At 36.3% G+C, this 72,089-nt stretch overlaps 3 protein-coding genes and 1 non-coding gene across 5 annotated transcripts; 2 read left to right on the forward strand and 2 right to left on the reverse strand.

The window, feature by feature from the left end:
• Positions 1-12,006: 12,006 nt before the first annotated feature.
• Positions 12,007-19,286, forward strand: LOC127787044 (50S ribosomal protein L1, chloroplastic). The gene is made up of 7 exons (XM_052314886.1): positions 12,007-12,477; positions 13,644-13,823; positions 13,925-13,979; positions 16,927-17,054; positions 17,720-17,803; positions 18,577-18,702; positions 18,791-19,286. The coding sequence occupies exons 1-7, from the start codon at positions 12,121-12,123 to the stop codon at positions 18,926-18,928; spliced, it is 1,068 nt and encodes a 355-aa protein (XP_052170846.1). The 5' UTR covers positions 12,007-12,120; the 3' UTR covers positions 18,929-19,286.
• Positions 19,287-19,702: 416 nt separating this feature from the next.
• TRNAG-UCC (transfer RNA glycine (anticodon UCC)) lies at positions 19,703-19,774 on the forward strand. The gene has a single exon. It is a non-coding gene; the product is annotated as a tRNA-Gly (tRNA).
• A 928-nt stretch (positions 19,775-20,702) lies between these two features.
• LOC127787045 (uncharacterized) lies at positions 20,703-28,271 on the reverse strand. Of its 2 annotated transcripts, XM_052314887.1 has the most exons (5): positions 27,809-28,269; positions 23,825-23,902; positions 22,723-22,822; positions 21,710-21,852; positions 20,703-21,015 (listed from the first exon to the last, which is right to left on the reverse strand). In XM_052314887.1, exons 1-5 carry the CDS (start codon positions 28,223-28,225, stop codon positions 20,794-20,796), a joined length of 960 nt encoding a protein of 319 aa, XP_052170847.1. In that variant the 5' UTR covers positions 28,226-28,269; the 3' UTR covers positions 20,703-20,793. The 2 variants fall into 2 exon arrangements, with proteins under 2 accessions (XP_052170847.1, XP_052170849.1); XM_052314889.1 differs by lacking the exon at positions 23,825-23,902 and having other exon boundaries at positions 27,809-28,271.
• Positions 28,272-54,185: 25,914 nt separating this feature from the next.
• Positions 54,186-56,038, reverse strand: LOC127787449 (protein DUF642 L-GALACTONO-1,4-LACTONE-RESPONSIVE GENE 2-like). Its single transcript, XM_052315502.1, has 3 exons — positions 55,714-56,038; positions 55,058-55,555; positions 54,186-54,972 (listed from the first exon to the last, which is right to left on the reverse strand). The coding sequence occupies exons 1-3, from the start codon at positions 55,799-55,801 to the stop codon at positions 54,452-54,454; spliced, it is 1,107 nt and encodes a 368-aa protein (XP_052171462.1). The 5' UTR covers positions 55,802-56,038; the 3' UTR covers positions 54,186-54,451.
• Between the last annotated feature and the right edge of the window lie 16,051 nt (positions 56,039-72,089).

Consider the following 72,089-nt stretch of genomic DNA (forward strand, 5'->3'; position numbering starts at 1 on the left):
TGCATCCCGAAAATTAGGAGAAAACGACATTCATTACCAATAAAACAACCTACTATTACACAATAATGTCGTTTGGATTGAAGAATGCTGGAGCCACTTACCAACACTTGGTGAATAAGCTTTTTCAACACCAGCTCGGTTGGAATATGGAAGCTTATGTGGATGATATGCTAGTGAAAAGCCTTGTTGCCGAACATCATCCCATAGATTTGGAGGAATGCTTCTAAACCCTTTGTAAGTTTCATGTAAAACTTAATCCTATCAAATGTGCATTTGGAGTTTCTACAGGAAAGTTTTTAGGTTATATAGTTCATCACCGAGGGATAGAGGTGAACCCAGTGAATGTTAAAGCCATTTTGGACATACCAGCCCCGGGGAACATCAAGGAAGTGCAAAGCCTAACAGGAAGAATGATAGCTTTAGGGAGATTTCTATCTCGATTGGCGGAGAAGGGTCTTCATTTCTATAAGGTTTTGTCAAAGGCAAAGAATTTTTTCTGGAATGATGAATGTCAGGAAGCTTTTAGCAAGCTGAAGGAACATATGGCCTCGCCTCCTATTCTCACCAAGCCTCATCAAGGAGAACCGATGTACCTTTACTTGGCGATAGCCGAAGAGACAGTGAGTTCGGTGCTAGTCCGAGAAGAAGATAAAAGATAGAGGCCTGTTTACTATGCCAGTAAGCGATTGACAGGAGCGGAAGTCCGGTATTCCCCCATGGAGAAGTTGGCCTTTGCCTTGGTGATCTCGGCAAGGAAGTTTCGGCCCTATTTTCAAGCTCATACCATTATTGTGCTTACAAACCAACCGTTGAGGTAGATGCTTAGCAAGCCAGAGCTCTCCGGAAGGATGTTAAAATGAGTCATGGAGCTCACAGCTTTTGATATAGAGTATAGACCTCGACCGACTATTAAATCCCAGGCGTTGGCAAATTTCATTGCCAAAGGGCATTCTAGGAGGCTTCGAAATAGGACCAAAGACCATGGGCACTGGTTGTGGATGGAAGCTCGACCTCGGGTGGGGGTGGAACGGGGCTGATGATCAGAAGCCCCGATGATTAGACTTGGTCTTATACCTTACACTTCGATTTTCGAGCGTTTAATAATGAAGCTGAATAAGAGGCCCTGTTAGCAAGATTGAGGCTGGCTGAGCAGTCAGGAGCACAACGAATGGAAGTAAGCTCAGACTCCAATCTGGTCATGCAACAAGTGAATGAAGAGTATGAAGCTCGAAAAGGTCACATGGAAAAATACCTGGCTATGGTCAAGGAGCTGATGACACACTTTCAGTTAGTGAAGGTGGAGTATGTTCCTCGGGCCAGGAATGTAATACCCCATGTTTAGATAAGGCTGCCACATAATTTTAATAAGTTTAGAATACCGAAAAATGGATTTTATAGAAATTTCAGGTACCGAATCAACTGCAGGGAATGCCTCGGAGTGAAATTGTCTAAGAAAAATGATATGGCCTCGATATGCGTTCCGAGTTAGGATTTATGGTATCAAAAGAAATCGGATCGGGAGCAGTTTTCGGTACAGCTAAAATACAACTACCATTTAGGCTGTAAAACTGAATTATCGTAGGGGACTCTCGAAAAATCAACGAAACCCTAAGGAGGCTCCGATTGTGCGTAACGAGCAACCCTTCAATGGTTTTGGAATGAAACAACAGCTCAGTAAGGACACTGGGGCGAAATCGTCATTTTCAACTAAGAATTGGATTATTAATTTTGCGTTTTCTGTATTAAAATGCAAATTAAATTGAGGTTTAAGAGTATAGTTGCAGTAAATAAATTTTCTAGGTGATATTAATAAAATTGAGGATTAATATTTAATTTTTATATCTATTAATGTAATATATAATATATATATTAATATATATATATAGGCGTGCAGTGTGTGCGTGTGCAATGGCCGCCCACCCCTCTGCAAATCTAAACCCATACCCTGCAACCTTCTCCCCATGCCCTGAAAATCAGCCTCGCCTCTGCAAGTTTGGAAGACCTTACACGCAATAGGTGATGGCCATGGCAGGTTGGGTCGCTGGGATGGCTATAAAAATGGGAAGAATGAGAATGAGGGAGGCAAGGAGTTGAGCTTGGCCCAGAGCTTTAGTAGAGGGGTGAGAGAGCAAGATCAAGGGAGAGAGGGCGAGGCTGATAGAAAGATCGACAGAGGGGAAGCTAGCCGCATCGGGCACAGCCACCATGGCCGTAAGCTACAGCCATGGCAGCCGAGCAGCAAGCGGCCGAACGGACCAGGGGGTGGGCGAGCTGGTGCGGCGGCCCAGCATGGTGCGTGGTGGCTGGCAGAAGAGGGGGAGACCGACCGGTGAGGCCAAAGGCGACCGGAGTGGCCGCAAGCTCGCGGCGGCGGCAGCCATAGCCGCGAGCTCGAACTGGCCAACGCAAGCAGGAGAGGCTGCCACGAGCAGCAACCGCGAAGGTGGACGCATGGACGGTGGCGCGCAACGTCGCTGACCGCAACAGTGGCTGGCCAGGGTGGTGGCGTGCGGCGAAGCTGGGCTAGGCGGCGGCTGGGATGGCTGGTTCGCGCAGCCATGGAGGAAGAAGATGCGGGGAACAGCAAGGAAGAAGATGAAGAAAAAAAAGAAAAAAAAAAAAAGAAAAAGAAAGAAAAAGAAAAGAAAAGAAAAGAAGAAAAAATAGGAAAAATATCAAAAAATGTCAAAAAAAAAAAAGGAAATAGTGATTTATTAATATTTCAGAGATTTTGGATTAGAAAATGAGCCGGGCACGCAAATCGAGGTAAGACACGGATATCGAGGTAGCTCGATAAGCTTGAGAAGGTAAGTGATACTCCCCAATTAAAGTTAGTTTTATGGAAAATGCTTCGTTAGTAAGTGGTACTTCCTCGAAAATGTTTTCATCATATTGACATGCCCTGATATGTATCCATCACGTAGACTGCATACATGACTATGAAATGCATAAATACACGTTGATATCATCGATCACACGCATATGAGGCCGTAGTGAGTACGAACTGGCACCGCTGCCTTACCAAGGGTGCACCTATACACCCCGGCTTCGAAAGAGGTGGCCGCTAAAATGGTAGGTAGCATGAGGGGTGCAGTTGACACCTACGATGAAAGACATTGCATACACTCATGACATAGCATTATGTACCCTTACTTAGATGGTTCATCATCTAACTTGGGTTTGCCTCTGGAACATTCAACGTTCCAGTCGGGACTTGCAGAGATGATTCCGAGATTGGTGATATGTAATGACGCGAGACGTCAAGAAGCGAGTAAATGTACCATGTTATGTTGTAATATGAGTAGTTTAAAAATTATGTACATTGTATTTATTGTGACGCTTATGAATTAACTTTGTAATGAATGTCATGTCTAGTTATTATTATATGAGCAGGTTCGATTCAGCTTCCGCTTTGTATTTATTTTTTAGTGTAGATATCTCGCACTAGATAAGGTCTTAGGGAATTTCGGGATAATGTAAAGATAAAAAAAAAAAAAAAATAGACCAAATTTCCTAAGGCATAACACGCCCTGAAGAAGTGGGCTGTTACAAGGAATGTAGAAGCAGATCTCTTGTCTCGAATCGCCTCATCTTCCTTCTCGACGAGCTGTCGGGAGATCTGAATTTAGTCTCTACCACAGAAGAGCAACGAAGAGTCCGCCGAACAAATGTGGGTTGAGGACGAGCCTAGTTGGGTGGATCCTTTGCTATTATATTTAAAGTAGGGAAAACTTCCCGATGACGATTTGGAAGCTCGAGAAGTCAGAATGAAGGCCCGAAGTTTTGTACTGGTCAATGGGGAACTTTATAAGAGGTCATTCTCGCAGCCATTGCTCAAGTGTATCTGGCCTCTTGAAGCAGACTATATCCTTAGGGAAATCCATGAAGGTGTATGTGGAAGCCACATTGGGCCTGGACCCTTAGCCAAAAAGCTCTTCGGCAAGGGTATTATTGGTTGACGATGGCAAATGACTCGGAGCACCTGGTCAGGACCTGCGATAAATGCCAGCGAACCTCCAATCTAGTTCATGTACTAACTGTCACTTTAACTCATCTTGCTACAACTTGCCCTTTTGCTCAATGGGGCATCGACATCTTAGGTCATTTTCCCCCCAGCGGCGGGCCATGTTAGATATATCATTGTTGCCATAGATTATTTCACGAAGTGGGTTAAAGCAGAACTGGTGGCCTCCATTACTGCTTGACGAGTAAAGCAATTTATGTGGAAGAATGTGGTATGTCGCTTCGGGATTCCTCGGGTTCTAATTTCTGATAACGGCACTCAGTTCACTGATCGATCTGTGCAAGAATGGTGCCAGGAGTTGGGAATAAGATAACATTTTATTTTAGTGGCCTATCCGCAATCCAATGGCTAAATCGAGCTTGCTAACCGAACTCTGTTGCATGGTCTAAAGGCCTATGTGGATAGGGTGGATAGCAGCTGGGTGGAGGAGTTACCGAGTATTTTATGGTCTTACCGAACCATAGAGAAGGTGTTTACGAGTGAGACTCCGTTCAGCCTATGTTATGGTTTGGAAGCTTTGATCCCGGTCGAGATAGGCGTGCTAACCCTCAGAGTGGAACTCCTCAGCCCGGAGACTAATGAGCAGAACCTAAGAGACAACTTAGATCTCCTTGATGAACTTCGTGATTAGGTGAAGATTTGGTAGGTTGCCTACAATCGGCGTATTGAAAGATACTACAACCGAAGGGTAAGCACTCGGAGTTTCCTTCCTGGAGATTAGGTATTATGGCGAGCGGATGTTCGAGGTGCCCGAGAAGCAAACAAATTAACGCTGAACTGGGAAGGTCCCTTCAAAGTAGTAGAAGCCCTAAGCCCTGATGCTTATAAACTCCAGACCGCCGAGGGTGTACCCATTAAAAACATTTGGAATGTGCAGAATTTGAGGAAATTTTATTAGTAATGTTCTTTATTAACTATGATTTGATTTCTGAAATAAATTTATTTTTCTCTCCCATCGGTTAGAGCTCCTCACCGCAAAAGACCCAGGGGACCACCCCTGACCAAAAATAAGGCTAGCCTTGGGGGCCCCTGAACCCTTGATTAAAAGAGAAAGGATCAGATGTGATCCTCGAGAGGCCCCGAACCCTCGACAAAAAGAGAAATGATCAGATGTGATCCTCGAGGGGCCCCAAACCCTCGACAAAAAAAAAAAAAAAAAGGATCAGATGTGATCCTCGGGGGGCCCCAAAACCTCCAAAAAGCAAAGGATCAAATCTGATCCCCAAGAGATTTTTGTCCCTGATAAAGAGTAAGGGAAATCTTTTAAAGTGTAAAAAGGGTTAGATGCAACCCTCCAGTTTTAGAATTACAGTCTTGGATAATTAACTAAGGCGAGTAACGTTCAAATGAAGAAGGTAAAATAAGCAAGCAAGAAAATTTTATTGAAATATCAAGTTCGAGTATAAAGGCATCTATTCTAAGGAAGATAAAGCTGCCGAGACATCAAAGGGGATTGAGTCCACATCTAGGTTTGGGAAGGGCTCCTTCGTGAGTTTCTTCATGTGTTCGAATCCACCCCGAATAACTTCTTCTAACTCCGCAGTGTAAGCCTCGGAGCTTCAAAAAGCCTCGCGACCGTTCTTAAAGGCCACGCGGGCATCCTTGAGGGCGGATTGAAGCTGAGTATAGGCTGTGCGAAGGTCTTCCTTGCACCGAGAATAGGACTTCATCGCCTCGACCTGCCCCTTCTTAGCCTCCTTCAGCTCTAAGGTGAGTTTCTTTACATTCTCTCAGAGTAGGTCATTCGCACCTTTCGTGGCATCCAGTTCCTCCCCAAGCCTGGAGTTAGCTTGGTGAGCTTCCAGCATATTCCTCTGAGCCAGCTCCAGATCCTCGCGAGCTTAAGCTTCGGCTTCATTGGCAAGTTTGGATTCCTCTTGCGCCATCTCAACGGACTTGGTAAGAATATGTACACTGTGCTCGAGGTCTTCTAACTTAGAAGAGAGCGCCTCAAGCCCTCAGAGCCTCTCAACTTTGGACTCCAAGGAAGCAATTGGGGCCTGGAGCTCTGACTCTTGCCAAGCGACCGAATCTTGAAAACCCGAAAGGCTCTAGAAAATAGTAACAAGGTAAGAGTTAAGGCTTATTCGTATGAAAAGAACTCAAGGGAAAAGACAGGTGGTAAAGGATTACCCTAAGAATCTTGGCACAGTAATCTAGTTCGCCCGCAGCTGGTGAAGTGCTGAAAATAGCCAAGGTCTTAACAGAGGCCTCGACTACTTCGGGAGTAGGGGTGGCTTCGGCCGAAGACAGAGATGGGGTAGTCTCTACCCTTTGTCATTCGAGCCAGTATCACCTTCATGGACAAAGCAGAAACCTCTTCCAACGAAGCTTTCCCCGTTAATCCTAGGTGCCCTTTTGGTGTCAAAGTCGTTAATATCCGCTTAAACGCAAAAGGGATATAAATGCTGGGAGGCGTTATAGTTGACTCCATACCTACAGGTGGTTGGTCTCTCCGAGCCTCCACCCTAGCCATTTCAAGTGCCTGGGCGATGGTCTCATTATCACCTTCGGATGGGTCTTGCGAGGGGGTGAGCGTTGTTGCAACTGGTTGCTGAGTAGGTTGGGAGTCCCTCTTGTTCCTCGGGGCTTGGGATCCCGCATAAGGGCTCTTAGGGCATGCCTCAACGCTGTCCTTGGGGGCTTCTTGGAAGGTCTAAAGATCCCCCTCCACCGTTTTCTTTGATTTGGAAGAGGCAGAGGGTCCTTTATTCCTACCGTTCTTCGGAGCTCTCTCGGGCAGCATTGAGAGCCCTTTGTTTTGGGAAGGCTTGGAAGCCTTCTTAGAGGCTTTCTTGGTTTTGGTAGGGGTCGAAGGACCCTTGCTCTCGGGGAAGTCCAAGACCATCCCCTCAGTGATAGGAGAATAAGTTATCTCCCAGAGATTTTCAACTGCGAAAGAAAAATAATGAAGATCAATATCCGGTAAGAATGAGGAAATCAGGAAGAAAGTAAGGGGCTAACACTTACAGGTCTCGCCATCTAGGCCCCCCTGGGTAAGCGTCGGGTTGGAAAGCCATCCCTCTTCCCAGTTCCGATTGATACCCATGATCCTACCAACTGGTTCTTTAATATCCTCGATGTTCGGACGTTTGTGTTTGGTGTCCAAAGTCCACCCATTGCACACAGACCAAATCTCTTGTGTGGAGCTAGATAGTCTGGGGCGGACGAAGACGAAACGCTTTTTTCAGTCGTCTGAGTCTTTAGACCCCCCCCCCCAGATTGTATGAGTGTTGAGGCCTTGATTTCAAGTTCAGGACGCTCCTTAGACGCGACGAGGCAGCCATCCTTCACGATTCTGGGTGAGATAGAAATCCAGCCCCCTGGATCGCAGTGGGTGGTAAAAAAGTAGTTGAAAAGATCCCCCGAAGACTCTATTTTTCCAAAACTACAGATAAATGAAACCCATTAGGTACCTCCACCCGCAAAGGGATAGCTAGGCTAGAACAATGGTGAGATGTTGGAGAAGCGACATGACCCTCCCTCGGGGGGCAGGCGAAATCCCCTATCAAAGGCACATTTATAGAGACAGAAACGGCCAACGATAGGATGACATGCTCGTAGATTGGTGTTAAACTCGACCTCCCACTCTTTGGGAATCTTGTATTTCTCCTGGAACTGTTGACACTCCGTTTCACTCATCCATTGGCAGGGAATGGAAGAAGTAGGGTGGTTCTCCCATTTAAAAAGCTCCACACCGGCCGAGTTAAGCCTTCTGGATCCAGTAATCGCCATCATAAAAAGTTGAAGAGAAGGCAAGGAAGATGCAGAAGGAAGGAGTACTCGCTAACACTATAACTAGCTAAGCAGAAAAAAGGATCGAGAGAAGAAGAAAATAGAAGGATAAGAGTCACCTATTAAGGCCCTGATGGTGGAAAACCAAATGACAAGTAATGATGAGTATTAATTACCCAAAAATTACGCAACTCGAGAGATGAAAAGGTTTGGATAGTGCCTGGGGAATGGATATTGACATTAGAACAAATCGGTAACCATGCTCTACAGGCACGCGCAAGAAGAAATGACACCCTAGCTCTTCGGACCCGATGGATCTCGACCCTTGGGATAAAAGAAAGCGCGAACCTTTAGAGACTTCGCTATTCAAGCTAAGGGGCTCGAGGAGTGGGGGGGGCAAGTGATAAGGGAAAATACCCTCGGGTCCATAATTACTCCAATATCCCAGGAATATAGCCATTGGTAGTAGTGACATGTGCCTACTAAGGAGCCGCTCTCTTGACGTCACCCTACTTAAGCTCAAAGACAACAAGTAGCAGATGCGCCTCACCACACCGACTAGCCGGTTGCTCGGCAAAGATTCTTTGGATTCCTCGAGATCAACCATCACAATGAGAATCATGGAGATAGGAACTGTCCCGAACTCCTTGGAAACTATTATGGAATCAATATCGGTAAGATCCCAGCTCCACGAAGAACGGGATAGGGATCCCGAATATTTGAAAAAGAATCCTTACCTTGGCAAGAGGATAAAAGGGGAAGGACCAGCAACGGGTAAAGGAGCGAATCTTTTCTTTCTTTAAGTTCGAAACTACATACTTTGAGCTGACTCCATCTATTAATCTGGTAGACTGACTTGAACGTCGGAGTGGTCGTGAGGGAGCAAGACCTCGACTCTATTGCAAGTACTTAGTCCGAGGCAGAGGAAAGTGATCTGCCACCGCATCATCAATCTGCTTATTATTTCTTATTATTTTCTCTACTTTAGTTTGTATTCATGGATTCAAAGTGAATAGATATAGATTTGGCTATCAAGGAAACATAACTTTAATTGTTTTCAATAATCTTTAATATCAACATATCATGCTAAGAATAACTTTGAATATGCCCTATTCAGATTCATTAAATGGGTTTACAACCATCACATTTTTTGTTGAACATTCAATAGTTGTTGATGTAAGGATTTGAGTGTCTTATACTTACTAGTAGTTTAAGTGATGAGTTGAAAACAAATATGTTAAGACAAATGCAAAGATAGGGGTAGATCAATAAAGTTGTTCAATTCGTCATCAACTACTACTTCGATGGAGTTGCTCAAATTGTGATCAATTGCTTCTACCATAAGGAGAGAGAGACAAGTAGAGAAAGAGAAAAGATGAAACAAACCCTACCATGGTGAAATAAAAAATTGGTAGGGGAGACATCCAAATTGGAGTACCATAACAAAATCGAGAATATAATTCAACATTTTACAAATTTTTCAAAAAAGTTAGAAATATCATAAAAGCCTAACACAATTTTAAATCAAATTGCAAAAAGGCCTTGCAAAAATGTAATTAACTTTTAAGTGCCCTTTGGTTCACCAGTTATTCAGGTTTAGCACTATTGAGAAAATTGTGTTTTGATTTAATGAAAAAATATTTTTTTAGTAAATTTAATTCATTGATGATAACTAAAACTTTTTAAAATGTTCTTAAGTTTGATAATGTCTTAATCGAGTATAATGTTCAAAATAATTGAGTACTTAATTGAGCATGAGAGAAATCAGTAAAAACTTTTAAGTAAAAATCAATCTAGTAAACTTTGAGAGTAATTGAGTAATGCTTAATATCTTTCAAAAGTAATCAATTACAAATACAAGAATAATCAAGTAAAGATAAGATATATTTGACTATCAATACCTGTACTCAGTATGATATGCAACTCTCTATCATCTTCATTTTAATTAATTAAGGTATTTTTTGATAATCTAGTAATTATGTTATTATATACTCAAGTGAATTTGTTTGGTAATTGAGTAACCTTAAGTCACAATGTTTGGGCATCTTTTTACTTGAGTGATGTATTTTTATTAATCAGATAATATTATTTTCATGCTTGAGTAGATATCTTATATAATCGAATAAACATGAGCTGAAATTTAGCTAAATCTTTGGACTCAAAATTAATCGAGTAATAACTCAATATACTCGAGTTAAGATTAACAGTAATCGAGTAAATTTAGCTGTGTAATCGAGTGGATAATACATCTTTCTATGCCTTAAAAAATAATTGAGTAATGGAATTGTCATACTCGAATAAGACTAAAAAATATACTCGAATACAAAATTCATCTAATCAAGTAAAGTTTAAGATTAGTCGAGTAACGCTAAAATAAACTCGCGTGTTTTTTGTCAGAATTTGAAAAATATAGCCATTATATTGCATTTAATGAGTCTGTCTTACTTTTTTAGTTCATTCAATGCTCTTGAAACAACTTGTGCATACTTTTGTAAACTATTGACAATTGTTTAAAGTTTGTAGAGACAAAAAATAGCAATTGTGACTCAATCAAAATATTCTAATTGTTTATTAACCTGTTAGCAAACAAGTATTGAATATAAGAAATTTATAAATAGCTGATGAAGCATGTTGAATAAGGTTACAACTCTTTTACAAAAGTTTGAACCTAATTTTAAAACTTCAAAACTTTCTTTTGTGCTTTCAAAAGATTATTTTTTGTGAGATTTCAAAAAGAAAGTTTTGTAACTTTATATTCTCAATCTCTTTTTTGTTCAAGAGAAATATTTGTACTCATTATAATATTCCATTTTTCTCTTAAGAAATTCTCTTTTTTGTTCAAGAGAAATATTTGTACTCATTATAATATTCCATTTTTCTCTTAAGAAATTCCTTCACATCTTTTGTGAAAATTTGTAAAGGTTAAGCCTAAACCTTAAAAGGTATTGGTTGTGGCTGAGCCAAATTATAAAAAGACAACTTATAAAGGTTAAGTAACTCATCCTGTTAAAAGTTATAAGATAAAGATAAAAACTTTGTGTTTGTAAAAATTCTTGGCTAGAAATCGAGGCAATGGAATAGGTTTTGAAAGCTGAATTACTTTAAATCTCTTGTGCTGCATTCTTACTTTCTTGCATTCTCCTTTACTTCATTCCTTAAATTGTTTTTTAAAAAATAGTGAAAAAACTTAATTCACCCCTCTCTTAAGTTAAGTGTTTCATCAAAAACAAAAATAATCCAATAGCTATTATTCATTAAGATAAATCTAAATGCTATTCTTTGCAAGTATAAGTAGGCAAAGATACCATAAAAACACCTAAAAATTTTAAATGAAAGAATTTAAAATAAAAATATTTAAAATTCTAAATTTCGAATAACATTATATGAAATTCCCTAATCTAAGTGTAACCTTATATCATTTAAAAGTTATCATTTCTACGTAATGTTATAAAAAAATTGCAATAACCACTCTTCAATTTTGACTTAATTGTAAGAATATCCTTCACATTTTGAAAATAGTAATAATCTCTTTTATTGTAAAAAAAAAGAGATAAAATGACCATTGTCCTTTATTCTCTCTCCTATTTCTCTTATTTTTTCTCTCATCTCTCGACTGAATTTGAAAAAGTAAAAGAAGAAAAAAAAATCAATGGTTGTTGGCCTCATGCAACCTCTATTATAATTAGTTTAGGTTCGACAAAACTTAGATGAATTTAGATTCATCGAACTTATAACAAATAGAAAAAGAGAGAGATGGGGAGAGAGAAACTTATTGAGAGAATGGCGAGCACTAATAGTGAAAGAAGGTCAATAACAGAAAAAAGAAAAGAAAAAAAAACAAAAATGAGTAAGAGAGAAGAGAGCTAAGAGAGAAAAATAGGTTCCCACGTAAAATAGTATTTTAATAATTTTTAATGTGCAATAGGTGTTAACTAATTTTATGAGATAAATTATAATATAACATTAAACTTCAAAGATATTTATTATATTCTCTTAAATATTATAAATAGTTCTTACAATTATTTTAAATTTTAAGGGCATTGCATGCAATTTTTTTAATATTTAAATAAAATAAATTTAATAAATTCAAGTCCTAATATATGTGTATATATAAATTGATATGAAAATATGTGGTTAGGCTTTTTCTCATTTATTTGAACACGTGTCATTTTTTTTTTTTATTGGTTTTACACTTCAAATTATTAAGGCCCTGTATTTGATTTTTATTCTTTAACCCAAAGATTGAATTTTATTCTGCGGTTAGAAGATTACAGTGGAGGCCACCCCCACTCTTATCATTTTCTTCTTCTTCTTCTTCTGCTCGGAATTTTGGATAGACGAAAGACACACAGCGACCAGAAATGGCTTCCTGTGCTTCTCCCTCTACTCTGATGCTTTCTCACGCCGCTTCTTCCGTTTCTCTTCTTCCCCTAGACCTGAGTCCCAATCCCAAGCCCCGCCTCTTCTTCTGCTCCAGGACTCTCTGTGTGTACCCACTTGTTTTACACCAGAGACTGAGAAAACCGGCCATTTGGGTTGATGTATCTTCGCCCAAATCCGGGGATTTCCCGGTGGCTGTGGCGGCGGTGGCTGCTGAAGCGGTGGTAGCGGAGGCCGAGGAGGAGGACGAGGGCGTCGCCGGAGGTGGCAGTGCTACTCTTACGGCCCCGACGAAGCCCAAAAAAGGCAAGGCTGCATTGCTTCTCAAGAGAGACAGGGTATGTTTGATCTCGTTTTTTGTTGCTTCCTTTTTCTAGACATGTATTTTGAAGTTTGATTTCTGGGTTTTTTTTTTTTTTTGTTTCTTTACTCAATTTTAGTTGTCGTAATGGAATCTTTAACTTCAAGAGTCTCACGGTTAAGTTGGAATTGACGGACCGTGCTAATTGTTTTCTCGTTTAGGTGTAATTGTTTCACTTCCTTGAATTGTGGATATTCATGTTGATTTACATATTGGGTTGCGCTCGATTTATTTTGTTTGTTGTGCATTCAGAATTTTGTCTTTTAAACCCATTTAGTGTCGGGACTGAAGCGGGAGAGATGGGGATGTTTCATTTCATATCCTTTGCTTTGTTTTTGCTCTGAGATCATGATTTCTTGGTATATTTAGTGTTTAGTTGGTGTTGGTGGTATTCTATTTTATCTTAATTATGATTCTGGGAACCTCTGAGAACCATCTAGTCGTGTCTGAAGAAATTGAAAATTTGATATTCTCATTTCTGCCTCTATTCTGCTTCCTGTGCATCTGCAATATGGTTGTTTTAATTTTAGCAGTTTTATCAATGAGTTCTGCTCAATTTCCCTGTTTATCTTATTCCCTCGTAAATTTTGTCCTATGTTACAGCATTTTTAATGGTTTTGGCTTTCTGTCTATTTTGTTTATTTTTTATTTTTTGGGGGAGGGGGATTAGGTGCGGAGGAGAATGGCTGTGGTAGAATAAGTTTTGTAGATCTTCATGTGTGAATTTTCAAGATATTTGTTGTGCATTAAATATCATGAAAGGCAATGCAATTTGCATTAGATTTTCAAATTCTCTAGCACAGTTAAGGAACAAGATTTACAAGAGTTTGTGTTCTAAATTATATTACATGGACTAGGGTTAAGAACTATAGGTTTTTAAGTTTCAAGATACAGCTTTTTTTCTTTTTAAACTGTGAACTGTGACTTATTATCCATATTTCCCTTAAAAGTTACTAATTTTGAACTATTATCGTAAAGATTGCATCCCATATCCATCACTTTGTTGCTGGTCCTGTGTCAATTTTTGTTTATTTGGTTTTCTTAAGCCAATGCTTTCAAATTCATGTTCTTATTGCCTTTCTAAGATCATTTCCAAGTTCATGTACTCTTTTCCCCTTATCCCTTTTTTGTTGGGATCATCAGAGAAGATCCAAGAGGTTCTTGGAAATTCAGAAGTTGAGGGAGAACAAGAAAGAATATGACTTAAAAACAGCGATATCATTGCTCAAGCAAATGACAAGCACAAAGTTTGTTGAAACAACTGAAGCTCATTTTCGCCTCAACATTGATCCAAAATACAATGACCAACAGCTAAGGGCAACAGTGAGTTTTTGAGGCATTGATTAACTCTGAGAAAAATAGGCTAAAGTCTGATGGATTATTGAATGCTGCAACTAATTTCTGCATTTGCTCTAATATGATAGGTGAATTTACCTAAGGGTACAGGACAGACGGTTAAAGTGGCAGTTCTTACTCAAGGTACTAAGTTCTTCTTCTTTGATTTATTTATTCATTTATTTTTTGTAAGAAATAATTTTATTAGAAATTGTTTGAATGCGCTCCAAGCCATGTGCATAGTATCTATACAACATAGTAAAACTTACAGTTCAAAGCATTTTGCCTCATCTCATCTAAAATCCCCACAAAAGAATCACTACAAAAGGAGGACTTGCCTACCAGCCAAAATGCAGGGAGCTCAAATCCATATATGTTGACCTTGAAAAGGAAATTACGCCGTTTCTGAAAAGGAAATTATGCCATTCCAGAAAAGACTGTCTATGCTTGCTGTTTGCGCAGGAGCACAGGGAAGACACCACTCATGGGTGTCTTACTCTTTCCATTAGTCTATCATTTCTCACGTCTGTTAATACTACTCAGGCATATCCTAAAAAATGAAAAAAAAAAATATGGCCATCTCCCCTTGTCAGTTGCTGTCAAGGATTTCAACTGTAGATGCTGGAGTGTTTCCTAATTTTTCTACCTATAGAAAATCAATTTCATATAATTTGTTTTCCCATTTCACCAAATTATCGACATCAATAAGCCTTCCATGTTTTCAATGTTGTGATGGGGGACACTTAGAGATGCCATCTTTCTATAAAGAACCAAGACTGGAAGCCTGTTTTCCCTCCCAATATAGGTCCTAGTATGGGACAGAGCCTCAAACCTCATATGTGATCTAGTTCCTACCCTAATAAGGAATCCCTCAACCTCCATTTTCTGATAAAGTAAGATAAAGCACAGTGATCCTTCTACGCTCTCAACCTCCTAATGGAGTAGAGCCCTACAACACCAGTTCAAACCCACCATACATATTTTCTCACTTGAGATATTATAGGGCTTCTGTATTTCCCTATCATCATACTGATTATCATTTCAAAAAATATTATCTTAGCCCATCGCACACAAATAATAAACATGTTGGGAGAATCCTTCTTAGTATGGGATACAATTGAATTAACTTTTTGAACTTGGATTGGGTTTGGTGTTGTAGCAAAAAGTTGAGGTTGAACTATTTTCTATCTTTCTTAGCCCCTTCATGTTGTTGACAAAGCTAACAAGTTGGGGTAGGGAGGAAGGGAGGGATTGATTTTGGTTGTGGACTCTTTTTGAGTTTTTTTTTTTTCCCTTGAGGGACATCAGGTTCAAATGGATAAGAAGGAGCAAAGAACACCTTCCAGAGGCCATTCAAACAGCTTACCTTTTTCTAATGGTTGATTGTGTCTCAGAAAAAGTTTAATTGCTTGTTGGAGTTAGATTTGGTTTACTGAATTGATTTTGGACTTGTACCATGTCTTCTAAAAATAGGAGAGAATGTTCCTAATCAATACATCATGGAGAGTACGACAATATAAAAAAGTTAGGAGACTGAGAACAACAACATATCCAGCCTTTATCCACTATGTGGGGTCGGCTACATAAATTCTAGACTTCCATGTATTTCTATCTTTTGTCACATCTTCATTGAGATCCATACACTTCATATCAAACTTTAATGTCTCTCTCAAAGTCTTCTTAAGTCTGCCTCTACCTCTTTTTTTGATTAATTGTTCCATTTCATCAACTCTCCTCACAGGAGCATCTCTTGGTCTCTTTCTCACATGACCAAACCATCTTAGTTTAGTCTCTCTCATCTTCTCCTCTATTGGCACTACTCCTATCTTATTACGAATAACTTCATTTGTAATTTTATCTTTTCTTGTATGGCTACACATCCATCTTAACATCCTCATATCCGCTACACTCGTCTTTTGCTCATGTTGGTATTTGACTGTCCAACATTCTGAGCCGTACAACAAAACTTGGTCTTATAGCTGTCCTATATAAATTTCCTTTCAATTTTAATGGGATTTTACCATCACATAACACCCCCGATGCATTTCTCCATTTTAGCCAACCTGCCTTAATTCTATGTGTGACATCCTCATGAATTTCTCCATTTTTTTCAATCACTGATCCCAAATATCGAAAATGGTCTTTTCTTTGTAAGATTTGGTCTTCTAATTTTATTATAACATCCTCCACTCTTGATTTTTGTCTCATTGTCATTGGATTGGATTCGAGTTTATTATAGTGGTTGATCTGGTGCATCAATCGCTCTAGGTGTTTTCCTCTTGATACTTGGGTTTCAACATTCCATGTAAATTATCATTTTTTATATCTTGCATTTGACTTTAATTGGGCTACAGTTGAATCTGTTGTTCTTGGACCCAGCAAATCCAAGTCATTGAAGCAAAGAACATCTTCCAGAGGCCATTCAAACTGCTTACTTTTTTCTAATGGTTGATGGTGTGTCAGAAAAGTTTAATTGCTTGTTGAAGTTAGATTTGGTCTACTGAATTGATTTTGGACTTGTACCATGTCTTCTAAAAATAGGAGAGAACATCCCTAATCAATACATCATGGAGAGTATGACAATATAAAAAAGTTAGGAGGCTGAGAAATCAAGTAAAAAGCTTTAGTTGGTGTCTTATTTGATTGGATTCGAGTTTATTATGGTGGTTGATCTGGTGCATCAATCGCTCTCAATGTTTTCCTCTTGATACTTGGGTTTCAACTTTCCATGTAAATTATCATTTTTTATATCTTGCATTTGACTTTAATTGGGCTACAGTTGAATATGTTGTTCTTGGACCCAGCAAATCCAAGTCATTGAAAACTTTAAAGTCAATTGTTCTGTTAAATAATAGTTGTGTTCCTTCTGGTTATGATTATATTGGCAGTGTTCACCTCGTCCTGTACCATCTATGTGAGGCCTGTGAAACCCAATCCAATTACCCTCCTTATTTTCACTATAGGGATGCCTGCTATGTATATGTTGAGTAGTGTGATAACCTGATGAATTTGACACCCTGTTATTACTATCTATCTTAAAAGATCATTTATGTTACTTTGTCGCTCATTCTTAATAACTAAATATCCACAGGTGAGAAGTTTGATGATGCAAAAAATGCTGGAGCTGATTTGGTTGGTGGAGAAGACCTGATACAACAAATAAAAGGAGGATTCATGGAATTTGATAAATTAATTGCTACTCCAGATATGATGCCCAAGGTCTTGTTAATCTTTGCTCTTTTCATCATTTTGATTTCATAATTACAGGGATTTTGGATATTGTTACATACTGCTTACATCTGTATGTTTATTTATTTATTTATTTATTTTCAAAGAGAAGGGAAAGTTAAACTAACAGACACTAATGTAAAATATGGACCCATGCTTATTTTCCTCCAAGATGTTTTATATCTGATAATGATCCTTGTAATGATGCTTCCAGTGAACATTTATATATGGAACACATATAGCTTGTGAATTTTATGAATGGATTGTGGACAATTTTTTATGATAAAACTATAAGTCGGCCTTTCATATGGAATTCTTGCACCAACTCTCTCTGCTACATTATGGAGGACCAACTTTCTGTATTTTATTCTATTTGCTATGTTTCATTATTGCTGCAGCTTAGCCATACGATACCTATTCAGTTATGAGGATATGAGTATCCGTTTAGAATTTTTTCCATGACCTTGTCTTTACAATCTTAAAAGCTTGATTGGAATCAGAAAAAGCATGCTATTTTGTTCCATCATTTTTATATCCAATTATTGTGGTAACACCATCTTAAATATCCAAACTTGTTTTTGCTGCGAACAATGTGTGTGTGTTTCAAAAATCATATTTTACATGCTTGACTATATTGAAATGTTCCTGTTCATCAGGTTGCCCAGCTGGGAAGGATTTTGGGTCCAAGAGGACTAATGCCAAATCCCAAAGCTGGTACAGTTACAACTAATTTACCTCAGGTATGATGTAAATATTCTTCTTCCATGTTAGAGGCTCATATAAGGAAACATTTGTAACCTGTTGCTGTTTGAAAATAAGTGTTTTGTTAGTGGAAATAATGTTAGGCAATGATTCCAGGGATAAGATGTTTTGGATTAATTTTCTGAGTCATTCTGTGTCATAGTTTCTCTAGGTCTCTAGGTACCTTTCACCTTATATCTATAAATAAATTGACTGTAAGGAAAAGAAAATCACCATTAGAAAAAGGGGCATTCCCAATGCACGAAGCTCCCCACTTTATGAGGATCATATTTATACGCAACCTTCCCCTTTGCATTCTTTACTAAGAGGTTGATCCATAACTTTGAGCTTGTGACCTTTCTAGTCACAAAGGAGCAACCTTGCCATTGCTACAAAGGCTTGCCCTAGAAAAATATGGAAAATGATTCTATCATTCATTCACTGAAATGTTTTAATTATCACCAAGCTGGTTTCTAGGTTGGTTTTTTATGGTCAGCTGCCCTCTTCCCATGGTAGACAGCATCAGACGAGAGCACAAATTGATCATGTATCCGTACTGATAAGAGTACCCTTCTTAATGCTTTAGACTCCAATTATTATTACTTATACCTTATTTACACAAGGCGTGGTCCCTGAGAGGCAAACCATACAATTTGGTTAACAGAAAAATGTTATTACGACCTGTGCCATCCACAACATAAGTTCTCTGATTGCTTCTTCCTTCTAGAATTCGTTGAAATGAAACAAATTCTCATCTACATTGCGTATTCAGGCCATCGAGGAATTTAAGAAGGGAAAAGTTGAATACAGAGCAGATAAGACTGGGATTGTTCACTTGCCCTTTGGGAAAGCTGATTTTTCTGAGGAGGATCTTCTTGTGAACTTGCTTGCTGCCGTAGTATGCTCTCTCTCTCTCTCTGATGTCTGAAACTGCATCTATCAAAATGTGTAATTGTAATATTTCATCTGAATTCCAAACGTGGCAGAAATCAGTAGAAGCAAACAAGCCATCCGGTGCAAAAGGAGTGTACTGGAAAAGTGCTCATATCTGCTCATCAATGGGGCCTTCGATTAGGTTGAACATAAGGGAGATGCTTGAATACAAGATCCCATCAAACGCCTGAGGAACATGAACATACCTGTAAAGTAGACCTGCTGCTGCTGCTCAGCTAGCTTCTTAGGGGCACCTTTATAGAGAGTGTGAATCGCCGAAGAAGCCAGCGCAGAAGCTGAAAATGAGGCATTGGGACCATGCCTGCGCGACCATCTTTGAATGAACTTCTTTGATGCCAGTCCGACAAAATGATGTATGATGAACTAACAATCACAAAATTTCTTGCTTATGCTCCTCCTTTCTTGTGGGTGGAATCTGAATTCACATATCATTACTACCTGGTGTTTGTAAGTTTGCATTGATTCTTGGTCATTAGCCAGCCCCCTGATGACTTGAACGTGTTCAACTAGAAATAGTATGTTTTCTCATGTCAAGTGCAAATGGTTGTGATATCTGCTTGCTTGAAGCTGCTGCCTCTCCATGGGTCATTGCAGTTTCTTCTGTGAAATCACCCTCCAGAGGGGGGTGAAAATCAAATTCATCTTTTCTTCAGTTGAATAAACCATTTTGTTCTATTATATCAATTTATGAGCGGAAAGGCCAGTAGTTATAAGAACTCAAAAAGAGAAATGGGTGTATTTTAAAAAAAAAAGTAATTCTGAAATTAACAATTAATTACCAGTCTAGTGTCATTAATTATCAAGGGCTCGAACATCTCGTAGGGCATATGATATGGCAGACACGACGACTTATATCGCACGTTAGACAACATTTGTCCTTGCAGTGAGGGGGTCCGTACAATTTTCAAATATATAATGATTTTTGGTTGCGTTATCAAACAAGTGCGTTTGTAGTCCAACGGTCAGGATAATTGCCTTCCAAGCAATAGACCCGGGTTCGACTCCCGGCAAACGCACCACCTGCTACCACGCTTTTTTTGGCTGCCATATTTGATGATTAATTAAAGAGTCAATTGCCATAATTTATTTAATATTAAACTTTGTGTTACATTTAGATTTCATGATCTCAACTCTGTATTCAATGGAAATAATAGTTTTTGAATAATTCTCAACATAATTGTTGAACCGTTAATGATTCTAGACTTAAGCCTACTTACTTTGTTGTCTTTTGTTTTTTCCCTCCCACTCCACCTGCTCTATTAAATTGGGATGGATTGCTTTTGTTCCACTATAGTTTAGGCAACCTATTTACACAAGAACAAGAATCTGAGGACCAGTTTAGGGCAATGAATGCAACATTTGCAAGTTCAGGGCACAAAAAAAAAAAAAATTTCTCCGACTGACTGATTTGTGCATATTATGACACAAAATAATGTAAGGGCATGTACCTTCGAAAATTATCGTTATCAGGGAGAGGGGCACACCCGCATATAAAGCGTATGTTCACAAACTGAACAACCGACATGGAACGATTCTCGTCTACATCGAACACTTTTATCCAAAAAGTTGTTGACTCGACAGAGAAATCCTCACGCCAATCAACTGACAAACTCTCCCGCCAATGAAGTCGTCACGCCAATTTGTTTGGAAGGAATGCCACGAGGCAAACTTTGCTCTAATACTAAATGATGCAGGGACATGCATCCTCGAAAGCTGCAATTATGAGGGGGAGAGGCACACTCACATATAAGGCGTTTGTTCGCAAGCTGAACAGTCGACTCGTCCCACATCACAAAAGCTCAAGGCCACAAAATAGCAATGCAAGTTTTGTGATCCATCGTATAGCGGCATTTGCGCCAAAGCATCCGCAGTAAATTTCAGTATGGCAGCTTAAAAGCCCTTAAATTGACTGCAAAAAGGTAAATCCTCCAGCCTCCAGGCATATAACATTAACTCCAAGAAGGAACAAGCTTTTATCACTATATATTGGTAATAACAATTTACAGCTTTTACATATTATTACCCCAGGTTGTATTCAAGGACAACTTTTTTCCGACTTGTGCAGATTATTAAGAATGTATAAAGAAGCAGCAGATAAGAAAATACACACTGAATAGCTCAGCAGATCCACACCGGTGGTTATGGTCACCATCTTGCTCCTCTCAAACATCTTTACTAGAAGGATCATGACAATAACGTGTCCCACCTTCGTCTTTAATTCGTCGATTGAGCAGATTTTCATCCATTTAGGCCTCTCCTACAGCCAGCATAAGATGCATTTAAGTGATTTCTACTGAGATTTATTTGCAACAGAGACAACATATGTGTTGGAATTTAGCTACAGTATGAGATTTACTCTCAATAATCAAATGTCATATGAATAACTAAATATCTCACCATCAATCTGTATTCACTTGAAATGTTGGCTCCTTTTTAACTGTGAAACATCATTGGGTGAAAAGATACAATTCACAATCATTCATAATATGTGAGATTGAAATTGGTCTAGCTCTATTGTGAGAAATCAGGATACACACTGGAATTTAATGGAGGCATATCTTGTTGCATGCATGCACCAATTGAATGCTTATTCTCTATGATTGGACGTATACCCCAACTTTGTAATTGATAAGAGGCTCACTTATCATTGCAAGTTTAATTTATTGAGTTCATTATAGGTTTATTTTGTAAGACTTTTATGCATCATTTTTTATTATTCTCTCCATAGGATGTGTGGGAGTGAACAGGACAGGATGCATGCCAAATTTTGAATTAAGAGAACTGTTAATCTTTCTGATCAAAAACTCAATTATTTGATTCCAATTTTGTTTGATTTTCTCTAGATTTTCCAACTTCTTTCTTTACAAAAAGGATAATCATATCTAATTTTCACAGAGAACTGCCCAAGGGAGATGAGAGAAACTTAAACTGCTTCAAACAGATATTACTACCTTCAAAGCAAACATCCCAAATAAAGAAGAGCCCTTGAGGGCACGATCTGCAGAAGGAGGCGCATCAGGAGGCACATTGCTGATAAAAAGACCATATAAGCCCATCCCAAAAATTAACATGACAGTCCCAGCAAGATACACATCTGCATCACGAGAGAATTCAAGATTGCGTCAGCAATTGAAAGCAATGCAGGTATAATGATTAACTTGGAGATAGAAATTTATTACTGAAGGATGAGTGATCAGCCTAGGAGTTATTACTTGTTAAACCAAAGTATGGAGTTAAGAAAGTATATATTCTGTGCCAGAATGTAGCAACATTTGTGGTTATATATTGAACAACAGAAATAACCTCCACAATCTTTTAGTAAATATTTTTTTAGTGTAATAGCAACTATGGAGACTAGAAAAACTTTGAGAGGCTAGATGGAGATCATTCTCTGATGCTCCAATAAACAGAAGGAGATCAGTGGTTGAAAAAATAATACAACATGCTTAGTTCCGTGCAAAGTGGATTCTGATGGGATATCTCACTACTCAATCTTCCACTGAAAATAATACCGTGAGCTGTAGTTCTCAGCTATACGAGGAAAGAAGAGACACAGTTCACTGGTTCATTGACTGAGGGTTAGAGGAATCCAGGTTGGGCCGTATAGTTGAACTTGGAGAATTTAGTGGCTGGAACTGGACAGGATATCATGGTCCAGGCATGCAAGAATATTTTACGTAGAAAATCATGTGCCTTGATTCATGTGAAGTGTTTGTACCATTTGATGATGGGTTGATTGATAACACTGAACATAAAATTTCAATCAGAAATTATTTTTTTGTTTAAGGAGTAATGTCATGGTACAGCAGTTGATCATAAACTTCTCTCGAAAGGAAGCCGAGAACCTCTAGCTGAAATGGGTAGCAAGTCCTTTCCATCACTCAGGCAACTTGTTTATGCATGAGATAGATTACAGTAAATTATATTCTACTGGCAAGATAGCAATTGTCTTTCAGAATATTACCAATGGCTTCTACTAGTCGTAGCACCATCTGTCCTGTGTGTACTCCTTTGAGACAGCAAGCCCAATAAGCTTTATAAGCATCGACAATGTATACACAACCCTTTGGAAGCAGAAGCAGTCAGTTTTACAAAATCCAGACAATTTTTAGATAAAAGACACAGTTACGTCCCAGAAAGAAATCAATATGCTTATCCTGACAGCTTAGACTATTTCATAATAAGATTCTTTAATTCTCCTTGTGGTGACTTGGAAACCAGAATAACAACTTGCTGTGTACGCAACTTGACAAACAAAAAATTGGACTTTCCTAGCTTATATATCAATGACCAGACAACCTACAGCAAGAAGTCCAGTCCAGGGAACTTATGAGAGTGGAAATCAGGATTTTCCACCAGATCAAGAGGGATATCTAACCTCCCTCTCAACTTGTCACCATCATAATATATAAATGCACCGGGGTTTTAAAAAGTGCCTCTTTAGATAGCTTCAGAATTAAACGTTAATGAAAACTAAATGCGGCATGCAGCCATGAGAGCAATAAGATAGTAGGAGATCAAAATATCCTTTAAAATGTTGAAAGTATTGTAGCCTATTTAATATTGAGACTAACAGGATTTCTAAGCAGCGTAATGATGATCATATAAACAAATATATTCGGAAACAATATTTTAGGGGTAAAAATAGAAATTAATATTGTTGTATTAGTTTATTTATTTTAATTTGTTTCCTAGTTTCTTTTGATTTCTTTTATTTCCTAGAATTAAAATAAAACAAACAACAAAATCTACTATTACCATAACATCTACTAAAATAACAAACAGGAAATAAAAGAAACTACGTGTAGTTTAAGTGTATAGAACAAACAGCAATGGATAGTGGAAGCTGCCTACCATTACCATAACATCTAACACTGCATTTAGGTCTGTAGAAAATCTATTTTCCTTGGAACCTAACCATAATGATCATATTAGAAAAGTTGAACTGCATATATGTTTGCAAAAGATTCAGAAGAATAAGGAAAAAGAAGAAGAAAAAGAAAGAAGACATCTGATATTTAAACAAGAAATACATATCACTGAAGAGCAGGTCAAATAGACATTACATTTAGAAAGCACAGCAAAGAACCAGCCAATGAACCCCCAACTGCAAAAAGTGCCAAAAAGCGAAAGTCAAATATTACCTGCAGTTGAGGCAAGAAAGAAATCTTTTAGTCAATCAAACTGGAGTCAAACATCTCAAGATTGCAGAAATATTTGAAAACAGCATTACTTTCATGAAAACCAATTTGAATCATTTATTACTTTATATGTTTAGCTGGTGGTCCACACAGAGGACATAATCATGCACATAAAAGAATGGAGCAACATTTTAATGCTTCAATAACCCAGTGATAGAAAAGGCTAATATCCTGCTTATTTACATGTTGTGATGCATGCTATAACATTTCTGTTCAGAAATTATGAATTTTAGGAATTGAAAGCAACTTGCTCAGGTAATCAAATTTGCATATCAATGATAATGAAACATAATCCCACAGCCATAAAATGTTGTAAGTTTCTGAAACTATTTCTTTCCATTCAGAAAGTAGACCAACTCAGAGAGAAATTGTTTGTTTATGTGTAGAAATGGTTTTAAAATACCTCAGTTTTACTAAAAGAACAAACAAATTGATTTTGTTGGTTTCATAAATCATTCTCATTCTAAAATAAAAATTGTACAAATATAACAATGTGAAAAGGATGTCAACATGGAATGACACATCAACTCGTATTTGAGAAATCATTCTCAAGGTGCAAGTAACATCCAAAATAAATATAGAATGATGTGATGGGACCAACTAGAACTCCTTCCTATTCTGGGTTCTAGGACATGGATATTTTTTTGTGGATAATTTTAAAAGGTTCACATGGGTGTACTTTGTAACACACAAGTCTGAAGTCTTCAACAAGTTTCTAGAATTCAAAGAAGTTGTGGAAGTTGTATTTGGCCCAAATATCAAAAGGCCCCAAACAGATGATGAAAGCAGTCTTACTTCTAATGAATTCACCATTTTTTGCAGATGTCAAGGTATCAAAAAGGACCTCTCTTGGCTGATACACCACAGAAAAATGTTGTGGCTGAAAGGAAAATCTGACACCTATTAGACATGTAAGAGTTGGATGCAAAGCAAAGAATCTACAGAAAACACTTTAGGCAAAAGGTGAATAAAAAAAAGTTTCTGAAACTGTTCATTTTTGGCTTTTCTCCAAAGGTTATCACATATGGAGACTTCATATTTGTTGGGCTGAGTGACACTTTGTTAATCACATATGTAGCACCAAATAGTGAAACTGTTTCAGAATAGTTTCAATTTTTAATCTATCTGCTTTCACATACCAAATTCACATAAAAGCAAGATAGATACAAAGGAAAGAAATGCATCTTTGTTGGGTATAATGAAAGAAATAAATAATGCAAGTGCATGAATCCAGAATCTCGTACCATCACTCTCTCAAGGAATATTGTCTTTTAGAGATCTTCTCTTATTACAATTCTAAAGAAATTCCACTTAACTATGGGAAATCAAATCATGTTCAGCTGAAAGTGCCAAGAGCATGAAAGAGTTCAAAGGAGAAAGGAGAAAGGGGGAGTTCAAGTTGACACTGGATTGATGGAATACATAATGAAGGGAGCACACCAGTGGTGACATTATTATGTCTGAAGAAGAACATTGTTGAGCTTTTGTAAGCACTTATGCTTGTTATTTAGCTAATCCACTTGTTGACAAGGAACTACATGCTTTGATGAAGTAAAAGGCGCCAAGGAAAGAGATGCTGCTATAGATGAGGATGCGAGTGCTCTTATAAAAATGAAACTTAGGAATTTTGTCCAAAATCCAATGATAGATAGCCAATCTCATGCAATTAGGCATACAAGATAAAGATAAAGAGAAAAGTGGACAGGTTTAGAACAAGAATGGTTGCTCGTGATTTTTTTTTTCTCAGAAATATGGACAAGATTATGAGAAAAAATTGTTCGGTGGCTAAGATGACTTCGCTTCATACATTGCTAGCCATGGCAGTTTACAGTTGTTCAAAAATATGGAAATTATTTATATGAAAAACTTGATAAAGACACCCACATTGACTAACCACCTAGGTATATTTCAAATACACCTCCAAATTATGGGTGCAATCTGAAGAAACCTCTCTTTAGCCTAAAATAGTCTCCAAGAGTCTGGTATGGGAAGATAGCTCTGTTAAATCTTGCACGCTGGAAACTCTCGAATAGCCCTCACAGATACACGCCCATACTCACAGATGTTTACAGAATAGAAAACAGAACAACAGAAACAATAAGAAACAATCAAACACTCAGAAGACACAAGGGTTATCCTGGTTCAGATCATCACAAATATGATGATCCTACATCCACCCTTCCAACCGAGACCAATAGCTTCACTAATCTTGAAAGAACAGTACACAGATCGCACACGAGCACACTTTAACTAGAGATTACAAAGGCTATCAGAACTAGACTTTTCTCTCTTTCTTTCTCATGAGTGCTCGTATTTTTCTGATGATCTAAACACACAATCCAGCCTTCTATTTATAAACTATAGAGGCGGATTTTACAATGTAGACAAAAGGAGATAACATGTCTTGCCCCTCAAATTTAATAGACAATTATCACAAATATAGGGTTGAAGATTTCTTTTTAATTCTTCAAAACATAAGATTTACCTGATTCTCCCAAAACCTCATTATCACTATCTAATCGGATAATTACACAGCAGATATTAACGTTGAGAAATCCTGTGGTTTCCCTATTTCCAATCACCAGTGCATACTCAGGACAATTTTGGCTATAACTTCAGTTCTAGGGTGATAATCTATTTTGCCCAATTGGGTGTTATTCATCATTAACCTCTTGACTAGGATCATACCCTCTCATCTTCAATTTTACCTATATCTCCAGTTTTCTAAGGATCAATTGATCACAATAGTAGACTGAGCCATTTTGTTGCATTCTCCTAATCATGGCCTCTTCAGGCGATCCCTCAGTCACCTGTATCCCAACAATTGATCCTCTTTCAACACTATATTAAATCAGTCGGCTCTTTGATTATCAAAAGATCATTCAAGGATTCTGGAAGTGCTCAATCTACTGATGTTCCTACAGTTGATACAATTTGCATCCTGGACTCTTTCAGTCGATGGAACAGTCCATAAATCTGAATCAATCTAAGGCCGGTAATTTGAATCAATCTCCTCACAATTTGAATAAATCTATGGCCATTAAATATATGTAAAAGGCATTGTTTTAAACACTCCACAATGTGGCTGATATTATATCAAAACCAATAATTTAACCCTATATGTGTCCTTGAAATGGGCTTCAATCTTAGCTTCAGGAAAATTTTTCAAAAATCCTATCAGTTTTGCAGTACAGAGATGAATCAGTTGACTGTTTGTCCACCAGTCAATCATTTTAACATTCTGCCCCCTTCGGTTGATCTCAAAGTCTCTTGTTCGGTAGTCTAATCCATTAGTCAATCTTCAACTGGTCTCTCAGTCAATTCTCCTTGCACCAGGTGGCACTTGGCTGATTTCTTTCAACAGTCGATCAAGAAACCGACTATTGGATCAGTTGTTCATCAGTCAAACCATAACTTGACTATTGGTTAACTCTCCCTTTCAGTAGCCTTAAAAACACTTCCTTAACCTCATTTTAAACATTAATATGGTTTCCTCTCTATTCGCTTATTCCAAATTCAGGGATAAAATATATTCGCCGTTACATTACAGAACAGCAATCTAGGAATATGAAAGACTAATATTCAGATAGACGTGAAATATTAGATAGATATAACTTTTCATAAACGCGGAGTTATTTATTTCACATTATTTTGTATCTATTAAACAGGCCTTGGGGAGCCAGTAAACAGAGATAAGAGTATTCGTTTTTTTCATCAGTGTAGAGAGTTCAGTTCTTGTATTTAACATAACAGAGAATTCGTAAAAATCTCAATAATACATACATACATATATATATATATATGCATTTAAGTACGAATGAAAAATGGACTAAAGAAACAGAATCTTACCCTTTCGATGGTGGATTCGGTGGAGAGGCCCAAACGAGCCATGAGGTTGCCATTGGGGGTTGCTATGGCGTAGTTGAAGGCTTTGTCTGGAACTTCGGAGGATTGAAGATGTGTATTTGCAGAAGGACTTGCAGAGATGAAGCTTCGATCTGGGAAAGGAGGAGGTGAGGGCGACGATGACGACTCAGAGGACGTCGATGACCTGCTCGACGAACTAGAAATTGGCGAGAGCCGTGTACGAATTCTTCTTGGTGGTTTAAGGCAGAGGGAGAGAGGAATTGCAGAGATCGAAGAAGCCAATACCGCCATCATCGATCGTTCTGCTTCTAGAGAGAGAGAGAGAGGGCTAGCTAAGATGCGTCCTGCTTGGCGAGAGGGAGAGGGAGAGGGAGAAGGCTGAGAATCGCTGAGGTTCATGTGTTTCTGTGGGACCTGCCCTTCAATCAGTTTATGGCGGGTAGCAGCAGGAAGCAACGGCAAATATTATATATATATATATATATTAATGTATTATATTATATTTTATGTTTAAATTTAATTAAATAATTATTTTTTATAATTTTTATATTAAAAATTATATTTACAAAAAAAATTCTATATATATATCTTTTATGTACTTTTATTTTTTATTTTTTTAAAAATATTAAATTATGTTTTCTTTACTTTTCAATTTTCAGTTTTGAATTTTGAATTTATTTTCAATTTTTTATTTTACTAATCAGTTTTTAAAAAATTAAAAACGCGTTCTTTTTGTCATTTTAAAAAATTATTTTTTAAAATAGAAAATTAGAAAACGAGTTCTCTTTGAAATTTTGAAAATATTTTTTTAATAATATTTTATTCAATAAATTTGATTATTAAGTAAATTATAAATATTTAATATTATTATATTATTAAAAAAATATATACATTTTAAAGTTAATGAATTTTATAATATTTTTTTTATTACAATAATAAAATATGAAAAAATAAATAAATAAATATGATTTGAGTTTTAAGTTTGTTTTGGATGAAAACACTCAAAAACAATTTTTTGTTGTTTTTAGTTTTTTTTACAATTTTTTGTTTTGTTTTCAAAAATACATTTTTAAAAATAGCAAAGAGAACGCGTTTTTATTATTTTAGAAAATTAAAAACTAAAAATGATTTGAAAACAGTAAAAAGAATGCAATCTTATTCTTTCATTTTTATTTTGTATCATAACCGTTTTTCATATCCGTTTTCATACAAATTATGATAATTTTTAAAAATTTTATATTTCTAAATTTGGTTTGTGTGATATGTAGATTATTTTTAAGATTCTTTACTCTTAACTTATAGTTGAATTTTTTTGTCTTATAATTATTAGTGGGGCGATTGAATCACTAATAAAAAATATTATTGTATTTTTAAAATTTAAAAATTTAAATTTACTATTAAAAATTTAAATCTTAAAAATATTAAATTTTCTATGCATGTGTAAAAAATATTAAAAATTTAAAATAAAAATTTATTGAGTGATATTTGACCATAACAGTTTATTTTTTACTTTTAAAATTTGCTGTAATATTAAAATTGTTTAAAAGATTAATTATGATTTAGAAATTATGAATTCATAATTAAAATATTTTCAAAAAAAACTTTATTAATAAAATTTGGAAACATCAAAAGTGAATAATAAATAGATTAGACTGAGGAAATGAAATTCAATTAGTACGTGTTTTAGGAATCGCCATCGTGTAGGTTTCGATTCCGTCCGATTTTAATCCGTAGAGATGCAAACGCACTCTCCTCCAAGTCAGTCCACACGATCAATTCTTCCACTTCCTCTTTGGTCGTGCTAGCAACCCTAGACCGCTTTGAGAGAATTTGAAAATACTTCTTTTACTTTCAACTTCTTAAGCGGTATATAAATAGAGTTCAAGAACCCTAATCATGCCATAGAAAACCCTAAACACTTTAGGCTCAACTCTTAATCTCATTGGATCAGCCCTCTCTCTCCTTTTTAATTATAGAATGAGCTCAATCTAAGTGTGTGACCCCTTAGATCCACCTTTAGACTAGATGTAGAGCCAATTCTATTTGGGCTACATCAGGGCCCAACTCATTGGTTTAATTAAAATTTTTAATTAAATTCTTTAATTAATAATTTTAGAATTAATCAAATTAATTCTGATACCCTACATATCATGGTTAACATCTAGCAACATGCCATGAATACCTAGCCAATGACGAAATAAATACGGACCTTTTCAATTGCAATTACCGTGCAGTAAAATCTTTTCATCGATCTATGTTCCGATTGAATTTAGGATATGGTTTTATAACGAAACCCTAATCATTCAATAATTATGTATCCATTCTAGATTTATGACTTGATAAATGAAATCAAAACACCTTTTGATTTTCACCTCACCTTGGCCAAGGATTTCCACAGTCATGAAATCATCGGAATACATAGGACATCCTCTCATCTTGACGATAAGTGATGAATCATATTTCGACATTCACAAGCCTTCATATGTGACAAGGCCACGCCCAGTGACAGTTTGTCAATGACTCTATTGGAATCCCAAAAGTACCAAGGCGCAATCAGTCAAATATAAGACTACCATGATGTCTTAAATCTAAGGATCAATCTACACAATTGCAACACAGAAATTCCAATTCGACATTAAACAATAACCATTAAGAATTCTGTAGTGGGTCAGTTCAATGTACTTATTCTTATAATAAGTATTAGTGTCCTCACACCAATGTTCATGAAATAAGACATTCTCCTGATTGAGCATGTATCATATATGCTAGTCTATCTGAGTTATTAGTGTCCATTCCTAATAACTCTATGATTAAGAACATTTAAGATTAAGGCTTATAAGAAATATGTTTCATGATCGTTATCTCTATGTACGACCATATTCCATGAGCTTATTTGATCTATGGACTTTGTCAAGTATAGATTGCAATAAAAAAAATGATGACAACCATCAATGACAAATAAAATATAATGCCTTGCAATAACAATTGATTGAATGTAAAGAATCCCAATGTAAAGTATGATCAATTACATAAAAATATAATTGGATTGCGAGGCATAACTCGAACAGCATGTTGAGTGGACTGGTGGGCCCATCTAAATCCTGTGAGACAACCTACTAAATTAGAAAATTGATAATATTTTTACTTATATATGCAACAAAAAGTTGCCTTTATCATGCGTTAATTTACAACCATTTTTTTCAAATATATAAAATAAAAATGCAAAAATGTTCTCTCATAAAATCTATTTAATTTGAATTTTTTTATTCTAATTGTATAAGATTTTAATATTTTTAATACATGAAAAATAACTATTACCATGCTCAATAATCAGTTTAGGTTTACAAAAATTCAAGTGACAAAGTTGTAAATGATAAGGTGGCCAACAAACGATTAGGTGATCTAGAAACCAACACCACCAAAACCAAGATCAAATTAGCCAAAAAGGCCAAAAGAAGGCAAAACAAAGCATGGAGACCAAGAAACTTGGCCATGATAGAGTGGTTTGGAAGCCTCTCAGTTATGAGTGGCCTTCCTCTTACCAACCCACAAGAAAAAACAAACTCAAAGTAGGTCAAGCAATAAAGCACTAGAGACTACAAAAAGCGCTTGGGACAAAAAGATGGATAGATGGGGAAAAGGGAAAGAACAATAGCCGAGTGGCCTCCTTCGCTTACTTGGTCATGATGGCTTGGTCCACCTCTTTTCTACCTCAAGCCTTATACACCTCATTGAGTAGGAGACTCAACAACTTGCCACCTAGAAGCCTTTCTCAACATGACCAAAAGACCCTTCTGGGGCGACTAACAGGTTGCCTGCCCATGCAAGACCATCTCGTGAACCACCAAGGCCTAGGAGCCTCTCTCCAAGACCTTTTTAGGAATGCGAGACCTGGTTAAAGAATCCTCTAAGATTCCTCAAAAATACCTCCGAGATTCCAACCTAAAAACGTGGGCAGAGTGCCATATGTCAACTTGCTCGTCCTTTATAAATAGAGGGGCCATCTCCTCACTTATGTACACACACTTTGATGCTGAACTCTCTCATTGCACTCCAGCATTTTCAAGAGACTAACCTAGGCACCAGAGAGTTTTCTCGGGGATATTCACTCGCGCCCCTAACTGACTTTTATCTTAGCAGGTTTCTTAATCATTTGGAACTCAATCAGTCATTTTGAACCCACTCGATTATCTTGACCCCACTAGATCATTTGGAGGTCTTAGGATCACTTGCACCTAGACTTGGAGGTCTCAGGATCATTTACACCCAAACTTGGAGATCTCAAGATCACTTACACCTAGATTTGGAAGTCTTAGGATCACTTGACACACAGATAACACCTGGAGCTCGTTGGACCTCATGCATTCCACTCCCACATTATAAATTTATTGTTGCAGTCAAGTAATAACAATTAGCACCATCTGTTGAAAATTGAACAAAAAGCTAAGCACATATCATTCTTGATGGCTAACACCTGAGATAATCTATGTGTTGTATCATATTTTTTGATATATGAGAAAATGTGTTTAATGGAAAACCAATCTTAGAATAAAAAATCTTTATGAGAATCTCATATTTCGAAATAAGTTTTTTATATTTCGAAACAAGCATGATTAGTGTTTTGGCGTGAATGTTCAAATGTTTGAAAAATCCAAAATTCATGCATCATGTTTCGAAACATCATTCTGCCATGTTTCTCTACATGTTTCGAAATGTCTTTTGTTAAGGTTTCATTGTTTGCTAAGTTTATATGCTATATTTCGAAACTTATATAGTATGTTTCGAAACCTCTGTCATGTCTATCAACAGAGTATTTAAAAATTATGTTATACATGTTTTGATATATGTTTTTGAAGTATGTTTCGAAACCTTCATAGCATGTTTCGAAACATCTGATTCTATCAGCAAAATATTTGAAAAACTGACTTGCTTTTGCACTTTAATTCAAAAGCTATTTAAAAGTTATCTTTTGAATTAATCTCCATACCCTGATATTTTAATTTCAAATACTTTGTAAGTGGAGAATAAAACAAAATCATTTTGTTTTAAAAGAAATTATCTCTTACTCATTCTGTCTCCAAGTGCATAACCATCTGTAAAGGCTGGATGTTTTGAAACATGTGATGTATGTTTCAAAATCTCTATGTAAAAGTGTGTTGTTTCAAAACCTAAAAAGTGTGTTTTGAAACCTACTTTAACATCTTGTCTCTAACGATTATAATTATCCAAAATTCTATTTGTTGATATATATATATATATATATATTAGGTCTTTGAAGACAAGAAGCATCTCTTACAAGCATACACAAGTATACACACCTACAAGAGAAATTGCTACATACACAAGCAAAAGTGAACGAAACTTTTTCAACAAGCTCTCAAAGAAGATCCCCTCAATTAATCCTTGGTGTGCATTGTGGTGTGAAAAGGAAAAGCAAACTGAAATCGACGCTTTCATCCGTTTAAGCTCTCCTCACTCCATATCATTAGTGTTGTGCCATGAAAAATAGGTTGAAAAAAAATGAGAATTTTTAAAGAAAAAATGAAAAGGCTCGCGGCAGTGTGCCACAAGCCCACTTGTGGCAAAGGGTTTGTCGCAAGGGCCTTACGGTAGTGTGCCACGAGCCTCCTTTACGGCAAGTCTTGTGGTAAGGCCTTGCGGCAATGCCGCGAGCCTCCTTTGCGGAAGCGGCCTTGTGGCAAGCCCTTGCGGTAGTGTGCCGCAAGGCTTGCGGCATTGTGGCAAGCCTTGTGGCAAGGCCTTGCAGTAAAGACTTGATTGCAGCCACACACCTCAAACATGGTTCATTCAACAAATGACACGTGTTAGTACCAAGTATCCTTGAGAATTGTGCCCCATAAATACCTAGCAACAGGACATTGAAAAGGACTTCCAATTTCGATAAAATTTAGATACTTTGAATGCATCTTTACTGTTTTGATGAATAGTCATTGGGATCCAACACAGACTTTGGCATCAGAGGGTCTTTGTAGGGGAAGATTCCTGCGAGCCTTCTAACCTATTTTTTGAGCATCAACAGGGCCAAATCCTTGCGGCAAGACCAAATCTTTGCGACTAAACTAAATCCTTATGGCGAGACCTAGGGGCGAAGGCAAAACCTTGCGGCAAGACCTAGTAGCGAAGGAAAAATCTAGCGATAAGACCTTGTGGCGAAAAAGCTAATGGAAAAACCTTGTGGCGAAAGAGCTAGTGGCGAAGCCTTGTGGCGAAAGAGTTAGTAGTGAAGCCTTGTGGCGAAAGAGTTAGTAGTGAAGCCTTGTGGCGAAAGAGTTAGTAGTGAAGCCTTGTGGCGAAAGAACTAGTGGCAAAACCTTATGGCGAAAGAGCTAGTGGCGAAGCCTTATGGTGAAAGAGCTAATGGTGAAACCTTGTGGCGAAAGAGCTAGTGGCGAAGCCTTATGGTGAAAGAGCTAATGGTGAAACCTTGTGGCAAAACCTTGTGGAGAAAGAGCTAGTGGCGAAACCTTGTGGCAAAAGACTTAATGGCGAAACCTTGTGGCAAAATATTGTGATGAGACCTTGTGGCGAAGAAAAATCCTTACGGCTAGACCTAGCGGCGAAGTTAAATCCTTGTGGTGAAGGAGCTTGTGGCGAGACCTAGCAGCGAAGTTAAAGCCTTGTGGCGAAACCTTGTGGCGAAGGAGCTTGTGGAAAAAACCCTTGTGGTGAGACCTAGTGACGAAGTTAAAGCCTTACGGCGAAAGAGCTTGTGGAAAAAAATTTTGCAGCAAGACCTAACGGCGAAGGCAAAGCCTTGTGGCGAAAGAGCGAAGGCAAAACCTAGTGGAATCTTACGGCGAGACCTCGTGGCTAAGGGAAATCCTTGCGGCTAGACCTAGTGGCGAAGTTAAAGCCTTATGGTGAAGGAGCTTGTGGCAAAAAAGCTTGTGGCGAGACCTAGCGGCGAAGTTAAAGCCTTAAGGCGAAATCGTATGGCAAAGAAGCTTGTGGCAAAAAACCTTGAGGTAAGACCTAGCGACAAAGTTAAAGCCTTGCGGCGAAGAAGCTTGTGGCAAAAAAGCTTGCGGCGAGACCTAACGGCGAAGTTAAATCCTTATGGCGAAACCTTGTGGCGAGACCTAACAGCGAAGTTAAAGTCTTGTGGCAAAACCTTGTGGCGAAGCAGCTTGTTGCAAAGGAAGATCTTTGTGGCAAAGGAGCTTGTGGCGAAATCCTTGCGGTGAACTCCCTTGAAGCAACTTCTCGTACGGGAAGCTAACTTCACCCGACACCAAGCTCGAGTGGACCCCACATCATAAATTTTAATTGCTGTATTTTTGGAAAACAACAAATAAGTTTGTAACAACTATTTGGTAAGGTATTTCATTACATTCAAACTGTTGGGTTGTAAAAGATAAGTTTTATTTATCTTGTTGTAAGGTTTGAGTTGAACTCGTAAAAACTCATTGTGTAAGGTTTTAGGGTGAACCATGGTAAAACCTTTAGAGTGGTTGATCACTAGTGAAAGTGATTCTATTTGAAAATCCTTCAAGTGGGTAAGCTTGAAGGTAGTGGAGTAGGCGAGTGCCGAACCACTATAAATCTCGTGTGCAAATTGTTTTACTATTTTACTTGCTTAATCTCATTGCTCATTCTTTCAAAAGAAACGTTTTTAGAAGGTAAAAGTTTCAAAATAAGCAAAACAGAGAGGAAAGTTTTGAAATATACTCTCTTAGGTTTCAAAACATACTTAACAGAAAGGTTGATTTCGAAACAAACTCCTTGATATTTCGAAACATTGTGTTATGTCATTAATAGGTCTTTAATCTATCAAAAAAATTACCCTAATCCCAATTCACCCTCTCTCTTAGGATATATTTGCCATCATTTGGAACTAACACTATGGACTTTCTTTTAAGGTGTGGAGACTTGTCCACCTCTACAAGACTCTCAACAATAGGTGGAAACTCACCCACCTCTTTTAGACTCTCAGAAACATGCAGCGACTCATCCACCCTTACTAGAGTTTTAGCACCAATTAGAGGTTTACCCTTACAGTCACCTTACCAATCAAACTAGCACATCTGAACAAGATCTGCTTATGGTTTCTCAGGCAGGATATGAGGCCTTAAGATAGCAACACCTCAAGGGGATACAAGTGCTTCGAGAAATGGCCAAAATGTTGCAAAATGTGGCTTCTTACGATGTGATACTGTCCACCTTTAGGAAATTTGTACTAGATATGGCTCCATCGCATGAGACCCAACAGGGGGAGCCAGGGTATAGTCCTTTCCAAGAAGCTACCCTAGGGACTTGCTCGGTGTCTCCACCATAAAGGACACGTTCTCAAGATTCCCTTTCTCACCAAGCTCGAAACCAAGGAAGAAATGAGGATTGACAAAGACCAAGAGATGATAGACAAAGCCCTCGAAAAGGAAAATATTTAGAAATCATGGCAAGTACATCCACAGATGAAGATTGAACCCTGCTAAGATCGAGGAAGAATGACAAAGCTAAGAATCCCTTGAAGTTCAGGGCCTGAGAAACGATTGACATGAGGAGAATGATCAAAGATGTGCTTGAATAATGAAGACTATTGCTTACCTCAGAAGATCAAACTAGAAGAAGAATCTTGTTTACGTCGGCCATAATGGATAAACTGCTGCCAAGGAAATTTAAAATGCTAAAGCTATCTCTGTACTTGGGCAAGGGTGACCCACATGATCACATTCAGAGCTATGAGTCCTTGATGCTACTTCATGGATGAGATAATGCAATCATGTGTCAAGCTTTTCCTTTAACCTTAACAAATCATGCCCGCACTTGGTACAATGGTCTTGTTGAAGGATCCATCTTTTCTTTTGACAAATTGAGGGTAGAATTCATCAAGCCTTTTATTGTTAACAGCCACCAAAAGAAGAATTGCATCAATTTGCTCAATATTCAACAAGGTAGCACAGAAACCCTTGGATAATATGTTAATCATTTTAGAAATGCAACATTGGAGGTACGAGATCTACAAATCGATGTGGCAGCCAATGTAATGCTCTAAGGGACGACATCGGTACCACTACAAGAATCCTTAGCCCTTAATCAACCAATGACCCTAGCTGAACTATTTGTAAGGGAAAATAAATACATACTCTGAGCCAGGTGATGAAATAGTTGGGGTGAATGAAGAGAGAGACCAGAAAAGAAAAGAAAAAGACTCTGATGGAGAGATAAGCCGGAAGGAAAAGAATGCCAAAAGATGCAGTGATACTTTTTTATTTCAATTTACGGAATATACTCTGCTCACATAGTCACACTTTGATATCTTGGCATCGTTAAAGGAACGAGCCTTATTAAATTCCCCAAGAAGACTAATAAACCTATGGGAAGGAAAAGAGATGCTCTCTACAAATTCCAAAGTAATCATGGCCATTCCACGACAAATGCCAAGACTTAAAGAATTAAATAAAGAAATTGATCAGGGACGGAGAATTGGCAAAATTTGTGGATGTGGGAGCTTGAGCGAAAGGACCTACTAACTACCATGGAGGCCAAGGGCATAATTCAAGATGGGAAGAATAGTAAAAGAGAATAAGCTTTTCCAAGAAACATGTAACATTGCTCGAAGACCAAAAGCCCCTAAAAGAATTCAAAATGCATATGAATGCTTCAGGGAAGTATTATGGGCAAGGTTATAAGTCTTAAAAATTTATGCATGTCATTTAGTGATACATGAATAAAGTGGCTTCGTCTTGTTGTAATTCCCTCCTTGTGTATTTTGTTTTTTAGGACTATGAATGCATTAATAATGGTCGAAACTCCAATAAACAATCAAAGCCTAGTATCGAAATGTGGAATACATGATAACAATCTAGAGCTCAGTATTCAACACCCAACATCGAAGCATTAAATATGTGAGAATGATCTAGGGCTTATCAATCAAAGCCTAATATCGAAATGTGGAATACACGAGAATGATCTAAAGTTCAGTATTCAACACCTAGCATCGAAGCTCTGAGTGCGCAAGAACAATCTAGGCCTCATCAATCAAAAACCTAGCATCAAAGCATGGAACGCACAAGAATGATATAGGGCTCATTATAAAACAATTAAAGCTCAAAAGCGAGAGAACATTCCAAAAACTAAAGCGCAAAAATGGGAAAAGGTCCAAAAACCAAAGCACTTGAATAATCCAAAAATTGAAGCATAAGAGTGTGAGAACTGTTCAAGAATTGAAGCACTAAAACGTGAGAACTATTTAAAAATTGAAATGAAAAAGTACGAGAATGGTTCAAGAAATCAAAGAACACAAGAATAGTCAGAATGACAAAGGGAAAACCTAGCATCAGGGGTGCAGAACTCATGAGATTTGAATGTGGACCGAAAACGCTAAAGCACAAAAATGATATAGGATAACCCATAATCAAAAGCGATAAATGTGTAAGGAAAATCGAGATCAAAAGCACAAAATGCATGAAACTGCATGTAACGACCCGCTCTTCCCTAGTGTAGCTGTTATTCTTGGGATTTCTTTTTTTTTTTTTTTCTCTATCATCACAACTTTCTTAATATAAAATTTCCATATATAAATGCATTCTGCATTCCATATGATAAGGTAAGGAATAGTAACTTAAACATTTTCATAAGCTAGAATCGAAACCTGAAGGATATCAAAATTCCATACAAACACAACTGTACACTACTATTCTTAACAACCAATAAATTACAATATCCAGTAGGTGAGATAACATATAAAACTGTGCTTTAAACATAGGGAATAATGTGAATTGAAATTAAATTACTCTTTGACCACTATTTTTCCTTTCTTACTGCTCGATTTACCTGGAATGTGGAATATTCTAGGGACAAAGGTCCAAATTAGAAGATGAATCTTCTAAGTGAGGGTTAAAATAAATTTTATGAATGAATGATACATGGACATGAATAAACCGACACCCTAGTATAGCTTTCACCAGTATTCTAGCCCCAACACGAAACCGTAGGTAGTCGTTCCTACAATTCTCACTTTGGGGAAAATCCATCCCCGATGCTGGAGACTTTTTCAGCTTTCTGGCAAAACTCACTTAAGGAAATACGAAGACACTACCAGGGTAATTTCCCACCCCATCATGGATGACACAAGTATCAGTATGTCAATAATATCATGCCAAATGAAATATCATAATTATCGAGGTAATATAACATGAACAGATATGACAGGATGTACATAAATAGCATGTAATTCGACAACCCTCGTGAAAATCACGCTCAATTTAGGTAAACCATTTCACGTGTGAATTTTTGAGACAAACCACTCACCTTGATTTAGCTTTCTAAGCCTTCTCGAAATGCGTACCTGGCCTCAAAATTCATGCCCTGATAATTTCCTGCCCAAATGTTTCAAAAAATTAATAAAACTAGGTTTTCCAATTTTCCATAATTTTTTTGAATTTTTCCTCAATTTTTCTCTTTTCCCTATTTTCTTACCTTCTCACGTACTTGCATGCGCTCGTAGCCTACACACCTTCTCCGATTGTCTTCGCCGATTGATTCTTCGCTGCCAATAACCTGGTTTTCCTTGATTACTCCTAATTTCTCCCTCCTTCCTACCTTATTCGACCTTCCGAACATGATGAAACAACCATTGGCTCAAAACAACTGGCTGAACACCCTCGATTTGGCCGTTTAAACCTCGACTCCAACGAGATGCAATTTTTTAGTGAAGCTTGAAACCACCTCAAATCAACACGAAAACTCCTTCAAACCTTCCAAATATGATCTCCACAACTTGGAGAACAAAAGACCCTTATTCAAATCCTCAAACTTTCCCTTGATTGCTTGGATTCCACGATTAAATTTTGATGAAACCCTCGGCCCAACCTCCACTATTTATAGCTTATTCTGACCGCTTCTCAGGCCAATCCGGCCTCGTCGTGCACCGCAAGGTCTACCCCAGGCCATGATGGCCCTATTCCCTTTTCTGATCAGCGATTAGACTCTGATGGCCAGCGGTCATAGTGCGACTATTAGTTTTTTATAGTGTTCACATTATAATTTGTTGTTTTACCCTTCATCTTTTGCTTTCTTACACTTTCACCCCCTTTCCCTCAAGTCCTCAATTTTCTAGAATTTTTCCTTGTTCCCACAACTTTGGAAAATTACACTTATCCCCCATAATTTTGGAAATTTTCACTTACACCCCAAAATAATTACACTTAAGCCCATAAAAATTTTCGGGTATTACACTGCATTAAACAAAAAATGAAAAAGTGCAAGTGCATCATCAATGAAGAGTTGGGGAGCGAGCATCATACCCATCCCACACGCATAAAGGATTGGGTAGTGGGCACAACCTTCTCTTAGCAAAAGTAAAGTGTAAGTGGTAAAAGATATGAGTGGTTTACATTTTAGAAATTAATTGCAAAATTTTATATATTATGTGAGATGATAACATGACACATAGAGAGATGAACACAAGCCTAGAACCAATTCACATAAAGCGTGAGAATGGTATGGGAAGCCGAAATGTGAAAGTGCAAGAATAATTTGAGACAAACTTAGCATCAAAAGCACACGAATGCATGAACATGATCTGGGGACCATCATCTGAGGCAATGGGAGGTTAGAAGAACCAATGGGTTACATAAAACAAAGGCCCTTCGAAAATACAAAATTCAATAATCCCTCTATAAAGTAGCATCATCCAAAGGAAATGACGCAAAAAGAGGCAAACAACTACTCTTCCCACTGGGAAACCCTGAGGAAAGAGAGGGGAGCAATTTTTATGCCCAACAATTAGTCCAAGTCTACGAAAATCCAACTAGCAAAGCTGCAAATGATCAGGTGATATGCAAATGACCAGGTGGATTGTAAATGATTAGGTGACCAACAAACCAAAACCACCAAAACTAAGACCAAATGAACCAAAAAGGCAAAAAAAAAGTCAAAACAAAGCATGGAGACCAAGAAACTCGACCATAACTGAGTGGGTATTAGGCCGCTTGGTCAGGAATGGCCATCTTATCACCAACCCACAAGAAAAAAATAAACTTGAAGTAGGTCAAGCAATAAAACACTAGAGGTTACAAAAAGGGCTTGGGATAAGAAGATTGATAGATGGAGAAGAGGGAGGAAACAATAACTGAGTGGCTTAGCAGCCACTCGGTTATGATCGAGTGGCTTCCTTCCCCTACGTCATGATGTCTTGGTCCACATCTTTGCTACATCAAGCCTATACACCCCATGGACAAGAGATTTGACAAATTGCCACCCCCAAAAGCCTCTCTTAACATGACCAATAAACCCTTCTAGGTAGACTCATGAGTTACCCGTCCATACAAGACCATCTCATGAACCACCTAGGCCCAAGAACTTCTCTCCAAGACCCTCATGGCAATGCGAGACCTGGTCAAAGAATCCTCCAAGATTTCTCAAAGATGCCTCTGAGATTCCTGCCTAAAAACCTGGGTAAAGTGCCACATATCAACCTCATCCTCCTCTATAAAGAGAGGGGTCATCTCCTCACTCAAGTATGCCTACTTTGATACTAACCTCTCATTGCACTCCAGCACTCTCAAGAGAGTAACTTAGGCATCGAAGTGTTGGCACGAGAATACTCACCCATGCCTATAACCAACTTTTGTCTTAGCAAGTTCTTAATCATTTGGAACTCAGTCAGTCATTTTGAACCCACCCGGTCATCCTAAACCCTATAAAACCAAGTTAGCTTAGGAGAGGGTGAATTAAGCTTTCATCTTGTTATTTCTAAAATACAACAATTTAATTTGTTTGTCTTGGGAACAACCAAAGTAGAGTCCTTCGAGGAAATAGTAAGGTCTAGGTTACCACGTGAAGGATGAACAGAAGCTGGGAAGTGTCGAGGCTTCAGGGGTCCCCAGATGGACCATTGGAATCTTTGGAGAGGACGTCCTAGGAGGGTCTTTGGGAGGCTATGCTCAAGGGCGTCCTGGAGAGTCTTCGAGAGACTGGCTCTGGATGGATCAGGAAAGTCTTCAAGGACATGGCACTAGCAGAGTCTGTAACACATAGACAATTAGAAGGCACGTGTTGATCTTCCCCATGCAGGCCCTTTCATGCCTAAGTCAGACACTGATGTTTGGAAGTAGGAAGTAGAATGTAGATGTATGCAAATGAATGTATAAGTGATGTATCCAATATGGGTCTTCAAGAGAATAGGCTCTTAATGGGTTGTGTATGGTCCAGAGTCTAAGTCTTTGGGTCTACAATCTTAGAGAAAGAGAGAGTGTGTGGTGAAAGGTTCCAAAAAGATCCTTTTGTTATGAAATATGTGGGTATTTGTAGACATCTGATGTTGGGGTTCACAACACGTGGTATGAGAGTTTGTCAACTTTTTGGGGAAGATGCACAAAGTGAGGCCGAATGGCCTAAAGGTATCCTCGGGGTGAAAGTGCCCCAATGAATATCCTTTGGGTGGCCCGAAGACTCTTCGGAGATATAGGGTGACTAGGGCCCAGGAGACTTTGGGTGAGTTTTCGGTGTATGCAATGTTGAGGCTTGATCGTCCTAGAGACTCCTTAGAGGCTCCAGGAGACTCTTTGGGGTCATCCGAACTTATCAGGATACTTTTATGATTGTTTGGGGTTTTGAGATTTTCTTAGGGTACCCCACAACACACTCTGATACCATCCTGACCACATGCCAATCTTAAAAGATACATAGCCTTAACACCCAATCCAACAATTTGTCCACTTATGGTGGAGGTTCTTACTCGTTATAGTTATTTACTTCGAGTACTACAGTCTATGCATGTTCTAAATCTCCTATGTTTCCTCCCCATAGAATATTAGGACTCTCTCCTAATGAATACACTTGAGCGAGCACTATCCTTGTCTCGAAATAATTTCACCATGAGCTCCTACAACTTCATTTCTTCCAATATATCCTTCTCATTTAATATGTTTACTTATCTGATTTGATCGTAGATCCTTCACTTCCCGAGTCACTATAGGTCGTCGCCTGACGTTCTTATTTCCTTTTCCTTAAGTTAACAATGGTGGTTTTCTTCTTAATTACACATTACTATATGTTGACCCATGTAAAATCAGTACATTACAATATCGCAAAATGCATGAACTCGCATATATATATATATAGATAACTTTATTGCAATAATTATTATTTCCTATGGTATTAGAAAACCAAGTCCAACATCAACACAGTCACCAAACGAAAGGGCATTGGCGACCGTTCGAGACCAGTTGACAACTCCTTACCATCTGTTGACAGCTGCTATGCTAAATAAGGCTCTCATCTCATTGCTTATTTCCCCTTAGCCATGCACTAACCTACCATTTTCGTATTACATTTTTTTCTCTTATTATAGGCTAACCTATATTTTACATATATACATAATCGTATGCATATGTACTCTCGATCCAAAATCCCAATTAGTTATTTCCATGAGTAATTACATGAGCCACTCCTAGGGTCCCAATCCTAGCTTTCATTAATACAGCTACGTACTCACCCTGGTTAGCTCACTTGTGGTTACTATACTTCCCTCGAAACTTCATCATTTATTACCGAAATATCTCCTACTGACATGCTTCACAAGTATCTACACTTCTAACTGATTACAGTTATACTGTCCATATGTCGCATCCATTAGCCCATGATCATAATTTGGTGACACTCGATTCGTCAAGCTTTCTTTCTCATGAGAGCAATCATTTCCCTTTTTAAGGCCTCGAGAGTTAACATGCCACTCTTAGGTTGTGCTTGCTCCAATACATACCAGTTAACCAAAATATAATATATCCAATCCAACATCATGACATACCATTCATTCACCCTGCCATACATGTATGATAATTTCTACACAACTAATATTCTTAAATGGTCTTAGTTGCGACAAAACAAAGTTTTGGGTACATTTCGCTTCTACATTCAATACATTCCATTCATACTTCCATTACTACATAGATTCAAGCTAACGCTTACAACTTTTCCAATACAACACCCTTAGTAAACAATGCTCTCTGCATCCCCCTCGGCACAAGACGTGGCCCATCTGCCCAGCAATCTAGGTATCCATCGCTGCTTACGCTTGATTCAGGTCTAGTAGTTTCCTTCCTCTGATAACTCGGTCCCCATTCCACGGCCTCTGAAGGAACTGCCCCACAAACGGTCTTGCCTTCAGCCAGGTCATAAGGTAGGGTCTGACAAGGTTCCCATAGCTCAGCTTGCTGCCTTACCACCCTAGCAAAATCATCAAAATGGAACCGAAGATGCATATTCAGCATCATGACTCTAGTAAGTTGTCCCTATGCTTCATTCATGAACTTCTTTGTGAACAAGACCTGCTTCTCCGGAAGGCCCCACAGGGGTTCACGTGTACCCAACTGAAATACTGTTTCCACTCAGTCCAGATAACTCACCACGGGCTCATCCTCTCGTTGCCTTCCTCCACGTACCAAGAGTAGCTCTTCCTCCTAGCGATGCCAAAGCAAATCTAGTTCCCTAAGACTTGGCTCTAGCATCCACCATCTTGGTTCTCCAAAATCCATCCTAAGGTGTTCCCAAAATCTGCACGCAAGGTCAAGTGTCAAATCCTTTACCAAAGTAGACTATTTCTCCACAAGCACCATAATTAGAACACATACGTCTCATTACTAATACCCTCCTAACCATTCCTATGGGATGACAAGAATACTTATATATATATACGTATATAAGGGGGGTTTTCTAACCTTGCCCTCGAGTCAGTGGCTTCCTGCCACGAGCACCCATTTTTCTCATTCCTAGCCATTTTTGGCCATTATTCTAATACACTTCTAAATTTTGGACTACTAATCATAGTCTTAACTCTACCCATCACTCCTAGGTGTACAGAGACTCCATTTACTCCTAACTTATGCTTTGATACCAAAATTGTAAGGCCAGCTTCCGAATATTCGAAAGAAGGTCCCTACATAGATGACATAGAACAAAACTGAACTCAAATAACAACTCATTTCATTTCTAACGGCGGAAAATAAATTAAGGTTCAATTACATTCCAATATCTCATAACTCTAGGCTCGATGGACATACAAAATGATAAGAGGCTCAAATGCCAGTAACATAATAAATTCTCATTATTACAAACCTCACCAAATCACTAACTAAGATCTTTAAAGCTAGGACGCGTCTCCGTACACCACTATCCCTGGCTGCAGTCCTACTGGACTCACCTCCAATAACTGTCTTTCCTTTACCTGGAATGGTAAAGAAGATCAAGTGAGCCACAAGGCTCAGCAAGTTCGAGAAACAATAAACAATATATAGGATCCAAAAACACGATGACACCAAGAAGAGTAATCAAGGACTCCACAATTATATACAAGATTCATAATTCATGAATTTATCAATTCAACTTAATATATCATGTCACCATGTATTGTTATGCAAATGTGCATAAAATTTCAATATCATTATCAATTCTCACAGGCTCGCAAGCCATCATTCAATACATGCAAGAGTGTATCATTTCATTATCAATATCAATTTCCCCAGCTCACAAGCCATAAATCGATGTATGCAAAAGTTCATAAGTTCCATCAAATCTCACTAATAAAAATGGAGCCAATCTGCCGGGCTATGGCCACCTCGTCCCGTGCCAGATGCTCTAGGGTACCATTTCTCCCTCCGCGCAAAATAATAGGTGTGCTAAAACATATATATATATGTAACATGTACATGTATGCATCATGTATGCATTTGCCAACCACATGTATTTAAAATTCTTATTTTCGTGATAATCATACTTTCAACATTACTTACCCATATCGGGTATTTTTCCATCATCAGATAAATTCTACATATATTACTTCATAATGTTTACCACATTCAAGATATAGTTTATGACATAGAAATGCTTAATCTAATTTATAACACATGAATAGTTTTTGAGACATGCTACTTAATATCAAATCTCGATTCACCAGTAGAGGAGTATTATAAATTTAATAACTATTTTTCCCATCATATGATTGTTGTGATTTCATTTAACTAGTGATAGTATGCATTCACTTGCATTCTTGCTCATAGCTCAAGTTCATGATTAGTCCCCATGCAATCGAAAGACCACACCATGCAAAATTCTGATCAAACATAAATTTAAAATTTTTCTAAGGCAATGGACCAAATAGAACATATTTTGAAAATGTCTTCATTTTGAAAAACTAACTCCTGGTAATTTGATAACTAGCATTCATTGTTGTAAAAATGATTTTTAATGAATTTTTCAAGAAACATAAACTATGTATTTCGATGGTGGTAAAATTGTAAATTCGTGAATTTGTACTAAAACCAAAATTCTAACTTTTTATTTTATGGATTTTGATTTTTTTGATATTTTTATTGAATCCAAATAGGGGGTACTTTCTTATTTACATTTATGTATTAAAGTAAATGAAAGTAAAATATAAATTAAAGAAAATGCAAACATTTACTTACGTTAAGGAAAGGTAAATAAATAGGGTGAGAGCTGATAGCTCCCATTCAAAGGCATATGGGATGAGCTCGGGACCAACTCGAGGTCATGAGCTCGCAGCTTACGGAGAGAGCTCCGGAAAGCTCACAGGAAGGACAAGTGAACAAGCTCGAGGTCATGAGGTGAGCATCAATTCGTTGAACGAGCTCGCAGTCAAGGGGTTGAGCAAGAGCTCGCTGGATGAGCTTGAGGTCAGACGCGCGGCAAGAGCTCGTGACTAAGAGCTTGAGGAATGAGCTCGCGAGAACGAGCACGCGATTAAGCTTATGGTCAGGGAGCATATAGGTGTGAGCTCGCGACAAAGAGCTGGAACAAGCTCGCGAAAAGAACTGGAACGAGCTCGCTAGAACATCAATAAAGCTAAACGTGTATATATATATAACTAGGTTTGTCGAACATAACAAAATAGGGGCATTCGAATGACTGTTTAAGCATGATTATATGGTGGATTAGCTAGGTAGGGCATGCTCTAATAAGCTTTACAAATCTCTAAGGGGTATTAGCTCGTTACGCATGTTGTATATATGTATTTACAAGTGGGTCTCATATATGGGTGAACAGTATATATATTCTTAGTTGAGCTTTTGTTGTTTGTGCGAGACCTCCAAATACCTCAATGAAATCATTCGAATGGACTGAGCATTTTATATTCAAACACCGCACATATACATATAAGAAACATTTGGATCAACGAGCTCATTTGGATATGATATACACACACACACACACACATATATATATATACATTTAACATTGCTTCTTTGGATGCAGAACGAGCAGAGATTCTCATCCTCACCTAGCTACATAAAATGCCATTCATGAAGAAAGCTTGGGATGAAAACAAACCCCATTTCGAGACCATAAGGAGACCCATAAAGAGATACAGAAACAAAATGTTGAACACAATGAGCAAAAAAAATAGCACAACGAGCTAATATGAGCTAAAATGAACACAGGGAACCAACATGTACGCATCAATAGTTTCAGAAGAATAAGATATAGGCTAGCTTGCACAAGGATATAAGAATATATAAAATAACTTACATTGCAAATCAAAAAGAAGTGCAAGAAGAACTTGCAGAACAATAAATGAGATAGCAGAAATCCAAGAGAGTGAAATACAGGGCATATAAGCGAGCTTGCATTGAAAACAAATAGGGAGTGCAAGAAGAACTTGCAGAAATGAAGAGAAAGTGAACGAAGGGAACTTGCCTAATGACTTCGCTGTGCAGAAAAATCCTCTCTTCCTGAAGCTCCTCTTGGCCAACAAGAAAATGGGACGAAAAGGTAGAAAGGAAAGAAGAAGAAGAAGTAGGAAGAGTTGCAAGAAAGGGATAAGGCAGGCACACAGCAAATAAAGGTCTCTGGTGCAGATGAAGCATAAAGAGGGAAATGCGCAGTCTGCACCTGTCACTTGGTCGAAATGACCTGATTGCCCTTCACCTTTACAATGGTCAAAAGGAAGACCAAGGGCACTATTGACATTTGATGGCCAATTTATTTTATTATGATTTTCTTTCAAAAATTTCAAATCTCATTTCCCAATTGGGCTTAGCCCATACCGTGGGCCATTCCATGGCCCAACTCATTAACCCAAATAAATTATCATAATCCAAGCCCATTCATAATATAATTAAAATTCCAAACACATCTCAATGGCCCAATTTATTTGGACTTTCCCCACATTTTTGGGATCCCATTTAAATAGGCTACAAAATTCTTATTTCAACTTACTCTTTATTCCAATAAGCAAAAGAAAAATATTTTCAACCCTCAATTAATTAAAGCAAAAATTTTCGAACCCAAACTAAAATACCCAAAAACGTCTAGACCCCCTAACAGGTCGTTACACTTTATATAGTGTTCCTCTCTTTAATGCATCTGTTGGTATCCTTGAATAAAGAATGTTATTGTGTGTAATTGCCATTTTTTGTCTCTATAACATATCACAAATAAGTCGAAACATCAATTTTATGCACAAATTGTCTGAAAAGTATTCCTTAACATTTAATGTTCTGAAAAGTAGAAACTAGGTGCATTAAATGCTCTAAACGGCTATAAATTTCAAAATCTGTCAAATATTACTCGATTACAAATTACAATTTAATCGACTAAGTTGTATGTTTACTTGAGTATAAAAGTTTTCTATTCACCTATTTTTCTAGTATACTCAATTACAAATTACTTATACTCGATTAAAAATTTTGCGACAAAAAATTGTAAAACTTACTTGATTAGAAAGCTCTATTTAGTCGAGTATAAATAAACTTTTACTCGACTACAAAGTTAAGTACTCGAATACATCAAGGTACCAAAAACTTAACAAAATTTTGGAGGATATATACTAAATTACAAATGAGATTTACTCGAGTACATCAAGATGATTACTCAATTAGAAATTTTAAGTACTCGATTAATTTTGTTCGGCCAAAAACTTGCATTATCTACTCAGGTACAAAAGTATATTTAGTCGAGTATAAGCTAATGTTTACTCAAATTAATACACTATAATTTGTAATTGATTATCTTTTAATAAGATTTAGCTTACGCAATTACAAATAAACCTTACTCGATTAAAATGATAAACCGTATTTGATTTTGCTTTCAGGCTTATTTTAGTGAGATCATTTATCGAGTATACAGCATTTTTACTTTTCTTAAAAGATTAAATTTTGATTACATAGAACTTTATACTTGATTTAAAGAACAAACTTTTTAACTTGAATGATTAGCTATATTGTTGTGTCATAAGCAAAGGTTCATTAAAAGTCCAAGAGCCCAAAATGATATTTTGGGTTAAAAGGCGTAAATTTCCCATACACGAAATGAGGGTCCCACACAAACGCGCAAACTAGATAATTCCGACATGTAAAAATTTCTCTAGGATGATAATTGATTATTCATAAAGAATACTAATTCTAAAAGAATTTCATAATATTGGGATAAACAATCATCCATAAGAAATTTTATCCCCAAAAGGGGCAAGATAAATATTATCTATAAGAACTCGAATCCTAATGGATGGAAGAAATATAAAGATAGATGTCATCTGTATCCTAATTTTAACGGGTTTCAGAATGTCAAGATAGACATTATCTGTAAGAAGCCTAATCTCGGATTACTTAAGATTACTTTGTAATTCCTCTATAAATAAGTAGACACTCATTCTTGAAAAGGTATGTCTCTGATACTGGTTTCAATATAGTCTTCGTCATCTTCATTGTCTGATTTAAGTATCAGAGTGTTTGCGTGGGGATCTCCCTGAACCCTCTGATCGTTTTCTTATTTTTACAAACATAGGCAGCTTGACGATGATGTTTCCTGGTAACTAAATTCATTATTATAATTAGGTAACAACAATTGACACCATTTGTGAGAAGCGTCTAAAAAATCTATAAATACTAAAACGGTTCCCACACAATTTCAAGTGGCATGAAGTCAAATCGCAACAATTATGAAAGGAGACATTACACGCACGTGATAATCTTATTAATGGTACACTCCATTTAACATTTTTGCATTGTCCACCGTTCCGATTTTCAATTATTGTTTAGTGTAAAAATAAAATTAAAAAAGAAACCTGGAGGTATTATATATATTGAAGCTTATTGAGGAAGTTCGGTGGAATAGAGTTTTATAATATACACACGTGTATATATATATATATATATATGCGTTCTAAAGTTTTTGGGTGGAGAAAAGATGATACGCATAGTTTATATATATTATATACTGTGTATCAAGAGAGAAGCTTTTGGAAAGCTTGGAAGAAATCTAATGTGGAACACTCTCGAGGAAAGGAATAGGAAATTGGAAGTAGCAATCAAGGAGAAGAACGAAGGCTGAAGCGGCAGAAAATAGTCGGTAGCGAACTCGGCCATAACGGAAGAAGCCAAAGATGGTGGGCGGCAGAAGACAATGGCGGAAAGTGAGGCCAGAGAACAAAGCGGTAGATCTGAGTCGCGAAAGACCAATGGCCGTGGGAGACCGGCCGACGGTGGAAGGCGAAGGCAACAACAGGTAAAGGCCGACCACGACAATCGACGATGAGGACGACGCACTAAGCAACAGACAAAGGAGGAGAAAAAAGAGGCAGCGACCGAATCAAGAAGCAACAATTAAAGAGAAAAACATATAATAAAGGACAACAATTGAAGAATTGAGATTGGAATTGGAAGAAGGGAAACTCACGTAGCAATCAGCAAGCTAGGCAACAAGCACGACCCAATCTTGCAGCAACCAGGCAGCAAGGCACAAGAAACTTGCGGCTGTGGTGCGGTGTGTGCGGTGGTGAACCAGAGGCGGTGCAGCCGAAGTAGATCTGGCACCCACATCTATTCCAGATCTGGGCGGGGAACCTCTTCTTCTTCCTTGTCTAATTAATTTCTTATGCTCTCAATGTTGATTTTAAGGGAATGGCTTAAGTAAGCATAATCTGAACACTCAGATCTGGGTTGCTGGAAAATAGATCTGGTTTTAGATCTGGCCGAAGGTTTAATTGAAGGAGAAGAAGAAGCAACTAACTAATTAAGGAGGACAGTGAAGCGCAAGAGATGCATCAGGTGTGGCCCATGCAAGGCGCTTGTGGAAACCAAGCAACAGTTGGATGTTGCCAAGGCGCTAGCAACAAAGCCAAAAACCCTCAGCAGCCACAAGTCAGAAGGAAAACAAAATCTCAAGCAATCAAAATTTATGAATACATTGCTAAACGATTAATCTCTTCCCAAAATAGCAAAACAGGTTGTGAAGGAACAAAAACCACATAGGAGAGTTAAAAGGCAAGCGTATCCCTTGAAGTCATTATACCGTTCTGGTTGCGAATGTAGGCAAAAACTCAAATCGCGAAAATAAAATATGGTTATTCTTTTTTAGTGCAAACATAAATGTTATGTCGAACCGTTAAAATAAAATATGGATATTCTTTCTTTTTGAGTGCAGATGTAAGGGTTACGCCAAAGCAAAATATGAATATTCTTTCTAAATGTAAAAGTAGGCGTTACGTTGAATCACGCCAAAACAAAGTATGGATATTCTTTCTTTTTTAGTGCAGACGTAGACATTACGTTGAACTACCAAAACAAAATATAGATATTCTTTCTAAGTGCGGATATAGGCATTGCACTGAACTGCGAAAATCAAATATAGATATTCTTTATAGTTGCGAATGAAAGGGTTATGCCAAACTGTAAAAACAAAATATGGTTATCATTTCTGATTCTAGACGCATGCATTAAATCAAATCGTGAAAACAAAAGAGTTCTTTTAGCTTGGTTAGCCTGAAGACTCTCCGGAAAACTCTTGCCTAGAAGACTCTTTGAGGTAATCCAATTCTTCAGTCCTTTTAAGGTACTTTATGGGATTTTTGGATTTTTGAATTTGATTTTTCTAGAGGACCCCACAATAGAGGTTATAATGATATTGATTTTGTTGAGTAGATAATAATGTCTCCATCTCAACATAAATGTTCACACTTAGAAGCGGTGGCATCTCATAAAATAGTAAAAAGTAAGATTATGGGTTTCCTCGAAGACTTTTAGGGAAGTTCTTTTTGAAGAGTATGGCTAGGAAGGTCATTTAGGCGTAAGAATTTGGAGTCAGTTGGAAGGGCGCAAGTTTCAGATCGTTGAGGATATCTATGAGGTAGGGTTGGATTGGAAACCTAAGTCCAAATTCTAAGTATTGGGGGCTAACGGCTACGAACCCTACAGGAGAAAAGGTTGTGTGGTTGCCAGGAGAAGGCACCATTACACGGTTGTCGCAAGGTAGGTGATACTTCGAAGCACATGACCTTAGCTTGCTGATCGTTAGCTTCGAAAGATAACGCTTGAAGACCTCGCGAGTTGCGAGTTCCTTGGTAGCTCTTTGGGCGGCTACAGGGTCGACACGCTGAGGTACTCTTTCAGCGACCTCTGCACCAGATGAGATCGTTGTCCACGCCCGTGCCCTTACGGTGTGCTCTGAAGAGCTAGAGGTGTCATCATCTTCTACCCTTGTGGTTGCGGCGCTTCTGATCTGATGTGGACATCTACGATAAAAAGGAAAAAAGAAAAAAAAAAGTGAAGTCGCTGAAGGCACTCACGAACCAAAGTTCCTTAAGACACTTCCTATCTATCAGGTCACGCGCTTCGCAACAGGGTTTTACCTAAAACAGAGGGGGCTAAATCTACTGACCGATTAGCCTTCTACAATAAATGAATGCTAATCCTAAAGTCAACAAGCTCGAAGGCGATGTGACACATCACTTGATGCCCCTAAAGATACACAGCTATTGTTGGAAGACGAGGCATGGAAGGAAAAGTCGATAGAAGGAATGGGAACGGTAGTAAAGTCAAGGGAATGAGTTATGAGAAACTTACTGTTCCGAGTTGATCGTTACAAAAGTTAGGAACGAAAGCCAACGCTTGATGGAAATACGACAGAGATCTTCACGGAGGCAACACAAGAAAGCTTCGAAGGTAGACGACAATGGAGTTCTAGGAGTAGGAAAAGAAGAGTGCAGGAGAAAAAGTCGTTTCAAAATGGCACGATGAGAGGGAAAAGAGTTCCCTCACGATTTTATAGGTTGGGTTGTTCCACGTTGGATTGAGAAACTGACAAACTACCCTAGATCTAACAACAACACGTAAAACCATAGGTCCCATGAGCATAATGATTAAGCAGTTACAGGGAACGTGCTCATTAAATGTGCCTCAGACAAGATGTGCAGTATAAAGATGTGCTATTTGAAACGATTGGGCAAAAGTTTGGAAGGTGGGTTGACAGTTCGCATAGCCCAGTCCGATCAGCATACATCAGCTTGCACTCCGAAGATCACACCGCGAGTTGAGGGCTAGTGTTATGGTTAATTTCTAAACCACCTCTTATAGACCGGACTCGACCAAGCAAGCTGGCTTAACCTCTCGAAGCCCAATGGGCGTAAGGCCAAGGACACCTTAGCAAGGGCGCAGATCTCTGAAACTCGAGCTCTGATAGTGAGAGTAAACGAGCTCCCAACAAGGTCTTTAGCTCACTGGCCAATCCGATCAGCTCGCATGACAAAAAGGCTGCGTAATAATTGGAGACAATGTTCGCCTGCCTTATCTAAAGCAAACCAAATCCCTGATAATGCAGAATCTATTCCTAATTTTGTGGAACTGATAAGGACATATTATCCCCATAATATTGTTCTTCCATATTTAGAAGTCATTTAAATTGTAAACATCTCACTCTATAAATAAGGCTCAAAAAATCATTGAATGTGCATATGATCAATTACATATTGTTATTCTGCCGAAATTATTAGAGAACAGTCGTGGAGTAAGCATCATTTTGGCCGAATCACGTAAAAACTCGCGTATCATTTATTATTTGTGTTATTTGTTTCTTCTTTTTACATTGGTGTTTATTTTATCAGTGTAAGTCGACGAATCACGATTGTCTAATTCTGAATGTCGAGAGTTTGGTTCCTAACTAACGACTAGGGTTTCTCTTTTTATTTTGTTTCTTGATTTCAGTTTTTTCCAATTTTCAATAATTCCATCTTTTCTTTTTTTCTTTTTTAATTTAATTTTTACTTTGTTTGCTAATTTAACAAAAACCATTTGCTTGCCACTAAAAAAACTATTAAGATTATGTATTTAATTAACCATAAAAAATTTCATATATATATAAAATTAACTAATAAATGCAAATCCATGTAACAAGAGTAGTAATGATTTTGTCATAACACATAATTAGAAACTAAAGTCGCTTTTGGCATTGAATTAATTCAATTCTAAACACGATGAAAGAAAGAAGAAACAACAAATTTGTTCTCCTACATATCGAACAAACCAAAGTGGGGATGCAAAAAGAGATAACCCGTCTCTCATTTTATCGAGCAAATATTACGTCACGCGATACAAATAACATAATATTCTTTAAAATATATATATATATATATAGCGCATTCCCCATGAAAGAAGTTTGTAACTTTAAAATAAGTTTTGAGACTCAACTTCCAAGTTTTTAGTACATTAAGTGTAGGCTGTCTATAATCTAACAGTACCTAATAGCAATAGATTAAATAACTCTCTCAACAGAGTACGAACGAACATTAATGAATCTCTCGTGGATTGTGGTCTGATTAACAGAAGACAAGGTTCCATATCTAAATCAACTTCCAAAGCAAACCCATCAATCTTATGCGATACGGAAGACCTCAACTTGATCCAGAACAGGTCCGCACAGAGCTCCCATGTCGTGAGCGCTGGTGTGATAGTACGAGCTGAAGAAGGTGAGCCTTGTCCGGATGGAAAGGGCTTTGAACTTGAGGCTCGCCGTCTTGAATTTCCCCAGTCCCTGCGACTCGAAGGGCGCCTTTACCGTCGCGTTTCCGGCGAACGCCTCCACCATCATCGATCCGTGGCAGCCGTTCTTCGCGTCTCCGAGGGCGAAGCTCAGCTTATAGATCTGGTTCGGGACCGTTCTGATCACCTGCGCGATGGCGCTCTCCCTCCCCGAGACCAGTTCAATCGCCGCCACGCCGAACGGCACGTTGAAGTGCCTCTTGTCGATGAACTTCACCGCCTTTAGGGATTCGATGATCCAGCCGGGGAGAGGGGAGGTCAGATCTTCCTGCTTCGGCGGCAGCAGAACGCCGTTCGAGCTGTTAAGCAGCCGGTGCGGCCCCTCCTCGAAACCCTCGTTTCTCACCAAATTGCCTGAGAGAAGACGAAGAAGAAATAAAGGAATGGATCACGCGTGGTTCGGTTTCAATATATGACTACGACTACGAGATGCACATACCTCGAGCGGGTCTCGGAGGGAAGAGCTCTTTGATGGCGACGGCGTCGAGGAGGGGGCCGCAGCTGGGATCCTCCTGAACGCCGGTGTTGTGGAAGATGACGGTGGCGAGATCAGAGGCCGCTCGGAAGCCCCAGGCGTAGGTGTCGCCGCCGTTGCTGCTGTAGAGAGTTTGGAGGGGCAGGTCGCCGACCTGCGGCGGGACGGAGACTCGGAGAACCTCGTCTTGGGCGCAAGTCCTCGATGCGCCGAACGTGAGGGCGTAGAGAGCACCTTTTTTGACGGGGATTGTCTGGGAGATGGAGGCCTCGTTGCCCAGCCGGACGGCGTGGACGCCATGGTTGACGGCGAAGTACATTCCGCCGGGCTGCGGACCGCCGGAGATATACTCGACCCGGCCCTTGATTACCCATTTGGGGAGGGAGTGTTTTCCTTGGATCAGCGTCTTCTTGAGGTTGGCTTTGCTAGGTGCCTCTTCGAAGTTGCCATTTGGGAGCAGCCCTGAGGATGAAAACAAGGGTCAAGACACAGGACGCCATTAACGACGTATTCGAAGCTCAGATCGATGAATCAGAAACAGGACAGAATGTAAATACCAAAGAACACTACTCTAATTAAGAAGTGAGATGAACTTAAGGAGGTGGGATTTGGGATGTTACCTTCAAGAACAGGCGGCGCTGCAAAAGCAAATGCAGTGAACTGGAAGCAGAAAGCAAGAAGAACCGAGCTCAGCACAGCCATTCTCATCTGGAGAAAGAACTGGAGGGCCAGCACCAGGAGAGGGAAGATCAGATAAGATCAGATGGGTTTTAGGGCTTCCATGCCTTGCATTTTATATGCAAGAGAGAGAGAGAGAGAGGGGTATGATGGGTCTGTCTGTCACCTATGCCTGCAGTGCAGTCTGAGGCTGTGAGTTTCTCATTCGAGGAACTGAACTTTCTCCTCAATTCATGCAAACTAGTCTGTCTGTTATCCTCCTCTTTCCAGTCTCCACTGTTTCAGTATTATTATTTTTCTCAGATAATTACAAAACTTACTAAGATTTGAAGATTTACGTCTTTATTTTTCCATACTATAAAACCTTACTACTAAAACTAAATCAAATGGCATTTGGGGATAGCATTAGCAGCTAATCAATAATCATATTCAAGTGTTTAGTCTCAGCGACGGATAGATGTGTGTTTTGGTTGAAAGTGTAAATGAAGGGTGGGGCCCCTCTTGTTATTGCCTATATCTTTGGTTGTTGGCATTGTTGCCGTGATTTGCTCTCTCTTTTAAACCCCCCCCCTTTTTTTTTAATTTCTTAACGTGGTATTATTTATGTACAGAAAAGGGGCAAGCCCTGCAATAATGTCTTGCTCCACTGCTAATACACAGACAGACTCCAATTATTACGAGTTAGGTGTAAGATTTTAATTCTGTTATTTGTAGTGTGTAATTTAATTATGTATTTAGCTGTATTATGGTAGATTAATTATTCACTATTTATTATTTAGCCTTTTATTGATTAATTATTATATTTTATAAACTGATCACTCATGTATAAAGGACAAGATTGGGTTTTCAAAAAAATAAATAGAGATGGAACATGAGTATCAACATCATAGGTGGTAAAGCATTATTTAACTCAGTTATTGTTAAAATATAATAATAAATTTTTAATTATGAATTAATTTTTAATCTTCGTGTGACTTATAAAAAAAGAAATTAATTAAAAGGTAGGGGAGTGTCTCTCATAGAGACCCTCTAATAGTTAAGGCAAATCTATTGAAAATAAAAATAAAAAAAGGCAATGTCTGGTCTCTCGTACAGGCTAAGGTAAGCATTCGATTTAATTGAATCGAAACGACTGATTTTAGCTAATCGAACTGAACCGTTTTTACAAGGATAACTGAACCGAACACCTATATTAATTGATTTAATCGAAACCGAACTAACCAACACTGAGCTTGATGTAATTGAACCAAAAAATCGAACCGATTAATCACAACAATAATTGAAAAAAATTGAACCGATTATACACAAAACTGACATAACCAAATTCCTACAAACAAAATCGAAATTGGTTTATTTTCTCACATGAAACTTCCAGTTCCAGCTACCAACCACTAGTCTTTTGTTAAAACCTCAAAATTCAGCTCAAAATAGAGCCGAGCAAGTATGAATAAGAATAATGGTAGTAGCAAGTATGATTCTTCATCATTTCCTACTAAAATTGAAACTCCCTGTTAGAGTTACGCCCCATAAGTTAATTATATTTTATATAATTGATCATACTTTTTCATTGAGATTTTTTATCTTCAATCAATTGTTATTGCAAGATATTATGGTTTATTTGTCATTGATGTGTGTCATCATTATTTATTGTGATCTATACTTGACAAAGTCTATAGATCAAATAGGCTCATGGAATATGATCATGCATAGAGATGACAATCATAAAACATATTTCTTATAAGCCTTGATTTTAAATGTTCTTAGTCATATATATAGTTATTAGAAATGAACACTAATAATTCGGATAGGCTAACACATATGATGCATGCTCAATCAGAAGAATGTCTTGTTTCATGGACATTGGAATGAAGACACCAATGCATATATGCGGTTGCTTATTATAAGAATAAGTATACTAAACTAACCTGCTACAAAATTCCTAATAGTTATTGTTTAATGTCGAATTGAAATTCTTGTGTTGCAATTGTGCAGATTGATCCTTAGACTTGAGACATCATAGTAGTCTTATATTTAACTAGTTACGTCTTGATATTTTTTTGGATTCTAATGGAGTCAATGACAAATTGTCACTGGGTGTGGCTTTGTTACATATGAAAGCTTATGAGTGTTGATACAGCATTCATCACTTATCGTCATGATAAGAGGATTTCACCTATCAAGTCATAAATCTGGAATGGATATATAGTTATTGAATGATTAGGGTTTCGTCGTAAAATCATACCCAAAATTCAATCGGGACATAGATCAATGAAAGGATTTTACTATACGATAATTGTAATTGAAAAGGTCCACGCTTGTTTCATCATTGGCTAGGTATTCATGACATGTTGCTAGACGTTAACCATGATATGTAGGGTTTTAGAATTAATTTGATTAATTCTAAAACTATTAATTAAAGAGTTTAGTTAAAAAGTCCATGAGATGTGTTTAATTAATCCAATAAATTGGGCTCTAATATAGCTCAGTAGAATTGGCCCTTACATCTAGTCTAATGGTGGACTTAAGGGGATACACACTTAGATTAAGCCCATTTCACAATTAGAAGAGGAGAGAGAGCTAGCTCAATGTGATTAAGGGCCAGGCCTAAAGTGTTTAGGATTTTCTATGGCATGATTAGGGTTCTTGAACTCTATTTATATGCCACTTAAGAAGTTGAAAACATGTGAAAAATTTTGATTTTCTCTCAATACGTCTAGGGTTGCTAGCATGACCAAGGACGTTATGGAATGATTGATTGTGTGAACTGATTTGGAGGAGATCGTGCTTGCGTTTCTACAAATCGAAATCGGACGGAATCGAAGGCTACACAATTACAGTTCTTAACACTCCCAATCAACAAAAGCTTGTTAAAATAGAATGATTCAAAGATAATATATCCACAAATTAGCAATTAGAGAAGCTGATAAGATAAAGATTGTTGTCAAATTTTCTAGCAGTATTTGACCATTAGTTTGACAACATATCAAAGCCAACTAAACATAAAAAACACAAAATACATACATTCATTGACATATCAAAGCTAACTAAACATATCCAACAAAATACATACATTGACATATATTGTTTCCCCGTTTTCGCAATTTTTAGTTAGGCATACCATGGAAGATGAGACGATTAACGATTTCACAAACTTCTCATTCAAATTAATTTAAAATAATTTCACACCTGAAAATGGTTGAAGAGCAATATCATTAGCTATGGACATTTACTGATTTACAGAATATAAAATATATATAACTAGAAAATAGAAAACATATATACTTACAAATGCACGAGATCTTCAAAATCAAAAATCTAAATTTTCATATTAGACGTTGAGTTGTTGCTATTTATGATAACCTTTGACAATTCTAAAATCAATATGCAAAATGAATTAGTTAGTATCAAAGTAACATGTATTGAACTAACTCTTAAGTAAATTTAAAAAAGAGTAAAATTGAGTTTTATCTTCTTCAAGTTGTTCAACATGTTCCAAATCTTCTTCAACACTTATTGGGGTGATAAATGAACGAGTCCAATCTTGTGTACAAATCAAGATTTCAACCACTTTAGGAGATAGAGAGCCCTAAATAGATCAAATATTCGACCTCCAGTGCTGAATGCAGACTCAGACGCAATAGTGGAAATTGGAATTGTCAATACATCTCGGGCCATCGAAAACAGAATAGGAAACCTATGACAATTTGTTTTCTACCATTTCAAAATGTTGAATTCTTTAGTTGGATGCTCACACATTTCATTGAAATCCTTTTCCAATTTTGAAGGCACAATTATAGGTCCATTACCACTGCCACACTTATGTTTTTTTAAGCGAGAAAAAAATGGATTTTCAGAGTCGTCCTCGTGACCGCCACAACAGTTGGAGTAGACACTTCAAATGGCTCTCTAGCATCACCTCAATGTCCCAACTTTTTCTTATATTCTTCATATAAAGCATGTAGGGAATTTTTTAATAACAAAACTACATCAACTTCTCTCTCACCTTGATACATCTCTTTCAGTACATATTCCATATATTTTAACTTGTACCTTGGATCAAGCACCACAACAATATAAATTAAATGATTTGTTTTATGTGGATCCCCCTAATATTTATCAAACTTTTCTTTCATTTTTATCATCATTTTCACCATTTCAAAATCATCACTCTCCAACTACCTCTGTAAGAGACAATGCATCTTACCAAGCTCATGAAAAAATGTGTTGGAGGTGACATATGATGAACCTGATACTCGCAAAGTTAGCTCAATAAATGTTTTAACACTTTGACAAAAAGTCTGATCTTATTCCAATCCTCTGGTTTTGGTCTCCCATCTATAGTAACAACTTGGTTCAAATCAGTATTCTAATTACTTGAACTAAGATCAAGTTTAAAACAAGGATCTTTTTCATCAAATCTCTCAAAATCCCTCTCAAACTTTTGAGCGGTCTCTAACATCAAGTAGGTGGAGTTCCATTTAGTTGCAACGTCCAACGATAACAAGCACTTACATTCAATTTTTTCCATTTCAACACATTGTTTGAATTTTCTCAATCTTGCTGAGGATTGTCTAACATATCTCACTGCATCCATAACTCTTGTTTCTGATTCATTTAGGTCTTTCAACTCATTTTGCACAACTAGATTTATAATGTGAGTCACACATCTCATATGCAAATATTGCCTATTGATAATGCTAGTATCCCATTTTGCCATTTTTTTTCTAGAAATTAGCCACAGCAACATTATTTGAACTAGCATTATCCATTGTCAAAGTAAAAACTCTATCAAGTTCCCATCCCATGAGACATTTCTCAATTGCCATGCCATGGCATCACCTTTATGACTAGATATTGGACAAAAGTTTAAGATTTTTTTCTTCAAAATCCAAGTATTGTCAATATAGTGCGCTATCAAGCACATATAATTCATCATTTGAATTGAAGTCCAAGTGTCAGTGGTTAAGCAAACTCTTTGACAAGAATTTTTTTAACTCATTCATCATGTTCATCCTCTCTCCATTAAATAACTCAAAACAATCATAAGCTATAGTCCAACGTGAAGGAAATCGAAATTTTGGACAAATAACATTCACAAAGTGTCTAAACCCCTCACGCTCAACAAATTTGAAAGGTAGCTCATCTACTATCAGCATACGACCAAAAGCCTTTCTTGCGAGCACTTGATCAAATTTCCAATTAACCACTGCAATAACATTATCACCACCCTCTCTCTCACCCCCTGTTGTAGTTGATTGAAAATGTAATTCCATTTGACGAGATTCTACAGCATGAGGGTGTTTTTTTACAAGTTCTCATATGATTCCTTAAAGTTGTAATCCCATTTTTTTTGGATCACAGTGAAACTCCTTAGAACAATAGTTGCATCTCCCTTTAATCTCACCCTCTAAATTTGTAAACTTGGTAAAATAATCCCAAACCTCTAACCTAGCTCTTATTGGTTTTCTCTTTGCCTTCCCAAGTGATGTTGCACCTCTATCATTTTCTAGTTAGCTATCTTGGGTTGGTGCTATTAGTATATGCCTTGAACTATCATCCACACTAGGGATATTTGTGGTGTAAGTCATGTCTTCTTCTCTTGCCATCTAAAATTAGATTAATACAATTGATAATTGTAATCTTAATTTAAATATATTTAAAAACTAAAGACCAAAGAGTAATTTTAATTTAATTTAAATATTTTTAAAGACTAAAGAGTAATTTTAATTTAATTTAAATATTTTTAAAGACTAAAGACTATAGTTGGAAAGCGCATCTATGTACATAAATTAGGAAACCTAACACATGAAAACAATGATCAATTATAAAAATACCATATAGGAGTATAACTTTACGTACATTGCAAGAGGAGGACGTTGAGACTGCAATTTCAAATGAAGTATCAGTGTAATAACACTTATACTCCCTGTTACATTACAATAATATTATCAAAATTAGTATTTTTCAAATAATAGTAATGTTGTCATTACTATTATTTGAATGGCCTTGAAAGGATAACCTTAGTGGGGTTTAAATAATACCACCACTAGTACCATAGAAATCTAAGTTTATAAGCAGTATACTGTTTTGTGCAACTATGCAAGCATATTCTGCTGTTATAAATTGATGATCCTGTTAATTGGATGATTTTTAAAGGATAAATTAAAATATTGTTGTTAATTAAATGTATTCTACTGTTAATAACTTAATTAAATAGTACTGTTAATTAAATATATTATGTTAGGTTACAGAGAGAGAGAGAGAGCCAAAAAGAAAACAGAAAGCAGAAAACCTTAGTTTCTAGTTCTAGTGATTTCTTTCAATTAAATGTATTCTAGTTCTAGTGAATTCTTTCAATTTTACATAGATTAACATAAATCATGCATATCGATTGATTATAAATGAAGTCGGAAGCTAAACTCTAGTTTGAAAGCAGATAACAAATTAGGAATGTAGACTTTTCTCATCAATAATGAATCTCAAGACAACACAAAATAAAGAAATAAACCTTTAATTCTTCCCAACCAAACACAAAAATTCCACAACTACAGGACATTTTCATCATTCGGTTAGCATAAGTGGCTCACAACAATATACATCAAGTTGAGTAGCATATCAAAACCAAAACGACAAAACCAAAATAAATCAAAAAATACCTAGGAGTGGACAAACGATGGTCGGAGGCGAACAGACAGTGGATGGACAACGGACGATTGGCACTGATATATGCATAACCAAAAACAAAGTTTAATATCGAAAAGAGAGAGAGAGAGAGAGAGAGCAAGACGCGATGAGACTCACCTGTGTGACTATGTCAACGTCTAACAACAAAGGGAAAGGCAACGACGACAATAACGACGACGGTCAGTGTTCGGAAGGGGGTTAGGATTTCGCTCTCTCTCTCTCTCCCTAAACTTGGGAAGTCTCTCGAATGGAAAATGGAAATGGTGCATGAACTGAATTGAACTGGGGTTGGGGTATACAGTATACAGGGTTCTAAACGCAAAACAACATTGTTTTAAGAAATATAAAATGACATCATTCCATATATCGATCAGTTCGGTTTCTTTGAGTAATCGGCCTAAACTAATTGAACCAATAAACCAAACTGAACTTCCACCAACCCTCTAACCGATAAGCTAAATAACCAAACAGAAAAATTGCACAGGCCTAGTGCAGGCCCTATTTACAAAGGTTGAAGCTAACAAACGAGAGATTATCCATATCTTTGGGGATTGTTTGTTCTAACTTTCAAGACATCAATTTCGGAGGTTAATTGGCATATTTTGATTGAGACTGCATTTAGAGAGTATCTAAGAGATTTATCATTCTCCCAAAGAATCTTCCCTTAATGTTTGGATCAGAGTTATTGAGGGGTCTACAGGAGATCTAGACAAGAGGGTCTATCGACTTTTCGTGGTTTCTTCTTTTATCTTTGGAGTTTTTTTGGCATTGTTATTCTTGGATGAAATCTTTTTGCAAGTGGATCCTAACATCACAATTAAAACTTAAAAATCAAAATTTCAAAAATGGTCAATTTATTTTGGTTTTTTATTAAATTTAGTTTGGTTCGACCATGACAAAAAAAAAAAAAAACAAATAAACTAACTTTTTGGTTTTTGATTTGATTTTTAATTGATTAAATTAGATTAGCTGAACTATATAATTATTTTATAAAAATGCTACAAAATTTTTAGAAGATAATTTTTTTTAAAAAAAAATGATGGATAAAATTAATATAACTTTATCTTAAGATTCATTTTATATCGTATAAAGTTATAAAGCATTTCATTATAAATAAAATTATACTTGTAAAACTTTGTTAACTTAAGAGAGGTGAATGAAACTTTTTCACCCTTTAAAGAAATAAATAACTTGAACCTTTAAAGTAAAAATTAATTGAAATAATATAGCATACATGATATATAATGGCTCAGCTATGCCTACTCCACTATAATGCCTTCTCACCAATGATTTTGTCTAACTAACTTATTTGGATAGCTTTTGAAATAGGTTCAACTACAAACCTTTATAATCAATAGCTTTTTAAATAAAATCACCTACAACTAATACCTTTTACAAGATCAGTCATAACCTTTACAAGATTATAATAAAATTATGAATAAGAGATACAAAAGAAGGTATAGAATGAATAAGATTTACAAACTCTTCTCTTGTGTTTATAAAGAGATGAAAGAATGTGAAAGAATAAGCTCAGCCTCTCTTTTTTTTTTTTGATGAATATTAACAGTATGGCATTTCTTAAAAGCTTTTGAATACTTGAGATTTTGGTTTATAGCATCCTCTAGTTATTTAGGCTTCAACTCATTTATATAATGTTTTGTCACTTAAAGATTCTATTGAGCTGTCTATCAAGGTGAGAGAACGTTTTTTTGTGTGTTTTAAATGCCACTTTTTGTCTCTATAACATCTCAAAATTCAATTAGAAACATCAAAATACATATACAATTTGTCTGAGAAACATTAGGTTCTAAAAATTAAAGACTGGTCGCATTAATGCTCCGTAATGACTATACCTGACGCGTGCAAAATCAGAAGGATGGTGTGGGCCTCACCCCTTCTCCCCCCCCCCCCGCGTACACACAACCCCTATATGTCCGTATTGGGCAAACCCGACTCGAGCAGGAGAAATTTCTGCAACTATATTTTTCAAATTCTACCAAGTATTACTCAAGTACAAAATGGTGTTTAATCAACTAATTTTAATCTTTACTCGAATACAAATATTTTGTAATCAACTATTTTTATGACTTACTTGATTACAAAATGCCTTTTCACTCAATTAAATTTTTGACACAAAAAATTTCAATACATACTCGATTAGAAAGCTATATTTACTGGAGTACACTAAAATCTTTACTCGATTAACAATTTTAGTACTCGATTAAATTAATGGTCCAGAGTTTTAGCATGTTTATGAAATATATATACTCAATTAAAAAGATAATATACTTGAGTACACATGAATCCTTACTTGATTAATATGTCAAGTATTCATTATAAAAATGATCAAGAGACTTGACGAATTTCTAGAGGATATATACTCAATTACAAAAAAAATATTTCCTCGATTACAAAAACTAAATACTTGATTAATTTTGCATTGTCAGAAACTTATATTATCTACTCAAATATAAATGCGTATTTAATTGAGCACATTTGATCTTTAATCAAATATACTAAGATTTGTAATCAATTATCTATTACACAACTTATGCTTACTCGATTATAAACATGATACATCCGATTAAAATAACATACCTACTTTGAATTAGTGTTAAAGGCTTTTCTAATAAGAATATTACTTGAGTACAAAAGATTTTTATTCGAATACAGGAATTTGATCACAGAATTATTCAATTACATGAGGTTTTTTACTCCATTAAGAGAACCAACATTTTGACCTAATATGAGATATCACTTTATTACCGAGTAACACATAATAGTACTCGATTAATAATTTGATTTACTCGATTGATATATATATCTTGGTTATTTTTACACTTATTTACTAAGCTTAATACACTATTTTGGTCATCATCACTTAACATAATTTTTCTATTTTCTCATCAAATTAAAACTTTTAACAACTTAATAGATTACTCAACAATAGTATTAAAAATTTAATATAAAAATAATTAAAATTCACAAAATTCTTAATTCATCAATGTAATTATGGATTTTTTAAATATAAGGGGTCTTTTGAATTATTAAGAAATGTTGCCTTTATTACTTTAACTAAAATTTTGACATATTCCTTCCTTTAATTATTTTTTTTGGTCATCTTAATTTCTCTTCACATGCTTGTAACACGAGTGTAATTTACACTCTAATTGAGAATGACACTAAGGACGTGTCGAAAAAAATAGTTAAATAAAAAAATATGTCAAAATTTTAGTTGAGGGGTTAAAAGACTATATTTCTTAATTGTTTAGAAACCCCTTTATGTATTAAGTTAAATTTAGGCAATGTAGATTGAAATTTAACAAATAAATAATTAAATAATCTCTCAAAATGTGACTCTATCCATCAACACCTTCCACCCCCCTCTAAGCCTGTCATCGAATTCTACCTCATTTGCCTCTGCGAACTCCTCATTGACATTGACTATCCTTAGTTATCGTTATCGTCACAACTAGAACTCTAAGTCCTATAAAAAAGAAAGATAAAAGAAAAATGAAATATTGTGGTGGGTGGACAACTAAAGATAGAAGAGTGGTTGTGATGGTGATGGTGATGAACAAAAAGAAAAAAAAAAAAGATAAAGATGTTGGCAATGGTGTATGTTCGGGAAATGAAAAAATAAAGAAAAAAAGAAAGAAAAGAAAAGGGGTTATGGATTTGGAAAATTTGAGTTTTTTATTATTATTATTATTATAAAAGATGATGTATAAAGAATTAGTCTGATATATATAAATTAATTTAATATATTAGAGATATCTAATCTTATTTGTTATTATTAATTGAGTCGTTAACTCTCAATTAACTAAAAAATTTAAAATGAAAATAAAATAATTAAAAAATATATTAAAATTTTAATAAAATAATAAGTATCATATTTCTTAATAATTTAGAAACCCCTGTATTTATTAAACTCTTAAAATTTACTTGTCTATTCTTCATCCCTTTCATATGTTTATAATAAGCGTGTAATTGTCCCCGGGGGTAGCCCAAGTGACTCTAGCGATCTTGAACAGAGGTATCACAAGGTGGATATTTTCGAATCGAAACCTAAGAGAGCTCGAGTCCTGATTTACATCTCCCTCTGTAGTGTGGGGCAACGGGACGCCTATTGTGGGCGTTACCACAATAAGCGTGTAATTCACATTGTAATAGAGACTAATGTCAGGTGGGTGGCAGCCATAAAAAGCATTAAAAATCTAAGTAAAATAGAATGATTATCAGAAGCTACAAGAACAGGAGCTTTTATATATATATAAAAAAATTAATATTAAAAAAAATAAATTTACAATTTATTATGGTCGATGAACCAGCACCGTCCGCATAAAGGCGCGGCGCATCCGATGCCAAAACTGACGCGTGGGTCCCTATTTGAAGAACCGGTGACCGGCTATCCGAGCTCCGCTTCAACAGGAGCGCCTCTCCTGGCGGAGTCGGCTGCGACGGGCCAAAGGCGGTGGTCGGTCATCCCCGCCGGTGCACAAAATGCAGGCCAAGTGGCAGTCTGTGACTGGATGATTGAGGATCATGTTTCTAGCTATCTTGTGGGGCCCACCCATGTTACCCTTCTCCTTGAATTTCGAAACCACACATGGCCTGTTTTCGCGGCCTTCCCATTTTAGACAAACGCAAATGCCACTTTTGTTTTTTTTTATTTTTTTATTCTCTCTTTCCAAAAGCCGAGGGTAGCTAAAATATTATGAAAATGTTATTTAGTATAATGTTTTTATATTATGTGTTTAATTAATGTAATTAAGGTAATATTTATTAAAATAAATAAAATAAGATTATATCAAAATAAATTTAAAATATTTTATGGACCAACATATAGAATAATTAAGATAAGTTTGAGAAATATTTTAAAATTTTTATCAAATTATCTATTAAATTTTTTAAAATACATTAAAAGATATATGTGTTATTTTTTTATATATAAAGTAATAAATAAATTTATCTAAAAGAAATAAAGACAAATTTATCTAAAAAATTCAAGATAAGAAATTACATGACTTCTTTTTTAATAGTCGATATTTGACCAATAAATTTAATAAATATAATAAAAAATATTTTTTTATAATTCTTTTTATATCTTATTTTTTGATATATATATATCACACTGTAATATTTGTAAAAATAAAATTATCATACTCTCAAAAAGTGATTTTTTTTTTCATTAATCATTTCAAAAGTAATACTAACACACCATGATGATGTTTGGAAGGACAAAAGTATCATTACATTCTCTAATTAAATAGTGCCTTTTATTTTTTTATAGGACATCATTTTTTATTATGTTAATATCATCATCACTTTACTATCGTGTCAAAAACTTTTTCATGCACTCTGTAAAATTTATATTGGATGATACTAGCCCAATCTTGGCTCAATATTGACTCGATCTTGGTCCTCTCAACCTATAATAATATCATTACAATTGTATATTGAGTATTTTTGTGCCCGCTCAAGATTTTATTCTCATTAATAATAGATCTTATTTACATTAATGGAGATCTTATCGGCACCATGCCACTACTAGGGAGTCACGTCGACCTCGAATATCTAGTCTCATTACTCTACAAATACACGATACATACATGCAAGAAGACCTCTCATCCTTTTATATAGATCGATTCTCCTTATAGTCAAGGTATATTCTTCTCAAGTCTATTGATACTTTGACAACTTATTCTCTTACTTATTTGAGTATCAGAGTGTTTGCAGATTCTAATCACCCCTCGACAAATCAATCACTGGTGCTCGTCATCTACTGCTGTGAGTTCACGTTCGACCATCCCCCTTTTAGGCCGAAAAGAACACATATATTGTTGGAAGAATTTTTTTTCCCCATTATACACAATATCATATACAGGGGGCGGAGTTACGCCCAGCCAAGAGTGGGCAATTGCCCACCTTGCTTTTTTAAAAAATGTTATTATATGTATAAATTTAATTTTTTTTAAATTTTTTCTGAATATCAGTAGCACCCCACCCCTCATTTGCCCACCCTGTTTTTTTAAAAAAAATATTATTATGATATATAATTTAATTTCTTAATATTTTTTTTTCTGAATATCAGTATCATCCCACCCCACTCATGCCCATTTTTTTTAAAAATTTTTGGAACCTGTGTTCTTCCCCCTCTCTCCCTTAGCCCACCCATGGCCATGTAAATAGCACCAATAAAATCTAAAGCTGTGACATTGTGAGCCATTTAATCAATTTTTAATTTTTAAACTCATATCAACAACCATTCTACATTTATATAAATACTTGTGTCTGTCTTTCTTGCAAATCATTTGACATTAATATCTGAAAAGAGAGTACTTTTTTCTATTTTAGGAAGAAAAAATATGAAAAAAAAGATAAGAAGGGTCAGTATATGAAAAAATATAGAATATTTTTATTGTTGTTAGTTAAATTATGAGAGGATCACCCATTCTGAAATGCTATTTTTTTTGTCTTTTTTTTTTAAATCTAAACTCAATTTAATTTAATTAAATTGATTTAATATTACTTTATAAAAAAATTAATTTTAAACTCTTATCAAAGTTAACAATTATTAACTAGGATGTGAATTTTATATTCTTTAATAATTGGAGTACAAGATGTCTCCGTGTTTCTCTCTAGCATGTCTCTAGATTTCACTCGTCCACATGTTTCGGGATTTTACTTACCTGCATGTCTTCTTCTTCTTTTTCTTCTTCTTATTCTTTTTTGTTTGTTTTCTTCCTTCTCTATCTTTTCTACGAAAGCTCTGTAAATCATCTATTTTGCAAAATACGATCATTGGATCTTAAATCCGATCACATTATTACTGTGAAATTAATCTCGATTTACAATAAGGTAAGCTTTTTAGTTTTATTAGCTCTATTTTTAGTATAGATTCACGAGGTATTTATGTATATATGCTAATTATGTGTGATTTTTAGTTTATGGACTTAATTTGCTAATTATGTGTGATTTTTAGGTTAACAATTTATAAGTTTATCTAGTCTTTTTGAAAGAGTTTGTAGACTCTTATGCAAATCTTTAAAATGTTCAAAATCGATTTCACTCAGAAATCAACCTTATTCCAGAACTGGATCCGAGCATCGCCGGTGATTTTGTCGATGAACTTGGACCAGTCATGTTTGGCAGACATCAGCATTAAGTGTGGATGAATTAGATTTTTTTTTTTTTTTTTTACTATCTGTATGATTTATTAAGCTGTAATAATAAGAAATGAGTTGAGAGAAATAAAGATCTTTTTCAAGATGTTGTTTTCATTAATCAAATATATTTATTTAAATTTTAAATATATAAAATAATTTAAATAGATAAAAAATAAAATAAAATTAACATTTACAGCGATTAACAACGGTCACAAAATTTATTAATTTAATAATTAAAAAAAATTTACGATGATTTTTGAAAAATTATCATAAAATTTAGAAAATAATTTAATAATTAAAAATAAAATTAAATAATTTAATCTTTTTTAATTTTTTTAATATTATTTTATTTTTGCCCACCTATGTAAATTTCCTGGCTCCGCCCCTGATTATATATATTTATATATATATATATATGACATTATTATCTATAAGCTAAAATATTCCAATACCGAAATATCTTATTTCAGTGAGGAATTCAAAGCGGTAATCAGAATAGAATTGGCAATCTTAGTTTATCCTTACTCAACTCACTCTTTTAAATATGATCGGGTTAAGTCCAGCATGTCTGGGCCCACGGCTCAACCGATTAGGTCTGATCTTAATTTATTTTTTAAAATACGAATGTTATATTTTTTATATTATAATTTCGATTTTAAGATTTTGATATATAATTTAATAAATCCACTACTAAAAATTTAAAATTATAAAGAAAACGTCACAACAATGACAATCAAAAAATATATATAAACATTATTCTTACAATATTTTAGACAATCTCCATGTGTTAAGTTTCAAATTAAATTTTAAAATGACTAAATAATTTGAATAATAATATAACTGTTTTTAACTTTTATAAATATTTTAAATATATTATTATGGTCATTTATGATTAGTGACATTTTTTATAGAAATCTATTTTTTTACTAATAATAATATAATTATATATTTTCTAAATATTATTTATATGATCATTTAGACAATTATTTAAAAAATTAAGTTAATGATATTTATTATTGTTGTTGCCAAGATACAACAATAAATTTATTTGACTATAAGATGTGTTTGATTGCATTACCTAGAAAACAAAAACCACCCTACCCCCTTAGAAAATAAATTACATGGAAATAACCTTTAAATGCTTGTATCATACATATTTTTTCATAGAAAAATTAAAAGTGTTTGATTGTTTTTCATAAAAAATGTATAATAATTACATATTTTCCATGGTAAATGTGTGCAATCAAACACACTCTAAATGTTATAGTCAAGCCGTTTGAATATGTAAGAAAGAAAATAGTCAGAAAACATGAGAGAGTCTCCACACAAACAATCCGATACTTAAATTAGATATTAAATTTGTTGAAAATTATAGAGTAGAATTTACACCAGTATCAAAGATATATATTTTCTAGAATGAGTGATTATCTATTTATAACGAGACTGGAGTAATTTGAAATAGTTCAGAATTAGTATTCGTACAGATAATGTCTATCTTGATTTTTTCTAAATTTGGTAGAATTAAAATTTTTAGATTTAACATTTATCTTAACTTTTCCTAACCTTGGTAGTATTAAAATTCTTTCGGATAACATCTATCTCTTATAGATGACGTTTATCTTCTCAAAAAAAGTTTTAGATATCAAAATTATCTAGTTTGCGCATTGCATGGGACCTCATCCACGCATACAGGGAAATTTGCACATTTTAACCCAAAAAGTTATTTTGGGCTTTTGAATTGTTTTGGTTTTTTAATGGGATTTTGCCTATGACACAATAATTGTTCTATACTTTTTCATTCAAGTTTCTCAAAGGAAAGAGTAGACTGTGTCATGACCTATCCTTATTTTTTATGCTAGATTATTCTCACACTTTTTTGAGTTTTTGATTCTAGATTATTTTTATGAGTTTTTTCGTTTCTGATTCCAGATCATTCTTACGTTTTTTGCATTTCTAATTCTGGACCATTTGAATGCTTTTTGCGTTTTTTTATTCCAAATCATTTTCACACTTTTTGTGTTTTCTGATTCTGAATCATTCTCATGCTTTATGCTTTTTTTAGACTAGATTTTTGGATAATGAGCCCTAGACCATTTTTTTGTATTTCACGCTCGATACTAGGTTGTAAATAATAAGCTTTGTCATTTGCAATTTGAACATGTTTTCCTTGGACATGTATTTTATATAGTCGATTTACAAATTTGCAGCCTCTCGAATTTAGAATCCTGTCACATTGTCAGCTTCTTACTTTTTTTGTGCAATGTCTTTTCTTCCAATTGATTTGATTAGGCTTCTTTGTGACTTGAGATTGTGTAAGACCATTGTAGTATTTTTAGCCTTTTTAGACGTTTTTCACAAACTGTGCTAATTGTTATTGGCAAGATATAACAATTAATTTATTTGACTGAAAATGCCATCGTCAAGTTGCTTGAGCTTGCAAGAAAAAAAATAGTTAGAGAGCACAT

This window comes from Diospyros lotus, chromosome 12, assembly GCF_014633365.1.
Source record: "Diospyros lotus cultivar Yz01 chromosome 12, ASM1463336v1, whole genome shotgun sequence".
Taxonomy (NCBI): Eukaryota; Viridiplantae; Streptophyta; class Magnoliopsida; order Ericales; family Ebenaceae; genus Diospyros; species Diospyros lotus.

Bases quoted from the DNA above. Each gene is read 5' to 3' on its own strand.
- LOC127787045 (XM_052314887.1), bottom strand. From the start codon at position 28,225: ATGAACCTCAGCGATTCTCAGCCTTCTCCCTCTCCCTCTCCCTCTCGC. The intron at 23,903-27,808 runs GTAAGATTCTGT...CCTCAACTGCAG, and splicing joins CCGAATCCACCATCGAAAGG to GTAATATTTGACTTTCGCTT. The intron at 21,853-22,722 runs GTAATATTCTGA...CTCGTGATGCAG, and splicing joins ACGACTAGTAGAAGCCATTG to ATGTGTATCTTGCTGGGACT.
- LOC127787449 (XM_052315502.1), bottom strand. From the start codon at position 55,801: ATGAGAATGGCTGTGCTGAGCTCGGTTCTTCTTGCTTTCTGCTTCCAG. The intron at 55,556-55,713 runs GTAACATCCCAA...TTTCATCCTCAG, and splicing joins AGCGCCGCCTGTTCTTGAAG to GGCTGCTCCCAAATGGCAAC. The intron at 54,973-55,057 runs GTATGTGCATCT...GTCTTCTCTCAG, and splicing joins CCCTCCGAGACCCGCTCGAG to GCAATTTGGTGAGAAACGAG.
- LOC127787044 (XM_052314886.1), top strand. From the start codon at position 12,121: ATGGCTTCCTGTGCTTCTCCCTCTACTCTGATGCTTTCTCACGCCGCT. The intron at 13,824-13,924 runs GTGAGTTTTTGA...CTAATATGATAG, and splicing joins ACCAACAGCTAAGGGCAACA to GTGAATTTACCTAAGGGTAC. The intron at 13,980-16,926 runs GTACTAAGTTCT...AAATATCCACAG, and splicing joins AGTGGCAGTTCTTACTCAAG to GTGAGAAGTTTGATGATGCA.